We start from the raw sequence: 69,080 nt of genomic DNA on the forward strand, positions 1-69,080 counted from the left end.
GCTCAGGGGCAATTTCTGGCCTGTTCTCGTTTTTTTACAGTCAGCAGCATATACAATACTAAAAATAACATTTGACATGGCATATACCACTATTATATATATTTTTTTATTTTTAAGGCATCTGAAATTGTAACAAAGTTTCTCTTTATAATGCCTAAAAAGGATTCCGCTTCAGAACCAAAAATGGTTCTTCTAGTTTATGATCGTTGCTAAAGTCTGATTTCTCCAAAATAATTACAACCATAGTCAATTCATTACAAATCACTCTTATTTTGGTTCTGAATGTCGAGATCTGATCAGGGGAAGTGGAAATTGTATTGTATAGAGATGCAAGGCCTTAAAAAAATCCAAAACTATTAACTTGCTCACTTGACGGAGAGTTGTCGCATAATCGTGTTTCCAAAATAACTACAGTGTATAAACAACATACTTAATAATTGCTTGTCAGGCTGCTTATTGCAAAATAAATTAATTATTGTTGAAGGATATCATATTGTTGTTGGAACCTTTCATTTTGTAGATGTAGACCTTGGAAGACGAATTTTAGTCAACCAAGCTTTAAGTCTGCTTTTGGCTATTTGCCTGCATCATTTTGTCCACACATTGTTGATGGTCCTTTTTGTCTCCACCATTTGAGTCATTATCGCATCAGCAAAACTGTCATTTCCCAGAATCGTAATGGCAGCATGTGCCCTTGCCTGTTCATCATCTTGCATGCAGGAAGTAGTCAGCTCACCCCCCAAAGAGAGCAACAATCACAAATGTGACACTCCATGAATAATTTTTCACTATTGTTAACAGTTCATCCGAAATCAACCCAATTTAGTCTTTGATATGCTCCAATAAAAAATATAGGTTCATTACAGCATGTTTATAGTATCTATAAATAGTATAGTCTAGTATAGTCTATAGTATATCTCACTCTCTTAACGTTTAACGTTAATACAGTGTCTCGTTGCTATAAACATTTTCGCGGGATTGCCTGAGCCAATATATATAATAATATGTATAATGGAGCTTTCCTAATGTTATGGGTTGTGTGCGACAAATGATGCTTCAAAACAGGTATACTCCCGAGCATATTTATTGGAAATCCTATATACTACAAACACAAAAAGAGATCACATTTTATGAGCTTCTACTTTATTCACTACCGAGGTTTGGTTTGCCCTGCAATTAAGAATAAACCAATTGGAACAGCCGGAAGGGGTCTTCGTGATCGGGCATCGAGGTTTATCGTGCCTGCCAATCATTCCCCTGACAGCCAATCAGTTGAGAGGAACGGTGTAAACATCCGCGAGTCCTGGTGCTGTGGGGCGGAGGTGCGCTTTTGGATGGGGGTGGGGGGCGGGGACTTGAAGACCAGTCAGGGAGAGAGAGGAAAGAGAGAACAAGCGAATGAGAAAAGAGGCTGGTGAGCAGCGCCTTCCACTGTTCCTACGGATTGTACTTCAACTGGAGTTTGTGGTTTGGCAGGTTTAAATATATCAAAACGGAACAAAGAGAAAGACTCCTCATTGCTATAAAAGAAGAGAGAAAAGAATAAAGCGAGGGAGAAATCTGACTGAATTACAAAAGGACTGCACCGCTCATGTTTTTTTTTGTTTTTTTTTTTTGTTTGTTTGTTTGTTTTTATCCAAAGGGAACATAAACTGGGACTCTGGACACTTTACAAGGGTTTTTATTTTTTTATTTATTTTTTTGTGACCACCGAAAGTTTGTATGGGACAACGCTTTTTTTTTCATTCACAACTAAATTTTAATGTCCACATTTTTAGTCGCCAAACTTTGTACACGGACTGTATATGCTTTAAGAGGACTTTTGACAAAAAAGGAGTTTGTATTCCTCCATCTCCACGCTCAGCTGCCTCGAATGCAGTAAATGCACGTGGATTTTATTCAGCTTTCCGCAAGCATCTTTTTGGCGTATTTACGCATGCACGTGTGGCCATACTTTTTGAAGTTTGAATAATTCATGAGATATAATTTGCCTAGAAGAAAGAAGTGACTGTAGAAAGGGAGGGGGCTATCCACAACCATATTCATAAGGCGTGACGGAATGGCCACCGCGGCTTCCAATCCCTATCTGGCCAGCAATAGCATCTTATCGTCCGGCTCCATCGTGCACTCGGACTCGGGAGGCAGTGGCATGCAGCCGGGCAGTGCTGCTGTTACCTCGGGCTCTGGGGGCTACAGAGGAGACCCCTCCATCAAGATGGTGCAAAGTGACTTTATGCAAGGCGCAATGGCAGCGAGCAACGGGGGGCACATGCTGAGCCATGCCCACCAGTGGGTGACCTCTCTCCCGCATGCCGCCGCAGCAGCAGCAGCAGCCGCGGTGGCCGCCGCCGAAGCCGGCGCCCCCTGGTCCTCAAGCCCGGTCGGCATGACGGCCAGTCCGCAACAGCAAGACGTGAAAAACTCCGCCCGAGACGACTTGCACACGGGCACGGCGCTTCACCACCGGCCGCCGGTGCCGTCTCACTTAACGCCCCATCAGGCGCACGGGGGAGCTTGGGGCAGCGGCACTGCGGCGCACATTAACTCCATATCTGGTGGACAGCAGCAGCAGCAGTCGCTCATCTACTCCCAGCCGGGCGGCTTCACTGTGAACGGCATGCTCAGCGCTGGCAGCCAGAGCCTGGTACACCCCGGCTTGGTGAGAGGCGACACCCCGGATCTCGACCACGGCAGCCACCACCATCACCATCACCAGCACCATCCCCACCACCAGCACCACGGTGGCGTCAACAGCCACGACCCGCACTCAGACGACGACACGCCGACCTCTGACGACCTGGAGCAGTTCGCCAAGCAGTTCAAGCAGCGGAGGATCAAACTGGGCTTCACGCAGGCGGACGTGGGCCTCGCGCTGGGCACTCTCTACGGCAACGTCTTCTCGCAGACGACCATCTGCAGATTCGAGGCTCTGCAGCTCAGTTTCAAGAACATGTGCAAGCTCAAGCCGCTGCTGAACAAGTGGCTGGAAGAGGCCGACTCGTCCACCGGCAGCCCCACCAGCATCGACAAGATCGCCGCGCAGGGGAGGAAGAGAAAGAAGCGCACGTCCATCGAGGTGAGCGTCAAGGGAGCCCTGGAGAGCCACTTCCTCAAGTGTCCCAAGCCCTCGGCCCAGGAAATCAGCAGCCTGGCGGACAACCTGCAGCTGGAGAAGGAGGTGGTCAGAGTGTGGTTTTGCAATAGGAGACAGAAGGAAAAGCGGATGACGCCCCCGGGAGTGGCGCAGACGCCGGAGGATGTGTATTCTCAGGTCGGCAATGTGAGTGCAGAAACACCGCCCCCCTCCATGGACTGCAAACGAATGTTCAGTGAAACATGAGAGCAGCACAGCAAAATATTTTATATCCAATTAGACTCAGTAAACAGACAAAGAAACAAAAGAAAACACACGCACAGACTATCGCCAGGATAGCAGCATTTTGATACTGTGATTGTGAGGAAATGTGAATGAGACTGCAAAAACAAAACAAAAAAAGTGTAATCTATTTTTCAGCAGAGCGAGAGAGAGAGAGCGCGAGCGAGAGAGAGAGAGAAAAAACAAAGAGAACCTTGAACCGCTTTTCCTCCCAACCCCCTTCACAACAAACGCATCTTCTTCAGGGCCCTGAAATGTCTTAACCTAAAAGGTTCCTTCTGCTTGTTTCTTTCAGGGGCATTTTTTAGTAGATTACTTAAAAGATGCAAGTGAGGCGAGCGACCAGAGGGTGACAACCACAAGTTCATTCCACCAGGTAATTTTGGCGCATTGAGACCCCAACACACCCCCCACACCACCATCACCAAGTTTTGTTTTGATGCCCCACGCCCACCCTCCAAAACAACGACCACTGTCCTGTGTGGGATCGAGACAAAGGGCCAAGCTTTTTTTTTTTTTTAATACGTTTAGACAGGGGACTGTCCCGCTCACAGGATAACGAGATCCACCAAGTTTCCTTGTTGTATTTGTCATTCACATTCGAAGGATCAGGGATTTTTTTTTCCACGACAAAAAAAAAATAAATAAATAAAATAAAGGCAGGAAGTGGACTGCTCCCCTAAATCCCCCCTGATCTCAAAGATCATTTTCCTTTCACCTGGCATTTATTTTCTCATTATTTAATGGACGCTGATGTCGTTGTGGATTCTTTTTCTCCCCGTTTATATTTCAACAAATAGAGACATTTGTCAAAGACTTCAGCTGCACTTATTTGAGGAGGGGGGTCTAAAAATGTTTTGCCAAGTGTGACTGAGTGGGTGATGTGGACATTATTAATGCTGCCCTTTCTAAGCAGTGTTCTTTGGTAGGTTTTAATAAACAACTGTGTAAAGCCGGCAATATAGATCACCAGATCAGAAACTGATCTGATTTATTTACTTTTTATTTTTGATTTGTTTTTATATTTTATTCGGAATACCATGAATTATTCCAAACGGTAATTTATTTTCCCGCCCAGGACTTGTGTGAGACCGCTTTCTTGTTATATTTGCGCTTTCTCGTTTCTTTTTCTTTCTTTTTTTTATTCTGGAGGAGCACAAATCATCACAAGCTGCCGTTGTTGGTATATTTTGATGTGATTATCTGATTGTAATTTAATTTTCAGTAGTGGTTCCGTATGAGCTGATTGAGACACAATAAATTTGTTAGAATGAAACGCAGCCATTTTGTGTGTTACATTTACACTATTATTTATTTTATTACTTTACACTGCTTCTTGTGTGCTCTTTTTTCAAATTGGACGAATAAAATCGAATGATACAGCGCAAAACTGCATAGTTTGAGTCTAAAATAATGCATTGCAGAAGATTTAACACACATTGTAAGAAAAATATGAGTGTATGTTGACGTTAATGCGGCAGCTTTTAAACGAAGCAAGCCAGTCGTTTGTTTACATGTGAAGCACTTCAGGCTCAATAATGTCTCAACTTTCTTCATCGTGCACGACAAATACATTTGGAATTTGCTGTGTGTGGAGAAAGAATTATTTCGAATGAACTAATAGCGTGCGTTAGCAAATCATCTCATTAAATAAAATTGATGGGTGCTTGATCAGCGTATTCGTGAAATACTGTAAAACGTGTATTGAACGGCAAAATTAATTCTTTTTTTGCATCCCCCAACAACATTTAACTGAACCTGGCCTGTGGTGCGTTTGATTTTGAAGTCATTGATGTGCTTCAATTGCTGCAGGCCAAATTTAGATGATTTCAGGGAGCCAAATTGCTCGGTAGAGTGTTTGTTTCCATCTTAAGTTGCACGATGTGTGAGCACCGGTAAAGTTTAATCGTCTGTGAGAGTCATGTGTCCTGGCGGCCTTGAAAAAAAAAAAACAAAAACAAAAAACTTTTTTTTCTAGTCACTCGCCAGAACTCACAGAACTTGTCCTTGCGAGGCACGGTTTGAATTTCGCGGATGAATTCTCGCACTAGTTGCTAAGCAACCGAATTCAATGATCACGTAGCAGCACTTCTTTGTTTCCATTACCGAGGATGGTCGTGCCGTTCAAGTTAGATCAAACTTTATTTTCTTTCGATGGCTTTCTCGTCACAAACGAATTTCGTTATTCCTTAATTTCGAATCAAAATGAAAATAACGACGCTTGAGTGTGTTTGTGTGTGTTTTTTTCTACTTGAGAAAAGTCACTCAACTTGGGAAAACCGTCTGTTTTGCTGACAAATGAACATTCTCCCCGCACATACATCCGTTGCTCATGCACAAATACCAAAATCTGGTGAGAGATTCAAGCGGGCCCGACACAAAACCAGCTTAAAATCTCATAATGGGTTTTGATCCGCCTATTCTGCGAAGAGCTTTGGCTTTTTTTCATGACTCTCCAAGCCTCTATATGTTGGCAGCGGTGTGTGCGTTTGCGTGGGTGCGTGCTCGCGAGGCCTTGGGAGCCCAATAATCGAAACAGCTCCAGTCACACTACCGTGCTCCCAAGACCACTTTGTCCGAGATCTGGGTGGGGGACTTTTCAACACCTAATTGCTGCTAATATTTCAATCAGTATCCGACAGAAAAGTCATTGCTGCGCGTGTCATAAAAAAATAATTGCCCTGATTAATATTTTATCTGTAGCGCTTAAGCAATAATATCTAATAAACGCCGTGTTACACTGCACGATATGAATATTAAGTTGGGCAAATTAATTATTAGGTCCTGATAAGGTTGATTTCGCTACACTATTATTGAATGCATGTTTAATTATATAGTATTAACATGTGCCTTTAGACGACACCAGCACTTGTAAAGTTTCACGTTTTCCTTTCGCAAATATACAGTCCACGCGTGGAACATGATTATCAATTATTCTGAGTCTTGTACACAAACAAAATAAGCAATGCTCAAGACTGTTCTTATTTGCGGTAATGTTACATTTTATTGTGCCAGTTCATTTGTCACCATCATCGCACGCAGATCTTTCAACATTGATGTCAAATTGTTTCACATAATCCCAATCATTACCGGCAGTAATATAAATGACCAGTAAATGGTTGCCTTTAATGTGTCAATTCTCAACCAATTAAAATTTAATTTACCATAAAAATGTGTTTCAAACAAATCCCGTCACACACATTGCATGTATTTTCCCAAAATAATTAAAATAATAAACAGTTTGCATTCTTGTCGGCATGTCAAAGGTGTGTTTATTATTTTTGTTGTATGTTACATAAACAAAAAAAAAAAAGAAAGACAAGCAAACACGGAATTTGTGCGGTAGCATCAGGATGTTACAGAAATGACGTGATTCTCTGGGGTTCCTCTCCATAAATTGTGAAGGTCACGGTGCTGGGAACAAGTAGTGCGCTGGGGAAGAGGAGGGGCTCTTCGTCGAATGTAGCCTTTTTCCTTTCTTCTTTTTTTTGGAAAACGCAGTTCCAAACAAAAAGGGGAAAAATGCAACACCGTGCAAACTCACAATTTATCAATCATCAAGCAAACACGCCTATCTATCTATCTATCTATCTATCTATCTATCTATCTATCTATCTATCTATATCTATCTATCTATCTATCTATCTATCTATCTATCTATCTATCTATCTATCTATCTATCTATCTATCTATCTATCTATCTATCTATCTATCTATCTATATGTATTTAATTATTAGATTTTTTTCAATCCGGAAGTGCTTCGGCCGCACTCACTGTCCGTGTTTATACTCAATGTGAGTGAGAAAATGAAAAAAAAAAGCCTCAACAGTAGTTTATCTGTAATATAAAGAGTGTCGCAATTAAAGAAAAGTTAAAGAACAGCGAATGATTTTGCCAGAATAGGACAATTCGCATGGAAAGTTTAATATTTTATTTCATTTACATTTACCCAAATCCTTTGCTAAACTCTCTTAATTGTATATTATTTATCCGATCCCGTTGTGAAACGTGAAGTCATTTTGTTGAGCTGTTTTGTTATATTTCAATCTAGTATTTGAATGTATTCATTTATAAATTTATTACATATTCAACTAAGATGATTAGAATCCATTTGAACGACAATAAAATTATTATTTCTTAAAGCAATTACTTGGTTAATGTTACAGATAATCTGAACCTGCAGCACAGGAAATCTGTGACCCTACAGCGCCGCCCAGTGGTCACTAGACACGACTCTTAAATCTGAAATGACATTCATGTACAATATACAGATCAATAACAATATTTTAGTGCCAAATATGTTGCATACTTTTAAATGATATGTATGCATGTATATCTGTTGTTAACTTAATTCCCGTGTAAATATTTGGTGTTTTCAGGCATCTTTGTTTCTTTGCAGTCAACCTGAGAGTTGAATAACTGCTTGACGTGCAGACTGAAGACTCTTGACACGGTTTAGTCGTTGCCAAGGGAACCAGGAAGCTAGTTAGTGATCTTTCACATTTTTTACAGTCGACAAGTGTGAATTCTCTGGTCCTCAATTGCATTGAAAGACCACAATGATATTTTGAGTACAAGTAGTCACTGATGTTATGATTATTGTCTTATAATGTACAGCATATTGATGGTGGTCCTCTGCAACAACCTTGCAACTTACAGTCTACATTTTGAAAACAATGTGGTACAGACCAAAAAGCACAAAAAAGTAAGAAATATTAACAAAATAGTAATTTCAGATTGCTCTTTGGTGAGAGAAGTTTCAATAAATTTGGGTCAGCGACCACAATCGTTGGTGTGTACCTTTTTGTGGTATACAAAGACACACGCAACATGTAATGACCTCTGGCTTTACATATACAACTGCTTTGTTTGAACAGAAATCTATTCATTTAACTATTTAATTATTTAAAGAAGTTTGTCATTCATCACCTCTGAATCTGTTTAACATGACTGGCTCTGCAAGTCACACAGGTGTCAAACTCGAAGCCTGGAGGCCAAATATGGCCTATGCATTACTGTACATAATTTGAAATTTTAAATGCAAAATGCTGCCTGATTACTGATCATTTTAAATATTTTATTTATTAGCAGCATCTAAGTGTTACACATTTGTATACTGTAAACTATATAGGGTATTCTTTTCAAATACTGGCAACTAACATTTTTTTATTTTTGTTACTATACATTATTATTATCATTATTATTATTATAATTATTATAGTACAAGGTTCAAGTTTATTTTAAGTACAGGTTACACACTGGACTACTGCCTACCTGTCAATCACCGGTCACAAAAAGACAAACCATTCACACCTAAGAACAATTTAGTCTTCAATGAATTGAACAAGCATGTTTTTTTTGTTTTTTTTTCAGGGATGTGGGAGGAAGCGGGAGTGGCAAAACACAGAAAGGCAACTGGCAGTATTTGAACCCCCAACTTAAACTTATGTGTGACTGGTTATGTGGGCCAAAACAAATAATTTTTAGCTAACCTCCAAAATTTGTTTTGTTTTGTTGCTTTGTTGACTCATGAATGTTATGTTGTCAATGAGCACAATATATCATCAACACTTTATATTTGTCAATAATTTATATAGTTTATATAATTAATTCCTTAAATAGGGACCCACATGGGTACTAACAAATAGTATTGAGTTGTAAAAAATTATGAAATTGACCAATGTTGGACACACAAGGTTTTTGCCTTAGGTCCATCATTTGCATGTTGTGTTGTATGTTGGTTTCAGTCATTATTGTCCTCTGATGGAAACAATAACTACAATGTGGCTAATAACAAAAATTAATTTAACACCTTTGTTGGCAAAGAACTACTGATGGCGTTCTGGAATCCTATCATAGGGTAGAGAGGTATACATTTTGTGGCCAGTGTGTGTATGTCACTAGCAACCCTCCCAGGTGACGACATCCCAGTAGGCAACATTTTTCTTCTTATCCTTTATTTTTGGGACAGAGGCGGAGCGATCTGAAAGTGACATGTATGCTACAGCCTGCTGGCTGTGGACTGTCCCGGCAGGCAGTTGGCCCTGGCGGCAGTTACCTTGGTGACAGCAGAGGGAGGGTGAGTCATTGGGGAGTGAGCAAGGAGGGAGCCTGATACATCACCAGCTCTGATGGGTTTGTCAATACCGCTTAGATCGGGAGCCCGGCCGATCTGCTGCGAGACTCGGCCCCACTCTGCACATTTCTAAGGTTACTGGAGACACATTACACCACAAGGCTAATTGTTTAGCATGCGTGGACCAGTCTATCCATCCATCCATCCATCCATCCATCCATCCATCCATCATCCATCCATCCATCCATCCATCCATCCATGGACTCTAGACTGATTATCAGTCAGTTGAAGAACTCAGTTACCACAGCATTTATCCTATATTTATCCAGGAAAAAGTCTCATTAACATTAAGAGGGAAGCATTGCAACAGTTCATTTACATCACAATCATATGTCATACAATACAAAATACAAGCACCATAGTACAACCGGGAAGTAGTTAGTTTCAAAGTGCATGTCGTTCAAAATCAAACTTCAACAGTACAGATACTTTTAAGTACAGGACTGGATGTGTAAATATCATTGCAGGATGTCAGGTCCACAATCATCAAAATCAAATAGTCTCCTCCGTTTCATTGTTGATGTGTTGTGCATTGTTTTCTGTGCATGAAAAACTATGTATGCTGTCTATTTCTCAGCTACAATCAGCAGAATGATTGTGTGTACAATAAAATAAAATTAAAAAAAAAGCTCACAAACATTCGAATAAAAGTTGCTCTTTGGCTGCAAAACTCCCAACAGGAAATGTTTTGTTGTGGCCATTCAAACATACAAGCTCATAAATGATATTAAGAACATGTGCGCGCACACATTTAGACACACATAACATTTTTGACAGGCTGAGGCGTGGGTGCCGGGATTAAACAGACGCTGCAGAGAAGAGCGAGTTGGCAGAAAAAGACGAGGTGAAGCACTCGAGCACTCGAGCCGTCTTGCTCGGTATCTCATTAACCAAAGCAAAAGGCAGATTGGAAAAAAGGCCACCAGCCACATTTGGTGGTGTAACCATTTCTAGCCAGTGGATTTAATAGATTACTAATGATGGGCCGTAGGCACTTGCAAGTTAGACATTAGAGACCAACGCCGCCACAAATGAATGTGATAATCCCTACAGTTTCCACCAATATGTGAACATGCGGATGCTCGGTCTCGGCTGGTGCCGTGATGTGGAAAAGGTTTCCAGGTAATCTTGGCCTGGTGAGGAGCAGGAAGCACAGAGAGTGGAGGATGAAGCTCACGATTCCTCCAATCTGACCAATCCTCTTAGCGAGACGCAGCTCCTCTCAAGCGTCAATGTTTCCTGCTTAAGAGGAAGGAGGTGAAGAGACGTGCACTTTTACTATCACACGGCTGCAACATCTGTGAAATGTGCAAAAGTGTACAAAAGCAAACACAGAGGCTGCTTGCACTCAAACACTGGAGCTATCAGAGTGTCTTCCGTTGCCATTTAAAAGCTTTGCTCACTGAAATAAAAGTAATTAATTGGTGCGATACACCAAGGACATAATTATCTTATTCCAGTAACTGCCACATATTTAATTACCAGTAATTGTTCCCCGAGCATCGTTCAAATGTGTTGCACACCAGACAGTTCTGATATCCTTTACACTAATCCTGCTCTCTATACTTGTGTACAACAATTTTGTTCCAACGACAACACACGCATATCATCAGAGCCGAGGGCTTTGTCACACACACACACACACACACACACACACACACACACACACACACACACACACACACACACACATCTGTACTTTGGGTCCCACCTCAGGGTGCAAATTCCTGTCTTGGCTTCCTGAGGTGTTAATGCCTCCCAGATTGGGGTGAAAGTAATTTGAGATCATTCCTCAACAAAACCCTCAGATACTGATTAACTCACTGGCTGCTCTCTTGCCAAGTGGTGTGGTCCCATTTAGAAGGAGCGTCAAAAGCTAAATGTAGCCTTGGGCCGTTTGGGGCCAGAGGCTGCATAGGCGCCCTTAAACATGGGAACAAGGTTTAATAAGTAAACAGTAGAGGCAGGGGACAGAGTTTCTGATCAGGGCTTATTGGGCCAGTTGAGCCCCTAGTACACGCTATTAGCTGATTAGCCCAGTCGAGTGGACCTCGTAATTGCAGTGCCTTCACCCCCTCTGGGCAAATATTCAATTTTTGTGGTTTAAACTTTCTACATCGTCAAATTGGCCGGCCAGATGTTAAGGATCACAGTGGTAGTCCTCGGCCTTCTGATCAATGAAGAGAAAAAGCTTGCAGATTTTTGTGTAAATATTGTCCCTGCTGATTTGTCACAGTAGTTTTCTTCCCAGAGACGTTGTAGTCCCATCCCCTGATGTCAAGTCACAAGTGAGGCATAGTATTTCAAATTGGTGTGGTCATTTGCTATGTTCAGAAGATCAATTGCAAGATCAACTGTGCATATTAACCCTGCAAACAGTTCCTCGATCCAAAGAGCACTGTAATTTGTCACCTGTTAAAGGTGCAACTCCATTCAAATGTCTTTTCCTAAATAAAGAGAAGTAAATCAAATATATATTGGTCTGTATTTTTGACTAATTCCATGCATAGAAAACAACAAATTATGAAAAAGGAGCAATCATAACAAGGATAAAAACCTCAAATTGAAACGATGTATTAAATGCAACGCTTGCTTCTATTGAAGCAATTTTCCAATAGGCTTTACAGTTTTTCTCAATCGGTTTTACCATTTGCACCATAAATTTTCTCAAAATGTTCAGCACAAACTGCAAAACGTGTGACTTCGCAGCAAAATCGGAATCAGAATCCTATTTATTTGGCAAGTATGTGGAGGGTCCAAGAAGATACTTCACATACTTAGTTCTGGCAGTGTGCAAGTCCTCAATAGTTTATCTAGGGTACCGATCATTTTTTTAGGCGTTTGTCATTGTTGCAGTCTGTCCTTTTTTGTGGCAATGCCAAACCAGTGACGGATGAACACATGACTGATTTGATGACTGCTGTGTAAAACTGCTTCAAGAGCTCCTGTGGAAGGCTATGTTTCTTCAGAAGCTGCAGGAAGTATGTCCTTTTTGAGAATGGAATTGATGTTGGTCTCCCACTTCAGGTCCTGAGATAGTGTAATTCCCAGTAAAATGAAGTTCTCAATGCTTGACACAGGCCAGTTGGACACCATGAAGGGCAGCTGTGGTTATTGATGTTTGTTGAAGTCCACTATGATCAATCTTGAGCGTGTTCAGACCCAGGTTGTGTCAGCCTCATGAAAGCTCCAGCCGCTCCACTTCATGTCGATATGGAGACTCGTCACCGTCTTTTACTGTATGAGGCCAATGACTATGGTGTGGTGTAATAAACCTGAGGAGTTTGACAGCCAACAATGTTGATATACAATCATTTGTTTAGAGAGAGAAGAGTTTTGGAAAAAGGATGGACACCTCCTAGGGGGCTCCGGTGATGATGGTGTATGAGGATGAGGTGGTGGCCCCAAGCCTCACCTCCTGTGTCCTGCCTGTCAGGAAGCTGTAGATTCACCAGCAGAGATGCTGAGTTGGAGAAGCTAGTGGGACACTAGTTCAGGAATGATGATCTTGACATTATACACAAGCAGGAACCTTACATGGTCCCTGCACCATCAAGGTGTTCTACGATGAACTGCAGTCCCATGACGACTGTGTCATCCACAGTCCTGTTTGCTCACTCGGCAGGGGGTGCAGCAGAGGTCCTGTGAGACTCTTGAGGTGATCCAGAAAGAGGCGTTCAGAAGACTTCATGACTCCAGATATCAGGGAAACAGGCCTGTTGTCATTCCCACCCAACATTGCATGTTTCCCGCAGACTGGGATGATGGTAAGGCATTTGAAACAGGAAGGTACTTCACACAGTTCCTGAGATCTTTTGAAAAAGAGGAAAAGTGCATTTTACCATCAAAATGATTTGGATTATGATAAATACTTTGGTGGAAAAAGTTAAACCCCCCCTTCACTATATTCCCATTAACATTCAGAAGTGAAATCTAAGAAAGAAATATAACTTCATCTCCACCAAAAACCAAGAACTTGCACTTGGGAAAATTGCATCCACCCCTAGAAAGATACCTTGAACAACAAGTCTTGCTGTATTTTGACAAACCTTGAACTTAAGGCTGCAAACATCCAATAGAAACACAAAACGAAAACCAATCCAATAGCTTGCTACAGGTTTTCATCTTGGTGGTCTTTAGTGATGCACTGTAGAAAGAATCTTCTTGCATTATTTTTCCCTCCCTAACAAGGATCCATATTTACTCCCAAAATACCTGCATTTCATTGGATAAATCTCCTGGGTTAAACCCTTCTATCTTCATTCTGAAAAGAATTCCTTAATTATTGATTGAGTAATTGAGTAAAGGGATTGAGTAAAGGGAAGAATGAAGGCAGGAACTGCATCATCACACAGGTGGGGGTTCATCAGGACAACTTTTTCTCTTTCACACAGGCCTCTTTATCTCAAAAGTTGTCTCTCGACTCCTCCCTGCTTGATGGCAGATACAAATGATCCAGAGCTGAGCTGCTTTTATAGTTGGGTGAGAGACGATTGTTGACTTAATTCTGGGGAGTCTGAGTCCCACGCGGGTACTTCAGCGAATCCAACTTCCTGTCACGTAACATTGCATTTGTGCTTAGGAATGAGAATGTTCTTGATTTTTAATGAAAATATTGTTTGTATAATTGACAGTTGTGTTCAATTTTGAGAAAAATTGCATCTTTGTATGAGAGCTCAGTAATGTGAACAAAGTTGAAGTTTTCTGTGAGTTCAACCACATACTGACCTCTGATGATGGGAACTAAATTAAAATGTTCTTGAAGAGTATTAATCCCACAATCCAGCTACCTATCATTCAATCCAGCTACCTGTCTGTTCATCTTTCCAATCCATCTTTTTTTTCCTCTCAGTCACAATGATCAGTGCCTATATGCCGCCTCTCTTTGGGAGAGAGGGAGGGTACAACCTGGATTGGTCGCCAGTCTATAACATGACACACACATACACACGTTCACACCTGTGGAAAATTTAGAGTCCTTATTTTAAACTGACATCCATGTTCTGGGTATGTTGGAGTACGATACTTATGAGTGGATTTCACCCCCAGCAGCCACTCCAAAATAAAAAAGACTCATCCAGATATCTACTGTTAGTCTTCATGCCAAGATTTCCTTTTTTTCTTTTAATTGTTCTTGTCAAAGGAGGAGAGCCTTTGAACTTTTCCTAGATTTTCTAATTTAACCCTTCTGTTCTTTTAGAAATGTACAAAGTCAAATAGTAATGGAAATTTGTAGAATCGTTTGAGTGTTTGGGCCCTTGGGGACTTCACTTTCTAGCAGACTGGGCCCATTATGGAGAAAAGGTTGAGAGGATGAGGAGGGCACTAGGTTGCCGGATGTTTTTTCTGGGTTATTCCCAGACATTCCTAGAAGTCTCAGGTTTCTCCCTGTCTGCGCTCCAAACCAAATCCTCTTCCTCTCCAATGAGCCAGGCCCCAGCTCACCCAATCTGAAATGGTTTCCTTCCTCTCCAGTCGTTCAAATGAACAAAACACTGTGAAAGGAGAAGAGGAAGCAAAGTAGTCATGTCATCTTTGTAACCCACAGATGTACTGAAGTAACCTTTCGGCTGTTGGGGGGAACTCAATACTGTGTGTGAGAGGGCATGAGGTGAGGCAGCCAACAAAGTGGTTCCAGGTGAGAGATGGATATGAACGCTGGGAAACACTTGGATCAACCTCTTGGAACTGAGGTGGAAGGTCATATCGGTACATGTTTTTGCGATCCTGCATGCACTTGTAATCTGTAATTGCTTTGCTGGCAAGACATTAGTTGTACAGTTTTGAGACTAAACAAATACGCCCGCCTAATAAAGTGGATACCCACTTTTGGCACTCGGAAAAATTAACTTCAGGTGTGTGTGGAGTTTGGGAATAATTTTGAATTATATGAATCAATCATGTATTTCATTTCAATCATTTATGATTGTTTGCTCAAAATAATTTCAAGAGAATTCAGGTGAATTAGATTGATTCATCTCAGTCCATTGAGATTAAGGCGCATCAAGCCAATGAACATATTCTCAAGTGTTTTGCGTAGCTAGCAATGATGAAAGAATTTGCCTCATTGTGAATAATTTTGGATATTAATTTATTTCTTCATTTGCCAGAGGAAAAAAATGACCCTGTCTCTTTATGTTTGGCGTCTTTTTATTCCAAACTGTCCAAAGCTATTAGCTGCCAACACATTGGACCCATATGCAGGATCAGGAGCTCTGATCTGCTCAGCAAGCACTTGCCCCCATGGAGGCACTCTGAAGATAAACCGATCTAATACCTGCAGACATCTATGGCCACCGCCCAATCTGTTGCATGCACAGTTCATTTCACGCGCTGCCAGAAGTGCTTTGTAATTATCGTGATATTGATGAGGGCTGATTCCAACAGGTCATTGCTGGCAGTTCGGCTGCCTTTACACATCTCACACATCTATTACTGATGGCAAATTAATTTCCACTCAGGGACAGTACTCTGTAATCTGCACATTACTGTGTGTGAGTAGGCGCGTGTACGCATAAGTGTGTGTGCACAAGATAATGATATTGATATTTTAACCCCGGTCTGTATGAACGGAATATGCAATTTATTGGATGATGCTTTGTACTTTGTTCACACGTGCACCTGCTGCAATTGAGTCCACGCCACCTTCTTTTACTGAGCTCTTAACTTTTTACAGTACATCCATTGAGCTCCAAAATGTATGCAAAGCTAAGTGTGTTAAAGATGTCTGCTGAGTGATTTGTGGTATAAATGACCACTTGTAATTGAATACAGGATCTCTGTCTGGCAGCGCGGTGAATCCCCTGTGCTGCTGCACAGAGGGTAAATAAATGAGCATAAGGAAAGTGCCCATTTGAGTCCTCCATGTTTGTGGAGGAACCATAATGGATTCTTTAGAGCCATGAACGGTTCATAGTCATGTTTCAGCATGATGAGCTTATCCCTACGCAAGGCGCTAAGGATATTAGGGAATCAGCGTAAAGCAGCATGGAAATGATGACGAGAGCAAAGCCTCAGCTTGCCATTATTACCCCCCCCCCTCCCCATCCTCTGGAAAGTGGGGGAAGGAACACTTGGCTGAGCTCCACAGTGAGATATTCTCCATTGTGAATTATCCATCGCTGTTTTAGGCACACAATTAAAAGGGTGCCACTGAATTTAAGTCGGTCATTGTGGCCTATTGCGAAATTCTGTCCATCCATGTTGGAATCAGTCCCAAGTCCAGGATGGGGGCCAAATGTGGGAGCCCTAGCACCAAGTCTCAGCCTCATATGCACTTTCATTGATTTTATTTTCTGCTGCAGTACACTGCTCTTCCTCACTGCCTCTCAGTGCGACCAATCACTCTGAATAAGGTGTATCTTGTCATCAACAAAAAGTGAAATTTGAAGATCTCCACCCGCTCCACCCACGACAGCTCATCTGTCAGGCAAGGAAGGCTGATTCATGTCCCACCCCGCACCCCGACTGTGAATTAGAGAACAGAGGTTGAAACTATTTTTCTTGGTGGGCAGGAGGATGCTCGTGGCAAAAGAAGGGGGCAAACACTGTTTATCATCCAACTGACGACAGTCCTCCTTGAGGCAATTTAACCACACGGCCAAATCGACTGGCACCGGCCTAGCGTCAGTGCCCCTTCACTTTGATTAATCTTCCCGTGCTTCTCTTCCAACTCTATCAAAGTAATCTAAGTGAAGACACACAACATTGATCTGTTGACATAGTGCTCTGCACCTTGCACATACACTGAGAAGCCACAGTCCGTGGAAGGGAGGTGCCCTGAGATGTTTTTGTATCAGAGCTGCACAAAAAGAACCTTCAGTTTAGATGTGTTAGAGATCTTTTCATCAGATGTCTGGTGGTTGGGTTGAGAAGAATGTGGAAGTCGTAGCCCTTCCCATCACAAAGGACTCGGATGATGGCTGGAATTGATTTGAATAAAACAGAAACAGACTTTGTTTTCCTGCATCATGGTGTGTATAGTTTCCTTTGTATGACCATCAGCACATGGATTTCCAAGGAACTATTATTCTCTGATGTGAACTGGAAACCGGAGAGATTTCAAAAAGTGGTGTTCTTGAAATGGCCTTTGTTACTCATTATGCAATTTTTGAAAAACGCTGTTTCGTTATGCCATTTATACTCTTTATTTACTTCATTTGTCATTTATTGCAGTTTTGTAATGTGGTCTACATTCCACCGTGTGCCTGTTATTGACCAATTTATAGTACATTACCACAAGCCGAAAGAAACTGTCTTTAATTAGAATACATCTTGGAGGATGTAATCAGATGTAATCCTCACACATGACTGTTTTTATCAAACCCTACAAGACCCTATCTCAAATTCTCATGAATAAATGAAACAAATGTTTGCCTTATTTCACACTGTTATCTTGTCATGTTGTCAATAAACACGATTGTTGTTAATTTATGGGATTTAGAATGTTGCACCAGAGGTGCCTTACTTTGAACTATCAAACCTATTAAAAATTTTAAGAGCAATGCATACTTTTGAATATTTCTTTACTATAGATAATAGCAAATACCAAAAGAAGATAGCCGACCAGTTTTTAAAAACTAAAACACCGGTAAACGCAAACTGTGATGTCATTTCCGTTTCTTAGCCTCCAAACGTGACAACTTCCGGGGTGGGGCAATTGTTAGCCAGCCATCATGGCGGCCCCGTGTGCTCGTACACTCTGCTACTTTCTCGCAAAGTGTGGGACGTATCGTTCAACCAGGCCTGGCGTATTATCACATGCGAATCGGGTGGTGAGTGCAAATTTCCCCCGGCTATGGATAGCTCCACATATATGAGACTAACCGAATTAAGATGGGAGCAGCGATGTCCTTGGGCTAGCATCTTATTCTTCTTGCGAGATGAATTTCCGTTATAAATACAGGGGTTGTTTTTTTTTAAAATTCACCCCATCCGCTAGTGTGTAGTTTAAAATGCAGGGTACTGTATATATTGTCGTGGTGTTTGAGTATATAGTGAGCACAAGTTACCCCGCATGAAGCGATGCGTCCCACAAATCCACTAATGTTGTATTTCGCGGAAACGTGATTTTCTGTTTTAAGTGAACTACTTAGGGCATTATTTAAAAATCCCTTCATCGTTATTCTGCAGTAGTAATGAGTAAATTATTTACAATGAATTCCTATTCCCTTTTTCTCCTCCCCAGGTATTCAGGAGACAGATATGTACAAGTGCCTACATGCACAGGAAGAACCTGGCTGCTTCTGGCCCCGAAAAGTTCACAATGGAGTTTATCGAGAAGCAAGTGGAAGAATTCAATATCGGCAAGCGACATCTGGCCAACATGATGGGAGAGGACCCTGAGAATTTCACTCAGGAGGACATCGATGTAAGATGTTTTAGGACAGGTTTGGAAATCCATTTTAGGGTTTTTTTTTATAATTTAGATGACTACTCCCTGAACAACAAGTACCACCTCAAAAATACTTAGCTTTTCTGTAAGTGCAACCATCATGGCCAATGGTAAGATACAGTAGAGTATTAGGGCTAAGGGTGAGTGAAGTAGGGTGGGGGGAGAGGTTTTATTTACTTCACGTACCGCAAGAGGAAGCCCTCGTATGACACTTTCAATATCGAAAATTGTGATTTCAAATTGTCCATGCAGAGTTTACGGTGACAACTTTTTGACATGGTTTAGGAATAAGTGTTTTACTCCAAAATCACAAAGTGTTTTCAATTCCAGTTCCAAATGATTCTTAATTCCGTTTCTTTTTGGGAGTTAGGTCAAAGAAGTATTTATGGTTTAAATCTGTGGTTTTCAAACTGTGGGGCGCGCTTGGCGTTATGACCATGGGGATGCGGGGCCTACCATCTGCACTTTTTATTATTAAGTTACACCCAGCAGATGCAGCTAATTTCACTATGGGGCACATAAGGCCACACCAGCCACTGAAATGACTGCAGGAATTCAAGACATTAAATATTAGCAGAAAAAAAAGGTTTATTATTTACTATAGGTATTATAGTTATGTTTGTTGTTGTTTTTTGTCCATACTGAAGGAATCATGTTTGGAAGATCAGTATATGTGCACTTATTGTATAACTGTGCGCATGTGTACAGGCGAAAGCGAACGCTGAAAAAAAAAAAAAATCTCTAAAAAGGGGGGTGGGGGGCGTTGAAATAAAAGTTTGGAAACCACTGGTTAAATATAGTGTGATCAAGTTTTGAAGTGGCATTTTCTTAGCAGCCCACGTTATAGACTAAAATGAACATTTGACTTGAGGTTATTTACATACACCCCTATGGTTAAATATAGCATTGTTAAAATATTTTTTCGGACTTTCATCACGTCAATTTGTTTACATGTGCAAGTTTAAACTTGACTTCCTGTTTTAAGCGAACTCAACATTTTGACATTTTTATTGTGTTTAATGGATAAAACCAAGCGCTATAAAACGCTGATTCCCTTCCTTTAGCCCCTGATGAGGCAGAATTTGAGGCTGTGGGCATCAAAACTGGGAATCAAAATTTTTAAATCGGAATGGTTCCGGGAGAACCGGAACGTTAGACTCTGTTCCAATCAATTCTCGAGCCCCAACTCACCATTATGCCAGTCGAGCGGGATCAATTGGCGAACGAGAGCTATTTGTCCTATTCTGAGAAAGGTGAAGCCATGGCTATTCCCCACATTTTCACAGTAGAAAGAAGCAAACTGTCTCAACTCTTCAGGTGTGATGGTGAAAGAACGGAGAACAGCAGGCGGTCATATTAGTGGTCTTCTGTGACTGCACTTGCTGTCATTTTTGTGGTCTAAAACCCAGATGCCCTGTGGTCACCCTCAGTTGTTCAGGTGGTGCTGTCTTGGGAGTCACTGTCAAATGGCAGAGTGGATACAGAGGGGCTTCATCTCCTTTCACACTTTTCACCCTACTGCCTCTCGCCTCACTCGACCTCTCTTTACTTGTCAAGCACCCATACGCCCCGTGACCAGTTATTTCTATGCCACTGTTGACAAGCTGAAATCTCACCGTGCCCTCAGCACACCACCTGGTCCCTCTTCAATGTAGTCAAAAGAGCAAAAACATACTGGTTTTTGCTAAGCCATCTGTTGGATACTAAAGTGACCGCGGACGCACACATGCTGAGTGTGGGGTTAGTTGTTGGACATATTGGCTGACCTCTGCTGGCTGTCAACTTTGCCACACGCAAGCTCACCTTTCCTTGAACCGGCTTGTGGCTGAACCTCTGTCACTCTGACCACCATCTGCTGACATGACCTCTGTTATCATGAGGTGTCGTCATCAACGTTGTCATTATGTTCTGCTATATTTTCTTCTAAAATGTATTTCCCCCCCCTCCTCTCCCCCGCTACTCTGCAGAGGAGCATCGCTTACCTCTTCCCTTCCGGCTTATTTGAGAAGAAGGCACGACCCCTCATGAAGGTATAGACTGAACATATTTGGTTGTTCATGCACGAAATTTCAAATTTTCTTCAAATCCAATTTGGCTGAGTTACGGTGTTCTGTTTTCTTCAGCATCCGGAGGAAATCTTTCCAAAGCAGCGAGGTACATGACGTTGACTTTAACATATTATACCTGGTGCTCTATGCAACTAACGTTGGTCTTCCTCTTCGAGCAGCTGTTCAATGGGGTGCGGACAAACGGCCATTCCACTTCCTGTTTTACACAGGAAAACAGGCGTACTACAGCTTGATGCATGTGAGTTTGGTACAAGTTAGCTTTTTTTCTGTTGTGAAGTTGGGAATTCCTCATCAGGCCTGCGTTACTACATGATATTTAGTCAACTAAATGATTAAGAATATGAGATGATAATGTTGTGACATAGCACTCTTGCAAAGGAATTAAAGAAACTGAGCTGTGCTGGGTGCATTATCTAAATACAAGCCACATAGTGCTCCTCTTTATATCATACAGTACTTGTAAATAAAATATATTTCTTTTACTTTTGTTCCATACCTTTGTAACAACACGGTGTTGACAATGAAGTTAGCCAATCAACACACAGCACAGTGTTTGGCGCTACAACCCATACAAAAGACCTACCACACTTACATGTGGTAAGTTGTGGGACAGCGTAGGGAAGATATTCTGATGGGTACAGTATGTTGTGAATGATTACAGAAACTCCCCTACTCTGAGTTTATTTAAAGTAAAGGTTTTTTTTTAGGATACGCAAAGTAAAATCCTCAACATCGAGAAGCATCAGGATCATCTGCGAGCCAAAGGACTCTTCTCACAGGACGTCAAAACGATGTAGGAGTACAAATTGCACTTGAGGATGCATGGTGATTTGACTCTGAAAGCACTCTCTTCTGTTTACTAGCCCCCTTGGCACAAGCAGGTGGCTCCTGAAGGAGGAGCTGGAGGAGTTGCTGGTGGAAACGATCTCTGTTCACGATGTAAGCAATTTCGTCACAAACTAAGTTAATTAGCTTGTAGTAGTTTTGAAGGTACTTAACAATCAAAATTGGAATGCTCCAGCCTGATGATGGTATTCAGCACTTCTGTGTTGACAGTCGCATTGGCGCCTTTGTGTGCTATCACAATACTGCTGAATTTTTAGTTTTTGTTTTCATGTACTAGAAAATATTTTAGTGCAATGTTCAGGCGTGACTCCACCTTTTGTCAGTACAGGTGTATACTTGATATGATTTCAATTGCGTATACAATAAACCGCTGTTATTCATGGGCAGTAGGGACCGAGCCCTACCGCAAATGGCAAACATCTGCAAATAATTGACTCTCTCCCGGAAAGAGGTTTGTAATTCTATATAGACACCACAAGATGGTGGTAAACCACTTAAAACTGAGATTAACGCATCAACACTATAGAACTTGCATAAACAATCAGAACATTGTTCTACATATCTATTCAATTGTTAGATTGTTCAGCACAAACAAACCACAGTCACTCAAGGTTTATCAAGTGTTAATCGTGATTTTTGATGATGCATATACATACCCTCAACTCTGGTAACGACGCACATGGACAAACAATTCGGCATTCAACAATGTGCTCAAACACATGACACAAAATGTATAACTCACTAAACTCAACATTTGACATCTACACATACATGTCTGGAACTACAGGCATATCGTAAGGGCAAAGATTACTACACAGCCCAATAGGTGTTGCTTTGGTAAAGATGCAAAGCAAAGTGTCATTTAAACTCTTGGTGCATGAGGTGCTTTGAAAACGGGTCTCAAATGAAGGTAAAAAAACGGCATAACAATATCAAGGTTCCAAAAGATGGCGCCAAATTCTTACTTTTATACCCCTGACCTGAGCACAGAAACACGAATGGTTGTTGTTTCAGCAAATAATGGAGGATAAGTTCACCAAATACATTATGTATGGGGCTTCACTGTACAGCGGTGTCTAGAAGTAAGAGTTTAATGCTGCATTACCACAGCCAACTGAAATTATCCTTCCACTGCAAGGCAAAGTAGTTTCATATGTTATGAGCATAATAGCTGAACGTTGCATCATTATTTTTATTTTAAGAATTGTTTGTTTTAGTTCGAATTCTAGGAACACACAGTAAACTGCTAATTGCAAGGAAACCAATGTGAATTAATAGTGTATGGATGTTGTGAAGTTTGCTGTAGCTATTTAGCAGTGATCGTCTGCAGAAAATTCATATCCCAAGGGGAAAAAAAAAGACAAATCCTTGGATCCTATTTTCTGAAAACGTGTAAGTCAAGGCACTGTTTTTAAAAAATGAACAAAAATACTATGAACCTATAGAAGTATATGATCTATGGCATGAAACGACCAAAGCTCATCTTTCATTCCCTGCTGGTATTTTCTCGTTTCAGTACACTCGCTTTCTCCAGCTAATGGAGCGGCTGCTGTCTCTACCTTACTGCGCAATGGAGGAGGAGTTTGTTCTGAGGCACCGGCACCAGCTCGAGACTCAGTCCAGGAAACAGGCAATCCCATCCCTGGAGAAGGATGAAAATGGGCTGGCCTTTAGTACCTCACAAGGTAGATGCAGAGTTTTAATAAATGTTTTTTTTTTTTTTTTTTTATTCTTTTGAGATTGTCTTGTGAAAACAATGTGACATTTGTTACCCTGTGTGTCTGATCTCAGGGCGCAGAAAGACATCAAACGCCTCTGTGGTTCTAAGAGATGGCGGCTCTGGAAGTGTCAGCATTAACGGGCGGAACTACCTCGCATACTTCAATCTGCTAGAAGACAGGTTGACGAGAATCTTTTTTTCCCTTTTTTTCTTCCTATGAACCATTTCTACTCTTACCACACACTGCCTTTTTATTTCCTTATTATGAATTAGTTGCACAGTTTAGGGAAAACGTCCCATTGTGTCAATTGCCACACTCGTTTACATTCTCCTACTGAGTCCGAAGATTCTCTTAATATGTGGTCACCGAACCAAATCCCTAGGGTAGTAAAATTGCAGGGAATTTTCAATTGAAAACTTTCCACTGGAATTAATTGGAATAAATTAGGATTCCCCTTTTAATACGGGACATAAATATAGTTGGGGAAAATATTATTTAAACATAATCCTGAGTAAAACAAGTAAATTTCATGTAAGTATAGTCCAACATGAAACAGCCCATTGCCTGATAATATTAAGCAGCTCTACATGTCACTGTAGTTATGTTTTTTTAATTGTACTATTTCCTCCTCATGCCTGTGCTCTCTTGGTGTCATGTGTGCAGAGAGCAGCTAATGTTCCCGCTTCAATTCATGGACATGCTGGGACGCTTTGACGTAGAGAGCAGCGTGAGCGGTGGTGGGCGGTCCAGCCAGGCGGGGGCGCTGCGACTTGCCATCTCCCGTGCCCTCTGCAGCTTTCTGTCCCAAAGAGACGTAGAGATCATGAGGCAAGGTGAGGATGCCAGGCAACTGCTTTTTCCTATTGTGTCACATAAATATTATCCAGGAGCTAAACTTTAGGCATTTTTTTCAAAAATAAATCTTGACAAGTCAACTGAAATTGTTGTCAAATATTGATCCCTTCTTTTTCTTTGTTTTAAGCTGGTCTTCTGACTCCTGACCCCAGAGTGAGAGAGAGGAAGAAGCCAGGTCAGGAAGGTGCAAGAAAGAAATTCACCTGGAAGAAACGTTGACGACGACACCACCTGAGCTCAAACAATTATTACCTCTTATTATGCCAGAATGGAAGACATTTGCTTCTCAGCCACCCGGCGCTTGTGTCCAGAAATTACACAAGTTGTATTATGTTCATTGGCACAGTATATGATTAAACTTCCACTTCTGGTCATCACACTTTGGAAAGTAGTATTAGCCTTGTCACTTAACTACAGCTCTTTAAAGCCTTGTCAGAACAGGTTAGCAATGTTTTGTCAAAGAAAGAAAGTACAGGTTGAGGTATGTCCCAAAATGTGTTAGGTTCAGTAAAGATTAACATTTATGCATGTGTGAATGGTTGGTGCTGGGATTCTGTAGTTGTGTAGCAGTACTAGCCAATGTGTCTTTTGTTGCCAAGAGTTTAAAAAAAAAATTGACATCATGTATCTGGTGTGAAATGGCAGGTCCAGCTTACAAATGAGAATTTGTTTTTAATTTTCTTATCTGGGTAAATTAAAATGAAATAAATACAAATATGGACATTATTGCAATGATCAGGTTTAGCTGCTCGATGTCAATTTTATTTTCAGCTTATATGAAATTTAAAAGAGAAAAAAATTTTTTTTGCACAAACTGATCAAATCGTTGTCTGACCTACATTTGAGTAACTTGTTTTTTTTTTTACATTTACAACACAAACTCTTTTCTTTTTTTTTTGTTTTTAACTCCACATATAAACATCGACAGTGCATGGTGGGGAAAAAGTGTGTAAAACGTTTGCATTTTCATTTATGACTGAATTTGCAATGGTGTATCTTGACCACTAGATGGGGGCAAGAGAACAAAAATCTAAAGTGCTTTTAGTTGTCATCAACCCCAAACAATTGGCCATGTTATGGGTTAAACTGTCTGAATAGTATTTGTCAATGTAAGGAGATGTGGTCAGCAATATTTCCAGGCATCAAACTTAGACGTTTTTGAAGTAATTATTACATCTGGTGGCCGGTGCGTGTAAGTGGCGGTCGGGTGGAGCTTAATGTCCCATGGGCGGAGGAACAAGTCTGCAATTGACGAAAAGCGCCATTGAGTTATCCACACGCTCTTTGTGGTTTTGTCGGCGGGATGGAGGCAACGGTTGGGAAGTCCGCCATCGTGGAGCGCAAGAGGAACCTCGCAAACAGCGACGTGGGGTTGAAGAGGCTGCCCACCAGCCCCTCGGGTCACTGGCCTTGCACGCCGCCTCCCTACCAGCTGGGCTCCCTGGTAGTACCACACGAGGGCTGGCACCACGACCGGAACGAACATTTAATTCTTGACGAAGTGGAACTTTTGGACGTGGAGATTATTGGCTTCTCTGATAATGAAACGTGGTGAGCGTTTACCGGTTGTTGTTGTGGTTTTTTTTGTTTTTTTGTTTTTTAGTACTCCACTATCTTCGTTGATCAATGCCAGTAGCGCTATTTGGGAATTTATATTGGTTTCACCATTTAAATTACAATTATAGATATCTATGTTTTGGATTGAAATTTAGACTTGGAGTTGAGATCTGATATTTTGATTTAGCATTTAAATTTAATATTTAGGTGTGATATTTAAGAACTGTTAAGAAATGCTACTGAGTTGGCAAATGTAGTTGTAAATTGTGTGAAAAAGGTGAATCAAAAAATGTATATTTTTTAAGAAGTGTTTGAAGTTCGATGTGACATCTTGCGGTTATATTCAGGCTGTGCCGCTTTACAAACGACATAGTGACAAGCAGAACAAAAGTGCTTTTCCACCAGATACCTGAATGTACATAAAACATCATTGAGGTTCATATGAACCTTTGTAGCCACTTTATTATTTTTTTTTAACATTCTTATTCGGTATAGCTATTTTTTCCCCTCATGTGAAATGTGTTTTGGTCCAATGAAGGTTGTGAAACACTGCACAAGGGTGGGTCTGAAAAGCTTTTCTAAAGTGAGCCAAGCCATTGCCAATGTAACATGTTTACTTTGTGAATGAGACACTTTAGTGGTGACAGTCTGTGTGCGTCTTGGACAGGTTGTACGTGCCCCCCAAAGCCAACCAATCGACTGCAGCGAACCCTCTAATGGCGTTAAAATGGTGCCGGCACATTCTGGAGGCTCCTGAGTGGAAGGTAGCGAGGCGTTCCATGTGCCTCCAACTGGAGTCAGGTGTGTGATGGATTTGCTTTTCGCCGTCTTCCTACTCTGTTTCCATACTTCTGGGTATTTTCAAAATTTGAAACATTCCACAGGAATTGCTGTGAATTTAGGGAACAAAATCAGGAAATGAAAAATGTCACATCTGGAATATTTCACAGACCCCCCCCCGCACCCCACCTTATCTTCCCTTGAAAATTTAACTGAAGGCTTGTGAGGAATTTTCTAAAAATTTTGCAGCCTTTTGCAACCCAAGTTCCTACTGACGGCCATCTTGGTGTATCCACATGTACAGTCCATTTACTCTGCAGGCGCCTGTCTATGCAACAATGGCGTCTTGTTTATTCAGGACGCTAGTGACAGGCGGTGCGGCTGATCTAACCTCACAGTGCCAGGCGCCTCTCAAAGACATTTTATTTGTCACAATAGCAGTGGTTCTTAAATTTTCACCGACTTCCACTTTTGTGACTCACATTTAAAAGTGTAGTATTCAAACTGATTGCTCAAAAATGGTTTTATTCTTAAAATGTATTTAATACGATGATAAGCCACTACGACAATTTGCAGAGTTTGAACATTAACACTGCTTTTAAATGTAGGAAAATGACATACTACTCTGTTAACAAATCACTTCAAATCTACTGCATGTAAAACTTATACCTTTTCCATCCACCCATTTTCTTTGCCGCTTATCCTCACGAGGGTCGCTGGGAGTGCTGGAGCCTATCCCAGCTTTCAACAGGCAGGAGGCGGGATACACCCTGAACTGGTTGCCAGCCAATCGCCACGCACATCGAGACAAACAACCACACTCACAATCACACCTCGGGGCAATTTAGAGTGTCCGATTAACGTTCCGTGTTTTTTGTGATGTTGGAGGAAACCCACACAGGCACGGGTAGAACATGGAAACTCCACACAGGCGTGTCCGGGTTTCAACCTGGGTCCTCAGAACTGTGAGGCCGAAGCTTTACCAGCTGAGCCACCGTGCCGCCACTTAAACCTTTTACCTATTTCAAAACAAACAGTTCTTAATGATAGAATGTAAATGTATTGCACTCGGGCAATGATTCTTCTACCGGGTACACAAACGTGTACCACACTTTGAGATCTACCGTTTTATCCCCTTTCTCTGTCTGGACGGTTCACCTCTTTCGGCTGAACACTCGTCTTTCAACTTCTGTCATGATGTCATCCCTCTGAGGATATTGACTATTTCCTGAACATCCTTAGCTTCCTGTTGGCGTAGATTACTGATCAGTCCCCGGGCCGCCTCGACTCCACGACCTCCAAGCAAAGTTGGTGTCGTGTCCCCCATCGGCACTCCGCCATCCGGCACAGCCCGCTCTCGACCCCCATTGTCTGAGACGCCTGGTAAGTACACAGACATCGTACACCAACAAAACCTATGCTTGACTAACAATGCCAAAAGTTTTTGAATTGCGAGTCGTCTCTCAAGCTACACACCTACACAAAATGAAAACACGTGCACGGAGGTGCTGTATCTTTATATTGGTGGCTGAGTCTTGAACTTGGATTTCTCAACACATTTTCTAAAAATTACTTTTTCTTCCCATAGTGTCCTCTCGGCCTCACTCTCAGAGTCCCATCGGGAGGGCAAGGAGTCCCACCTTCATCCCCCACCCGACCCGGGGTAAACACTCTTTCCCTTCTTGCCCCAAATCTGCTTCATCGGTACTTAAGTCAGAGTTAATACTTTGCAGGCCATACTAAGAACTCAAATTTAAATATTTCCCTTGATTAATGACTCAATTGATGTAATCATTGGGTACTTCAAACATGAGTTTAAGTACTACACATTACTAGTCCCAGATCTGAAAATTGTCGTATTGCTGTTTCTTGTATATTACTTGGTAAATATTTATTTTCTTATGGTTATCTTGATGTGGCTCTATATTTGTACCATCATGTCTGTTTATGCCTGCACCTTAAGTATATATAATGATGATGTACTCGCTCACACTCTGTACCATACTTAAGATGAAAGTACAGGTACTTGTTTAAAACAAACAAACAAAAAAAAACTAAGTGCTGATTCAGCTCCTCTAAGTACAGACAAAAAGGTAGAAAAGTAAAAATACATCTTCAATGTCAATTTTATGTATACCATATGATATCAATTATATTTATTATATATTACACCTGGCAGCACGGTGGATCAGCTGAAAAGCGTTGGCCTCACAGTTTTGAGGTTTTCAGTTCTATCTCGTACCCGCCTGTGTGGAGTTAGGATTTTCTCCCCGTGCCTGTGTGGGTTTTTCCCCAGGACTCCAGTTTCCTCCCACATCCCATAATCATGCAACATTAATTGGACATTCTAAATTACCCCAAGGTGTGATTGTGAGCGTGGCTGTTTGTCTCCATGTGCCCTGCGATTGGCTGGCAACCAGTTCAGGGTTTACCCTGCCACCTGTCTGTTGACAGCTCGGATAGGCTCCAGCACTCCCACGCCCCTCGGGAGGATAATGGGCTGAGAAAATGGATGGATGCATATATTATATCTAACAAAGTAGGTTCCCGCTTTCATTAAACTCCAAACATACTGAGAAGTGAGTAAAAATCACTGGACTCCCATCAGAACACATAAACCTCAACAAATCTACTCAAGAACATGTTTTTTTTTTTTTTTTTTTTTTTTACCTTTTCATGACTGGTCACAAGGCAACACACTGCGCGGCTGTATCCCTCGGCCCCGTGTGGACTCTGACATCATTTCTCCTGGTGTAGATGAGGATGACGTTGTCCCTCACGGCTACAAACTGCAGGATCTGACTGACGTGCAGGTGGTGGCACGCCTGCAGGAAGAAAGTAGGTTTAAACTCAAGAGTGAACATTTTTTATGTGCACTTTCGTGGTTGATATTTAATCACCGTCATGTCCTGTCCCTTACTAACCGTAGACCTCAGAGCACATCGCTACTTTAGCTTCATAAACCCCGCCAGGTGATTGTGTGTGAAACTGTCAAAGGGTGCATGACTTAACTTGTCAATTTTAGGACTCAAATCTACTTATATTTTATTATTATTGCCACAGTAACTTGGGACTTGCTTGAAACTTGGGACTCTAGACTTATGACTTGCATGTACATTACTTACAAAAAGTCAGCGATATTCAGCTTTCAGGAATGAGCCTGAAATTTACTGTAACCTTTACAGACAGAACTGGACATGGAGTCTTTTGTACAAGTTGGTATTCTCGAACAAGGAGCGAAACGGCAAAATTCAACGCCCCTATACACACTTGTACATTTTTTTCCAATTCTTCTAGCCTTTGTATCTTTTTTGCAAGCTGGTTAAGACTGACATCATGACTTATTACGACCAGTGCATGAATGTGGTTGTGTGTGGCACGCCATTCCTCATCTCTCGCTTAAACCAGAACTCAGACAGGATTGCGCCAGCACTTCATCCGTCTTGGCCATGCGACGGAGCCTGAGCGTCACCTTCCCCCTCAGCGCTCCCCACGACCTGGAGGAAGAAAATGTGGGCGGCGGAGATTCCGCCCTTGCGCCGCCCGGGTGCCACCTCTGTCTACTGCCGCTCACCCGCACCTTTTCCAGTGCCAGAGATTTGCAAAGCAGCAGCAGCTTCCTGTCCTTACATCCCCCCACCTCTCCTCTCCCCTCTGCAGAGCCAATGCGAGTATCTTTCAAACTAGGAAGAGGTGAGAAAATGCAGCCACATCCACCAGTGACCCGCTCCCATGGCCCTATCGCTTAATAATAACATTCTAAGCCTCTTGAAGTGCGCTTAAAAGTCCGTCGGCAGTGAGTTTCCGATCCCACTTTGACGGGATTAGATTCATCCTAACGTTAGTGCTGGGAACTGTTAAAGGAGCTTTGTGTAGTGCCTTAAGCTATCGTTTCCAAATGGAGTGTCGGCTGTGACCTTCAGATGTCACGTTACTCCTGTTTCTCTTGAATCAGAATTGTCTTCAGTGGGCTCGTACAGTACACTACTCATCAAAAGTTGGGGATACTGTATTCTTTTTAAGTGAAAAGTCAAGATGTGCGGAAAATCCACTATAGCGGGGGTCGGGAACCTATGGCTCGCGAGCCATATCTGGCTCTTTTGATGGTTGCATGTGGCTTGCAGTGCCCTCATAACGATGTACTGTATGTGTCATTTCTGTCGGGCAGGCAACGCAAATGATGCAGACTGTTAGTCCTAGTTGGGTTGCCGTAGTTTGCTATAGAAGTCGATGTGCGCAGGCGCTGAAGGGTCGAACGCTGACCGCAAGAGCTACTTTCTAGAGTCCAAGTTAGTCAGCAGCAAATCCGTCTTTGGACCCAACCGAATGAATGCAATTCAGATAGCTTTGCTGGTCCTTTAGTAATTGTGACGAATGAAAAGCCATTCACACATGGGGAGTATGCCAACGCATTCATACTTATACTTCGCATAAAGACAAGATTACCAAACGAATAACAGACATGCCTTTGTCGGCAAGAACTGTTCACCATCATAGCATATTGATCGCAAATCAAATTTAATTACATTCATGATGAACGGATAGAAGTCTCAACACCTTTGTGAAGCTTAATCTGACGATGTATAAAACAGACCATAAAACCATCAGCAAAACCAGCCAACACCAGAAGTCACATTAATGATAAGAAGTACTTCTGTCATCACTGGTTAGCAACAGCGTAACAATGTTTTTTAAAAGAGTTCAGAGACTTCTTGTACTCTAAAGGTCTGGGTCTTACATATATGTGCAAAATACACCTTTATTTAGTTTTAAAAATACTTTATGGCTCTTTTGAAATTACGTTTTACAATATTTGGCATTTATGGCTCTCTCAGTGGAAAAGGTTCCCGACCCCCTGCACTATAACCTTTGCAAGTGAACTCAATTAGACTTTCTCAGGATGCCCTTGTCTAACTGTTTATCGATTTGGTTCATTTTGCACAACTTGATGTTTTTTTTAATGAGGTGCTGAGCAGGAAAAAAAAAGCAAAACACAGCAGGCACTAGATCCATGAGGTCCTAGTCCAAGTAGAATTGGTATTTGGGACCAGAATACTTGTTAAAGAGGTCTTTAATCTCCATGAGGTTTTCCTGGATAAATAAAGGGTAAAACCAAGTCTTTACATTTTGACATAATGAAACCAAGACCAACCCTAAGTGACTAACAATACCTCACCATTGCGACGCTGCAAGTGGGATGTTATAAAAGCAAATTTGGCACTGAGCTGCAAGTGTCATCAGCAGCTGGTTGAGGCGGATGCAGAGAGACTGCAGAGTCCCGGAAAGGGATACAAGTGGATGTCTTTGGTACACGTCACAAAGGTTGCCGTTCAGGTCTTTTGTTAGAGAACAGCAAGTTGTGGAAAAATTACTAAAACGTTGAACAGTTGGACGTGTGCATTTACATGTTTTGTAAGTTTAGGACTGCGTATTAGGGTCTCCTGGTTGTTGTGGGGAGGGTAGCGGCTGAGATGTACTGTATCTTAGATGTTAAAAAAATTTTAACTGTCTGTGCTGTATCAACCCCTTCCTACAGGCCAGATTACAGTACTAGTTTCCTGTAGTGTCTGTTTTTTGTATATCAACTGGAGCTTTCTAAAGCAGGGAAATGTTGGTATTTTTTTAAGCAGTTCTTCAATTCAGAATTAGGGTATACCCCTGGGCTGAAGAAGGAAATAAAAATCCCTTAAACATCTGAGAATAATTTTGTCCTCAATTTACCCCAAAATGTTTTTGAAATACAGTAGGATGCCAAAATGATTTCAAAAACCCACATAGGAAGGTGGGCTGAGATTTAGAACTCAGAATGGAAGCAATGTGCTAACTGCTATGCTACTGTGTTGCCTGCGTCCTAAAATGAAAAAATAATAATAATAATTTGAAATGTAATTTCACATGTCTGGGATTAAAGGGTATGCCCAATATGATTTAGAATAACTATTTGTCAGAAATGATCATTTGTGGGTCAAATGGCAGCAGATCAAGCTGTACGTATGTGTGTGCGTAGGTTGTCATTATTGTGAAACACTCACAGTTAAGCGCACTTAATATTTACACCAACCTTTACTGTACATACAGTATCATGAACGGGTCTCCAGTCATGCACTGCTTTTTGAAAACATTTAAGCTTTACGAACCACTGTGGGCTCATATTTTTGTCTTCCAGATAAGATGCAGAGGAGCCTGCCCAACATTTCCCAAGTTCCCAGTGTTGCCAGCGCTTCTTTTCTTCATACCAGCCAGAGCTTTGATTCTCCAGGCTGGTTGACCCGGCTCCAGTCCTCCAGTGAGTTTTCAGCTCATATTTGGGCTTTGTGACTTTTTTGTGCATATTACGTGTGCACTATCAGCACTATGCATATAAACATCCTATACACTTATCTGTAGTTATACCTCTCAATTTATATTTGGTCAAATTACTTTCAATTTGTAATGATTCACTGTTCATATTGGTTGTATTGTGATTATTGTAAAGTATGTCAGTCAATCTTTTACTTTCTACTTTGTACAACTTAGTGGTCCATCATTTTATATCTAATTTGATTTTACCATGTTTCTATCTATTTTTCCCTTCTTGTTTAGATTTTTTTTTAATTTCCTCTGAATGCTGCTCCTGTATATTTGTTGTACCTGTTGGTTGTTTCTATATCATTACTGAGTGTATATGTGAAAATATCGCCACTGTGACAATTTGATTTCCCTCATGTGATGAAGTATCTATCCCAGGAGCCGTCCCAATCCAGCGGAGCACTAGAGTCCAGAGTACGGGGAGTGTTTCGTCACTGTCACTCCAATCCCTGAAAGCCGCTGCCTACGTCGGCCCGGCCGTCAGGAATTCAGCATGCGTGCTTTCCCCACGGTTGCTGGGCAGCAGGATCCCGGTGCTCAGTAAACCCTCCTCCCTGTGTCTGTCAAGTCTCAGCCCACACTGGCTCACCTTCAACGGTACCCCAAGACCCATCGCCAGCTGCAAGGTGGCCCAACCACGGCACGGGTATAGAAATATGGTGCGGTTGTTTTCCACGTGACATTGAAATTGCACTTGTGATGTTGCGTGCGACTGCGACGTTGTCCTGCTTGTAGATTTTTGACGCTGCCAAAGTCTTTATGAGCCTGCCTGAAGGGACAACGGCCACCGGTAGCAGCCTGTATCTTAGGCTATCCCAGCTTTTAAGTTGTGCGTCAAGTGTTTATTTTAATGTGATTTCAGCCTGCATCTCGGGAGAGTTGTCACTGCTGCTTCTATGCAACAAACACTTTTAAAATTAGTTTGGCTATTTATAGATGTCAAAGTGTGATTAATCAATTTTTACCGATTTGGTAACGTGCCAATAATGCTCCTAAAATCCAATGTCTTCAGTCTGTGGGCACTTTATGTATTTAGGTATAACTAGTTCATATGTATTGGTGTTATACATGTTTTTAAATATACTTTTCTCAATGCAGTTTGATTTAAGAAAACACTACACAAAATACGAAGTTGGTTTGTTCACTAACTACAATTCAGAATATGTTTTCACCCTAAATGTCACAGTAGATGTACAATATAAAGTAGCACTCTTTGTTTCTGGTTGTTGTGGCACAATTTAATGTTTTGATGATGGACTAAATGAGTGAAGATTTTCAATAAAATATACTGATTACGAGCAGTTTCTAAAATGGTGATATCCTACGTGAATGTCAAACATCTTGAGTACTTAACCCCTTAGCAATTAAAAAAAAAAATTACCCTAAATGTTACTCCTACACTGAAATTTGACACCTTTCCAAAAGTGATCCAAAATACACATTGAAAAATGTCATTCTTTGGTGGCGTTGCTACAATATTTGCTTTTTGAGAGCCTGTTCTTGGTGTGTTTATGCTAAGGAGAATGTTGGGCCATCAATTTGTGACCTCAAACTGAACCACATTTGGTTTCTGGAGTCGACTTAATGATCCACAACACCACTAAGCCAACTTCTGAATGGCTTTAAAAAGCTAAATGGTTTTGAATTTTCAAACTCAATCAAAGTCCAGATTTGAACCTGATTGAAATGCAATGTCATGACCATTCATGCCGGGAAAACTCTCCATTCCTCCTGAATTCAAACAATTCTACCAGGATGAATGGAATGATGTAAACGATTCTTTGCCAGTTATAGAAAACACTTGATTGGAGTTTTTTTTTTTCTCATGAAAATGGCTCAACAGTTATTAGGTTTAGGAGCACATTACTTTTTACACACTTTATATGTATAGGTTGTGTTGTAAATTAGGACTACATGTTCGGGTCACCTAGTGAGAACTCTATAGTGTTTTTTTTTCCCCCCCTTAATAAATAAAATAATTTAAAATAGCATTTTAAGTTCACTCGGGTTACATTTGCCTTTTTGCATTTGTTTTATGATCTTTAAGTGGGGAAACTATCAAAAAAATATATCATTTCACGGCACTATTTTTTATGAGGTGGTGTCCACGGGAGTTGAAAACTGTCTTGAGGATTTAATGTGTGTGCACATGTGTGTGTGTGAGAGGGGTGATACGTAGCGTACTAAATGTGCTTTGGTAAAGTGTTGTCCTCACAGTTTTGAGGTCCCAAATTCAATCCCGGACCCGCCTGTGTGGAATTTGCATGTTCTCCCCGTGCCTGCGTGGGTTTCCTCCTGGTACTCCGGTTTCCTCCCACATCCTAAAAACATGCAACATGAATTGAACACTTTATATTGCCCCTCGGAGTGATTGTAAGTGCGGCTGTTTGTCTCAATGTGCCCTGCGATTGGCTGCCAACCAGCTGAGGGTGTACACCGCCTCCAGCCCGTTGAGAGCTGGGATAGGCTCCAGCACTCCCTGCGACCCTCGTGAGGATAAGCGGCAAAGAAAATTGATGGATGGATGAACTGTATATAATCTGATACTGTTGTTTCTGCCCAGCAGGGAGCAGCAGTATATTTGGAAGCGTCTCTAAACCCCACGCGGTATAGGTAGAAGAAGAGCATCTGCGCCGTTCTCACGTGACGTCGGTTGCAAATGTAAACAAAAATCAAACGATGTAGCCACACGGAAACAATAAAAGGTCAAATCTAAAATGGGGGAACAACTACGCGGAAACCAGGACTGGATGTCGCATTTACCCGATGAGCTGCTTGATGTATCGTTGTGGAACTTAGCCATTCCCGGTGAAGATGAACATTGCAACTTGGAGGGACTGGATCGATATACAATAGTCTTTTAGATACAACGATTGCAATTGATTATTACTCGTTTTTTTATTATTATCAATAGGAATTCTTAATGCATGCATTGTTTTTTTTATCGTTATCTGTGATGCGATAACTGGATGAAAATCTACACTACTACTACTTTCTTAGAATTAAGGCCATCGATCGATGGCTGGCAATTGGAGCTTTCCTCCTACATGTACCTCACGGACGTATTTTTGTGCATGTGTCTTTCAGGGAGCCATGACAGCATGTCTTTCTGTCTGGATTTGTCCTCTTCTGTCGTGAAGTCAGAGTCACGGCTCCTCCAAGTACTCGACAGACTTGCTCCCTGTTGGACGCGGCCTTGCATATTCCGCTGGGCCACCACGCAGGTACAAGCAAACCTTGCATGTTGCTGTTCTTTTGTCCACAACATAATACTCGATTAAATATTCTTGGGCCTCTGCACTCTGCTTCCTACTGATGGGTTTATTATCGGGTTGGGTGGGGCCCACACTGAACAACAAAAACCCAACAAAATAAACACCCCTTCTTCTTCTTCTTTTCCTTTCGGCTTGTCCCATTAGGGGTCGCCACAGCGTGTCATCTTTTGCCATCTTAGCCTATCTCCTGCATCTTCCTCGCTGACCCCAACTGCCCTCATGTCTTCCCTCACCACATCCATAAACCTTCTCTTTGGTCTTCCTCTCGCTCTTTTGCCTGGCAGCTCCATCCTCAGCACCCTTCTCCCAATATACTCACTCTCTCGCCTCTGAACATGTCCAAACCATCGAAGTCTGTTCTCTCGAATCTTGTCTCCAAAACATCCAGCTTTGGCTGTCCCTCTAATGAGCTCATTTCTAATCCTATCCAACCTGCTCACTCCGAGCGAGAACCTCAACATCTTCATTTCTGCCACCTCCAGTTCAGCTTCCTGTTGTTTTTTCAGTGCCACCGTCTCTAATCCGTACATCATGGTCGGCCTCACCACTGTTTTGTAAACTTTGCCCTTCATCCTAGCAGACACTCTTCTGTCACATAACACACCAGACACCTTTCGCCAGCTGTTCCAACCTGCTTGGACCCGTTTCTTCACTTCCTGACCACACTCTCCATTGCTCTGTATTGTTGACCCCAAGTATTTGAAGTCGTCCACCCTCGCTATCTCTTCTCCCTGTAGCCTCACTCTTCCCCCTCCACTTTTCTCATTCACGCACATATATTCTGTTTTACTTCGGCTAATCTTCATTCCTCTCCTTTCCAGTGCATGTCTCCATCTTTCCAATTGTTCCTCTGCATGCTCCCTGCTTTCACTGCATATGACAATATCATCTGCGAACATCATGGTCCAAGGGGATTCCAATCCAACCTCGTCTGTCAGCCCATCTATTTCTACCGCAATCAGGGAGGGGCTCAGAGCTGATCCCTGATGCAGTCCCACCTCCACCTTAAATTCCTCTGTCACACCTAAGGCACACCTCACCATTGTTCTGCTGCCATCATACATGTCCTGTACTATTTTAACATACTTCTCTGCCACACCAGACTTACGCATGCAGTACCACAGTTCCTCTCTTGGTACTCTGTCATAGGCTTTCTCTAGATCCACAAAGACACAATGTAGCTCCTTCTGACCTTCTCTGAAAATAAACAAAATAAAATAAAACAAAACAAAATAAACACCCCCCCCCAAAAAAAAAATAAAACTATTTTGAAAACCAGAGCAAATAACAGATTTTCACATGTAAAAAGGCTTTGAGTTCAAATTGAGTCTCTTCAGCATGTAGGCTCCACACAGCTGGGATTTGAATCTTAGTCCTGATTTAATCATAATCTGGTATGAATAATAAAAACACTTGATTGACCATACAGATTTTTCGAACTTAATTGCTGTCAAGGGGAAACTGCCAGTGCTTCAGTCGTGTTCTCGAGAGGCTTCAGTTGTCCACTAGATGTCACCATCACCAAAGCCTTGAACTTGGCTTGCCCACCACTAATATTTGCACGTTTACGGCCTTCTTCCTCTGTGCACAGCAATCTGTCCTCAGTCATCAGTGTGACCTTGGCATTCGTTTCTTGGACTTGCGCATTGCCCGGAAGCCAACAGAGTGTGTCAAGTTATTCTTTGCCCACGGTATCTATACGTGGATTACTGTCAAGGTACTGTATACAGTATATACTCACTGGACGTGTTTGATCAAGAAATCCACTGTCCCCTTGAAAGGATTGATTCATTCAGAACAAAGCCACATTACCCGGTTTTAAACACTTGGGTACCATGGAGTTCCCCCCCTCAAAAGGATTAAAAATCAAATGGAGTTGGACATGTTATCGCTCACATTAAGATTGGAAAAACATTTTAAATGATATCCTGGTCACATGTTTTATGATCACAAAAATCTTGTATTTGAACAGGGGTGTGTAAACTTCACTTGATGTTCATTGTTGTGAAATGCTGGAACACTGGAACAGTTTCAGCAGATTTCCAGAGTTGGATACTTTCAGTGGGAACTACTGGGAATTAACAGGAATGTTGATTTGTTTCTGCACTTAACACTCGCAATGGTGATGTGTGTGTCAGCAGGAGGCGCTGGAAGAATTGGCCACCTGGCTGGATGCACATCCAAAAGAGATTATCATCGTTTGCTGCTCACATTTCAGTTGTCTGACCCTCAGTGACCACACACAACTTGTTGATTACATCATATCACTGTTTGGACCCAAGCTCTGTTCTTCACAGGTAACTTTATATAACTTTATATTAACAGTCTGAGTTGCATGCTATTTTAGCGGGAAATAAAATTTAAATTGTCAAGGATAGGTTGATGTCTGATACTCTATTTCCTACATCAACTCATTAAATATATCAATGATATACTGTTAACATCAAATTGTATATGTTGTGGCCAATTGAAAGGTATGTATTTTAAATCCTTTTTTACTGAATTAAATCATCCAATTTTGATAAAATGAGTTTCATTCTAAAAAAAATAATTTTCTTGTTCTCTCCCAATTACATAATTTGTCAATATCAATCAAGAACACGCACATCATGTAACAGTAATTTCCAAAGGAAAAATGTGTCTTAATTTTCTCCAATGGAGCAAAGAATTGGTACAAGTTTTAACAAGTACACATATCCTCGACTGACAATGAAGTGTTACATTTTCATAAGCGTGACCTTCCTCTGCTGGTTAGAGAAAGACTACTTAGTTATACATCAGAAAAAAAAGATGGTACGGAAAATACTGCATATAAACGTCCTTTTTAGGTTGTTTTACAACCTGCTTGGTGCGAACTGGAATAATTTAAACGATTAAAAAAATATAAATGATTGGATAGTTACTACTAATGACTTAAAATCTATAAGCATTAAAAGGAAAAAAAGCAAAAAAATAAAGCAAAACACAATCTTGAAAATTACACACCATATGCGACTAACAAGATTGGTTATTAAACTTAAGGCCTGAAGGTTCATGAATGAATGAATTTTCAAAATATTCTGAAATTCTGGACTTTTTCTGCAGGATTGTCCCACCTTGCGATCGTGTTGGTCCAAAAATCAACAGATCATTGTTTCCTATGGAAACCAGGACATGGTCCAGCATCATCCTGAACTGTGGACTGAAATACCTTACTGGTACATAACTAGAATCATAAGTGCATGCCAAATCACCAGCCCCATGTACTAAAATGTAAATGACTTTGTGTAGGTATGCTGACAGCACTGATCCAAAGAAGGTGATTGCGTACTTGGAGGCTCAGAAGCGCAAAGGAAGACCATGTAATTTAGAATGCAAAAAAATAATAAATAAATCTGACATGGCTGTAATACAGCAGCTGACCATAATGAATCAGCTCAAATGTCTGATCTTTCCTGATATCTGTCCTTCAGCTGGTTTATACATCTGTGGCCTGAACCTGACTGAAAGCATTCCGTTTGTCTTCCTCCATCCCTTCCACAACATGAGGAAGATTACCACAAAGGCCCTCGCTGTGCTGCTGGGCTGGGTGGCAGAACAACGAGCAGGACCCGAGGTGGGCTCCGTCAACATCATCTGCTGCGACTTTGTGGGTGTCTCTGACTTCTGTGATTGCGTCATTGGCCTCAACTACAAAAGGGTGGTGCTCAAAGAACACTAGACATTCAGCACTTTGATCGGTGTAATATTCAATTACACATGCTACCTATATTTTTAAAGCTTTGTATATTTGCAGGATTTTAGTTACTTTGAAGTGAGCAAGTATACAGAGTCATGTATTGTTAATGTGAATTATAGTGCCAACATTTTTATTTTTTTACCTGAGTGGACGTATGGGGGAAAATCCCCAAACTCGCACTAGACTCTGGAGCTGAATAATGGCTGCTGATAACAACTAAGGAACTTGGATTTATAGCGCTCGTACCGTGACGTCACCATGTTGATGGTGCTATTTTGCCGGTCAAAAAGATCTGCTCGACAGTGTGTGGGACATTGAACTGGAGCAGAATATTCAAAATGCCAGAGACTTGTTCTACTGTTGGTTGTCACAACAAAAGAGACAAATATTCAAAGAGATCATTCCATGGAATATCAGGTGAAAAGATGATGGATTTCGGCAATTAAACGTGATGGATGGTGTCCAATGCAATACACACGTAGGTAGTGATCATTTCATTTCAGGTAGGAATTATTATTCTCAATTTCACATTATTAATAAGTTTTTATAATGCCAAGTTGACTCATTTGAGAATAATGCGTATTTAAAAAATAATAAACTGGCTGTTACAGAAAGGTTTACGTAGGTTAATGTGTGGCTGCAACACACTTCCATATACGGGTCCTGAAGCCTATCCCAGTGGTTTTCTTTTTTTAAAATACGCATTGGACTCATTTGACAACAATGCAAAGTTAAAAAAAAAAAAAAGTCTTGACACAGAGAACTTTACCAAAGTTTAACGTGTGGCCGCAGCATGCTTCGTGTATGGAGGAGCCGACTTCCTGTATTTGTTTTTTTTCCAATTATAATGGATGTGAGTTTGTGTAAAACCGGGGGTTATGTATTTAAATATTGGTAATTGTATTGAAAAAATCTGAGTGGCTCCATCATTATGTGGGATTTATTCTTGATTGAGAACAGATCCAGCAACAAAATATTTGTATGCATCCAGAATTTTCTACACTTTGTGACAGAAGAGTATCCGCTTGGGCAAAGTATATAAGACAGTGGTGAAGCCGGCCATGATGTACGGATTAGAGACAGTGGCTCTGAAGAAACAACAGGAAGCAGAACTGGAGGTAGCAGAAATGAAGATGAGGTTCTCCCTTGGAGTGAACAGGTTGGATAGGATTAGAAATGAGCTAATTAGAGGCACAGCCAAAGTTGGATGTTTTGGAGACAAGGTTCGGGACAGCAGACTTCGATAGTTTGGACATGTCCAGAGGCGAGAGAGTGAGTATATTGGTAGAAGGGTGCTGAGGATGGAGCTGCCAGGCAAATGAGTGAGAGGAAGACCAAAGAAAAGGTTGATGGCTCTTGTGAGGGAGGACATGAGGACAGTGGGTGTTAGAGAGGATTCACAAGATAGCCTTAAATGGAAAAAGATAACACGCTGTGGCAACCGCAAACGGGACAAGCCCAGAAATAAAGAGTTTTCTACGCTTTCAAACTCTTCCGTGGGAATCTCGACGACTTACTCACCAGATACATGTGTAAATCCAGTTGTTCAAGACAAGTGGAGGCGAGGTAATAGTCCAATTTCTTATCGGCGAAAACATCGACTTCGGCATTAAAAATGGGTCCTCTATGCCAAGTGTCTCTCAGTTTTTCATGTACATTCGTTTATCACCTAAATGTTTAACAGTATCAGACAAAACTCTGGGAGACGTATTTTCGTTTTGTCTCAACGGACTGAGCATTGAATTGAATGCTTTGGTTGACCGGCAATACGGCCAGTCACGTGATTTTGGTGACATAGGTGCACGACCTCTATACAATAAACTGTATAGTAAATGTTAAGTTCTTTTGATCTTGAAGAATCATTTGCATTCTTTTGTATTACAACCCTAACAACATTCAGCAATGTCACTGGTTGACTTTTCATTAACCGCTGCAAAAATTCACAACTCACAAGTGTGACAGAAAGCAGGAGGTTGTTCATTTATTATAGTCATCTAATGATGAAATGCCAGAAAGTTTCAAGTTTGCATCAAAAGCAGCAGACTTAGGAAATGAACATTTAGACAAAAACAGTGTAAATAAAATGTAAATGGTTAAAAACAACATTTTGCAGTCTTTCCTCACAGACTGGGCTGAATCAGTCCACCACCAACCAATGACTCAATCCCACCCCCACCCACCTTCTGCAGTTCTTTTCTGGACTCAACTCCCTCTTCTTAGTTTGCCCAAGGTCACAAACACAATCTCTGTGTTCTATGCGTCAACTTATTTCTTCTTCTTCTCCTGCGTGCTGGTGAACCACTGGTCCAGGAGCTTCTTGCTGTAGTAGATCTGCCAGCCGTGTACCTGCACGGAAATGACAATCACCAGATACATGACCATCACCGCCGAGAAACCAAAGATGACACGGTAGGCTTTGCCGTGTCGATACAGCTGCTGAGCAAACGGGAACATCTCCATGCTGCCGTAGATGAGTGGCGCCACGGAGAAAAGCCCGGCGCTGATCATGGAGATGACCAGGTAGCTGATGTTGTTACGTGGCAAAGCCATGAAGCTAAAGGCGGTGGGAATGACGCTGAGGAGGTACGGGTACTCCCACTGGTATGGAGAAGCGATCGTTTTGTGGGACACCAGACTCAGACGGCTCAGGGTCACCTGATGCAGAACCAGGCACTTTAATTGGTGCACGGCAGACACACTGCTAAGATAGGTGAGTGAGTGCGTTTCTACCTGAGCAGCCATCAGCACCCAGATCATCAAGTGGACCACGTTGAGTTTACGGATTTCAGACTTCAGAGCCACGCTGGACACACAAGACAGCATGATTACTAGGCAGCCTCTTCAAGAATTTACAGACTTTTTTTGGAGGGTGATGATTGCGGCCGAAAGTGCATGATTTCAGAGAGCAATTGATAAAAACCAAGAGATGTGAGTTCCTCGCTTTTGTTGTGATTAATTTGAGCATTTCACGCTCTTTACCCTCTGCCTTACTCATTGATGTCGCGCACACTTCAGGACTCTGTTTCTGATTACATTACACATTCTACTTGACATTTTAAAAGACAGATCGAAGTTGACAATATGAAGGCATATAAAAATGATTAACAACAAAATGCTGGTTAAATATGAATGTTATGAATACATAGAAAAAAATATTTACAGTAGTAAATTAAAAAAAAAGTTACCTACACTAAATGGAACATTTGAATACAAACAGTATGTATGAGTACAGGGTTCCTCCACATTTGAGATCTCAGAATTCCATACTTTGTACAGAGCCTGATTTCTACACTTAAGATGGACTGTATATTGTTATGATTCTTTATATTATATTGTTAATTATGAAACTGCCAATTTATGATTTCCTACATTGTGTAGTCCAAGTAGAATGTTGTAATAAAATATCTTATTGTATATTCCCTTGCAATGTCCATGGGCTTGGCTATGAAGGGTTATTGCAATCCGCTAACTTTCTAACAGAATGTAAACACAATGTAGCACTCCAGCAAATCTATTTTATTCTTTGACAATGTTAAATAACAACCTGGATAGGTATGATGATGAAATATAGTTCAATTATTACAATTTGAAACTCAAACCCTGTTTTGAAACCCTAATTTGATACTCCAAGCCTGCCTGGTGAAATAGTGTTATGTTTGCATGGAAGACTGCTACAGTATGATTGGTGGAACCCACGGAAGGAAAGTGCATGTTAAATTCCCAGAGAAATTCCAGTAACCACGTGAAGGTATGATGATTTCATTTGCATGAATTGTTGTATTCACTGAACCCTGAATTCTTGAAAAGCCCTATTAACAATGACATAAAATGAGCACTTAAGCAGGACATACCTCATTTGGTAGTGTGAGGCCACTCGCTCCCTGTGTTCGAAGTCACTGCCATCTGTACCCGTTGCACGCGGTCCTGCCCGGGAAGCCATGGCTCAGTTCTGAGCGACGAGACGGTCCGCATTATTAGGCCGTGTCTGATATCACCAATTAACCACTTCATGTGCATTATGTAGTGATGTCCGAATAATTTGTGATTAAATTCTGTGGCCTATCCAGTGATTTCAAAATTTCCCACATAGAAAAAAATAATGACCAACTCATCATCGCTCACCGTCTCATAATGTACCAGAATGTCTTCAACGAAGAAGTAAAACAATAGTTAGATGTGTCACTGACAGGGTGAGTGAATTTTTAGTATAAATGTAAATTTTCAACAAAGGAGGGGGGGGGGAGAAGCATTGGACGTACTTGTTTTCGAAATCCTTTGATTTTAAATGTGCAACAGCTAATCCATCGTCTCGCTGTGGACATTTCCCGCAAAGCATAGAAAAAAAAAATGACCAAACTCATCATCGTTCACCGTCTCATAATATATCAGAATGTCTTCAATGAAAAAGTAAAACAATGGTTAGATGTGTCACTGACGGGTGAGTGAATTTTTAGTATAAATGTAAATTTTCAACAAAGGGGGGGGGGCATTGGACGTACTTGTTTACGAAATCCTTTCATTTTAAATGTGCAACAGCTAACTTTTTCTTATTGTGATGTCAAGTTGGACCACAGCACTAAAGCAATAATTATAATAACAGGTTCGATTGAAACTACAATACAATACAATAACAGAATATGTTCTTTTTTTATATGAATTTAAAATCTACTGAGTTATGGAACGTATTTGGGTTGCTTACTCTCCAGCATCTTGGAGCGATTTTGTTTGTCCACAGCGAGACGATGGATTTATTTAACAGCCAAGTAGCCTCCTCGAGTTCCCATTTTAGAGGTCAGCCTCGCTCGTCCTGTTACAATTCTCAACTATAAGTAACATATCTTCTAAATGTGGTCATTTAACACCAACCGAACAGGGCCATGGCAACCGCATCCAAATAAGTGCGAGTTCAATGAACCGATCATTCATTTTGTTGTGGGTTACCTTACGTCAGCTGTTGCCATAAGCAGAGCTAAGAGGCTAACAGATAGTGTAGCCTGGAGCTTGGTGAAGGTAATGTGTTGTGGAAATGATCCAAATGTATATTTTAAGATTCTAAATACATGAAAGCACTTACATGTTACCTCCAGGTGCTCTTATAGTGGTTCGCGTGTGAACAGATTGAACTCCCCAAACGCCGTCGGTGTGCGGAAGAGGAAGGCGGCTGACATTCCTAACTAGGATTGGCCAGGCAGATTTTCTTCCTCGTTCATAACGGCAGTTGCAAACAATGATAGTGCATTACCGCCCCTATTGTCTAGAATGAGTACTGCTTTGGAAGCCCGACAGCCGAAGTGGTTCAGATAACACCTAAAAAAATACACATTAAATCAATCAAAATATGACATCTATCCATCCATTTTTTCGCTTATCTGAACAATGTATAACGTTTATGGGTGAAAATAAAATACTGGCACTATAAAAAGACCCAATATTCCATGTAGGGGCTTCAGTTTTTAATGTCGTGACAATTACCAATAGCTGCTGTATTTCCTAACTTGTAAGCTCCAATGTAGAGAAAAAGAAGGCTAATGAAGCAGGATTTAAAATAAAAATGGCTGTAAGCTAGGTACCAGACCGCATATCAGATTTTCCCAGGAGAAATAATAACAATAATTAATAATAATGTAATAATTATAAGGTAATAATAATAATAAGGTCATGTCATTAGAACAGATTAGGATACACATTTTTTTAAGATCTAGTCAGTGCAGGCTTGTATATTAGAAAGCTAAGTGTTATGTGTAACATGTCCGTAAAAAAAAAAATATACATTGTAATGCTATTCTGAATTAATGATTAAGGAACCAATCGGATTTGTCTTGATAGACCATGTTGGAATAAAAGTTAGTACAGGGAGTTTCATAGTTAAAGGGTTAGGAGCCATTTTCATGTTTCGTTTTGAAATACAGAACCCCACAATATATACATATATATATATATATATATAATTCTATTAAAAAATAGCTATCATTTTTAGATCTAAGGCCCACAGTTTAAGCAATTGAAAATTTTATTTTTAGTTTATTTTTACATAATTTGGGTTTCCAGCTCAAAAAACCCAAAAAAATCAGGAATTCAAACATTTGAATACTGTAAGAAATCAGTCCAAATTTTGCAGGTCATTAAAGGTCTAATCCAGAGGACCAATATTCTATCTATATATCACACAAACATAGCTAATTTTTTATTAAAAAATATTTTTAAAATTCTCAACACAACAGAAATAAAATAAATTAGCACCAAAGTGCACATTTTCTTTGTAATCTGAATGTCTCTGGATGTTTCAAACCGAGGCTCTGTTGAAGCTGCTGCCGCGTGACGTCACGCCAAGACAACCCCACTAAACACAATGGCTTCCTATACAATCAATCATACAGGCTGCGAGTGGGATCTCGAGGAGATAGACGGCAGTGATGAAGAGGTTTATATGGAATGCTCTGTGGAAGACATAGAAACTAAGAGGAGGAATTTTCTTATTCTTCCCATATTTGAAAAACATCCCATGCACATGTAATTCACCCATATATGTTCAAACCTGAGTTGACAAATGCAACACAAGGACAGGATTTGGCTAGACCTGACGAAGTTGACGTGGAACTTCCCACCCAAAACAAAAAACAAAGACTGGTAGGTGCCTCAAGAAATCTACGTACACCCTGTTGACGAAATAATCTGATTCAAACACTTTTAAACGTCTGATGCTGCTTGCACACAACAGTTAGTCATTTGTTGTTGTTGTTGTTGTACTAGCAACTGATCCGGCGTAAAACAAAAATCGAAACCTTCAGTATTGTTCTACATTTAAAGATTCAGCCCATATTTTAAATAATGCACTTAACACTTGAGAGCACACACTGCTGTAGTCGAATTTCAGGAAGACCTCAGCGTCAACAGTACAATAACTTTATCCAGTGTCCAAATTTCGTCACCTCCTAAACATCACATGGATACAAATATTAGCTGACATATATATCTGTATCAGTATTGTACTTACATTTAAAACGAGGTAGATACTTGTCAATACTAAATAATTGAACACGTACTTACTTACTCACTACCGAAGCCAAGTGATCACTGTAGCGGGTTTTCAAGGCAATCCTCCGTGAAATGCCTGGAACAAATTATTGTCCACTTTGATTTGTAAGTCCAATGCGTCCACTTTGTCTTCACAAACTTGGTCCATAACCTGCCTATCTGTTCATGATCTGTAAGATGACTCTGTCAGCATTTGATGCAGAACAGCCGTATAGCGCTCGTGCACGTGACGTCACCATTTTCACGGTGCCATATTGCCGGTCAAAAAGAGCTGCTCGACAGTGTGGGGGACATTGAACCGGAGCAGAATATTCACAATGCCCGAGACTTGTTATGTTGTAGGTTGTTACAACAGACGAGACAGATATTCAAAGAGGTCATTCTATAGAATACCAGCTGAAAAGATCAGAAAACATTGATAGATTTCGGCAATTAAACGTGATGGATGGTGCCCAACCAAATACACACGACTGCGTAGCGATCACTTCATTTCAGGTAGGAATTATTCTTCTCAATCTCAAATTCCCAAGAAGTATTTACGTATAAGACCAGGTTGGCTCATTTGAGAACCCTGCCTTAAAAAAAAAAAAAAAAACGACGGAGTCATTTCCAGTGTACACAGAAGTGTGTTGCAGCCACATTAATCTTCGGTAAACCTCTCCCCGACAGACGTTTTTTTTTTTTTTTTTTAAATATACATTGTTCTCAAATGAGTCCAATGCATATTTACAAAAAGAAAATAAACCGTCTGTCGCAGAGAGATTTATGTAGGTTAATGTGTGGCAGCAAAAGGTTTCCATCTACGGGGGCTGAAGCCTATCCCAGTGGTTTATTTTCTTTTTTAAATACGCATTGGACTTTTTTGAGAACCATGCATATTCAAAAAAAAAATGTCTGTCACGGAGAGGTTTACCAAAGTTTAACGTGTGGCTGCAACATGCTATATATACAGAGGAGCCGACTCGCTGTCTATTTTTTTTTCCCCCCAATCATAGTTAATCAATCCGAGTTTGTGTAAAACCAGGGGTCATTTATTTAAATATTGGTATTTGTATTGAAAAAACCCAAGTGGCTCCATCACTATGTGGGAATTATTCTTGATTGAGAACAGATCCAGCAACAAAGTATTGGTATGCGTCCAGAATTTTTTACACTTTCAAACTCTTCTGTGTAAATCTTGACGACTTACTCACCAGATACATGTGTAGATCCAGTTGTCCATGATAAGCGGAAGCGTGTTAACAGTCCAATTTCTTATCGGTGAAAACATCGACTTCGGCATTAAATATGGGTCCTCCATGCCAAGTGTCTCTCATTTTTTCTACGTACCTTCGTTTATTATCACATTCTAAATGTTTAACGGTATCGGACAAAACTCTGGACGTCGTGCTACAAGACATATTTTCGTGTCGTCTCCAGCGATTTAGCATTGAGCAATGCTTTGTTAGACCGGCAGTATGGCCAGGCACGTGACTTCAGTGACGTAGGTGCATGAGCTCTATACAACACAGTTCCTCACCATCTTTCCTATCTCATTCACTCTCTGGCTAAATGTTGTCTTGTGGTGACGTCACATTCTGGGAAGTCATGGAACTTGCCGAATCTAAGTGGCATTTCGAACAAAATCTTGAGGCAGACTTTGACGCTAATTTATTTCATTTCTGTTGTGCTGAGAATTTTTTAAACGTTTTTTTAAATGAAATTGTAGCTACATTTGTATGATAAACAAAATACATTTCTTCTGGATTAGACCGTTAATGTTTTAAACTGAGCATCATGGTGCTCTGTTCAAGGATATCAAGTCTAGTGGAAGGATAAAATGTGGTAGGAGAAGATGCACCAGCAGAGGAGATGACCAAGGGTTTCAGAGGATTATCAAACATAAGATTCAAGATTATCAAGCAGCAATCCAGAAAGAATGGAATGATGCGGTAGTCACAGCTTCATAAACCATCACATTTGGATGAATTCGGGAGATGGGCTACAACCGTCGAGTTCCTGAGATCAAGCTGCTTCTGAGCCCGAGCCAACGTAGGAAGCATATCATGTAGACCAAGGAGAAGAAGAAGGACTGGACTGTTGAGTGGTGGTCCAAAATCTTTTATTCTGACCCCGGGGATGACCCAGGATACACTGCAGAAACTAAGTCTCTAAGATGGCCTGGAAATGCCCTCGGACCTTTTTAAAGTAGCGGTATTTTATTTTCACCTACACACTTACGTTTTACATTTTAGTTCTTCAATTTGGAATAATTAGTTTGCTATGCCTAAGTTTTACAGGAAATAACCATTAGTCAAACATATTTTTCAACAAAACCTTCAAGAGGTATTTCATTTTAGAAGTAAAACGACAACCTTCCAATATTGATTGACAAAAGGAAAAATGTTTAACTGCAGTTATTAGTACAACAACCTTTCTTTGGGCAAAACACTGAAATGCCAAGTTTTTCTACTTTGCATCCACAAGTCAAGACTGACAATCCTGTATCAAACCATATAGCTGCGATTTAATACCTGCCATGTTGTGCATGTACAATATACAGTATGCCTTGTAAAATCCAAAAAGTAATTGTTTGAATGACAAAGAAAAACAGTTGATTCTGCAGTATGAATCAAGTATTTCTGTTTTGTAATATGCATATGCAGATGAAAGAAAAAAATGAGATAGAGATCTCCATCATTAGTGTTTTATTTCCTCCCTCGAAACTATTAAATAAATTCATGGAAGTGAAGGTAGTTACTGTTCGGAAGTAATAAGATACCCGAACATAAGACCGTTCAGCGCTTTTGGGTAAAAGTCACTTTGTTCTTTGTAAATACAGATGTAATGATTTTATTGCAATATCAAACAAATATTGTGACTATGTTGCAATAGCACAGCAAAACCTTTTTGCTGACTGTAATTTCTACATTTTCTGCTTCAATCATGCAAGTGTTTTCAATTAAATTGGTACAATAAGTGTCCAGAAAATGTTGCATGGACATACTGACTAGCATAAAGTCCTGCTGCCTGGTCAGATGGGAGCTGTACATGCACAGTGTCAGCCTGCTGTAAAGGGAGGACAGCGCTGCCTGATGCCTGATCTAGCAAGCCCTTGGTGCACTCATCGTAAGTGTACAGCATGGGCTTATTGTTCTTCATAAGTGCCACCCAAACATTACTCCCTTTGCAGTGGACATGGTAAGCAAAATAGTAAACTCCGGGTACGCTGCATGTAAAAACACCACTTTGAGGACTGTAGTCCTGATTACTGTTGTGCAAGACTTTGTCGAAAATCACAGGAGACCCAACAGGAGGGAAAGGATCGATGCGCTTTACAGTGAACGCTGGTATCTCCAAGACATTTTCACCGGTGTAACCACCATTCTTTGTCTTTTTGAATGCTTGTTGTTGACCATTGTATGGACCCGATAGTGGAAGAGTGTGTCCAAGGTCAGGGTATGTCGCAGGGGGTCCTGGAGGTCCAGGTGGTCCAGGTTGGCCTGGTTGGCCAGGTATTCCGTGAGGCCCGAGAGGGCCAGAGCTTCCCTTAGGACCAATCTGACCAGCAGGTCCAGGTATTCCCTCACCAGGATAGCCAGGTACCCCAGGAGGGCCTGTTTCTCCTTTTTGACCTGGCATTCCAGGAGGTCCAATTGGTCCACCTGGTCCTGAAAGTCCTGGAATTCCTTGTGGTCCCTGGGGGCCTTTATCACCAGATTGTCCTGCCACTCCTCTAGGCCCAGGTATTCCTGCTGTACCAGGAGGGCCAAATAAACCCCTGTTACCTGGTTCGCCTTTGGGGCCAGTTGGTCCTTGAAATCCTCTCAGTCCAGGTTGCCCTACCTCACCTATGAAGCCTTGCTGTCCAGGATGGCCTTGTAATCCTAAATCCCCTTTTAATCCAGGATTTCCTTTTGGCCCACCGTCACCATCTTCTCCCTTCTGTCCTGGGAACCCAATACTACCCGAGGGCCCCATTGGGCCTGGTGGACCAGGTCTACCACTAGAACCTGAAGGACCATTCATGCCTGGAAGGCCTCCATGACCTTTTTCTCCTTTTGTACCCAGCGATCCAGGAAAACCATTGTGTCCCTTTTGACCTTTTGGTCCTGGAAAGCCTTGTTTCCCATAACCAGGCAAACCTGGACTTCCTGGTAACCCTGGAAAGCCTGGTTCACCTTTGCCTCCAGGAAGCCCTGGTTGGCCTGTAAATCCATCCTTCCCTGGTTTTCCAATTCCCATTGAGCCAGGTGGCCCTGGGTGGCCTCTCTCACCAGGTGGTCCCACTGGTCCTCGTCCACCATGAGGTCCAGCTTTTCCTGGCATTCCTGGCTCTCCTGGAAGACCACTCACACCAGGTTTGCCAATCCCTGGAATTCCAGCATGTCCAGGTGGCCCTGGGGGTCCAGTAGGTCCTTTCAACCCAGGCAAACCAGGTATGCCAAGTCCTTTTTCTCCTCTGGGGCCTGGTTGGCCAGGAGGCCCTGAAGAACCTCTTTGGCCTGGCTCCCCATGAATGCCCACTTGCCCTGGCAGACCTTGACCTCCTGGCTTTGAAATTCCAGGGAGGCCAGGTGGACCTGGAAGTCCTTGAGGACCAGGAAGACCATTTGGTCCTTCATGACCATTAGGTCCTGGGACACCTTGTGGCCCAGGCAATCCAGGTCCTCCTGGTTTCCCAGGCAATCCTGGAATTCCTGGTTTCCCTATTCCTGGGTACCCTTGAGGACCAGTAGGACCTGCTTTTCCTGGTAATCCTGGCAATCCCTGTCCTGGCAGCCCTGGTGGTCCTGGAGGCCCCGGTGGGCCCTGAACTCCCTGAGGTCCAATGCGGTAGCCTTCTCCATCGGGACCAGGGGGAGGTGGACCTTTGGCTCCTCTGGCGAATGTTTGTCCTTAAAAATAATGAACATTTGGTCAATTCAATGCAGATTAATAACTAGGCCTACATTTTTTTAGTTATTAACTTTGAAAAAAAATGTGAGACCTTTGCGTTCTGTCGATAGCCGTTCTTTGCCCAGTTCAAATGGAAGCTGAGGGAGCTCCATACCGTACTGACCCAATAAAGGCATCTCATTCCCTATGAAGGGCTGCTGTGGATGGCCATCATTGTACTGTAGTTGGACCTGGTGTTGTTGCGACTTTGTTTTGCTTCTGGAGAATGCGCCACCGCAGGCCAGATGGAACACAGTGATGAGTAGGTGGATGTGATGGAGGATTTTAGGATTCATAGTCTACGGTAGAGAAAAAAGTAAATACAGTGTATCATAAAAGTATTTACAGTACTTCATTTTTTCCAAATATTGCGTGTCTCAGACTTATTCCAAAATTGGTTAAATGCGTTTTTCCCTCAAAATGTCTGAGATTAAATGACAACCATATCCACCAATCATTTCTGTATGGTAAAGTTGCTACACTGAAGCCACACACAGCAGCCAACCTGGAGTTTGCCCAAAAGTACTCGAAAGACTGTCACACCATAAAAGCACAGAGACCGTTGCTCTGATGACCGGGAGAGTAGTCAGAATTGAGTAAAGGTGAATCCAGAAATGTACAGACATCATTATGATGATCTCCGACTAGGACCATTTATTTTTTAACGGGACAACACTGTAAAGGTCCTAAGTGCCAGAGAGAGACCCCAGAATTGAATCAGATTTAACACATCTGGAGGGATCAGAAAATGGCTGTGCACTGTTGCTCCGCATCCAACCTAAGTGATCTGGAGAGGTTTCTTAAAGGGAAATGGGCAAAACTTCTCAGAGATACCAGTAGGTGTGCCAAACCTTTGCAATGAAACTAACAGCAATTGAGACTATAATTGCTGGCAAAGGTGTAACATTAAATATTGTGCAGAGGCTGAAAATAGTAAACTTCATGTGATTTCTAAAAACCCTAGCACTTTTAAAAATCCATCCATCCATTATCCAAGCTGTTGATTTTCACAAGGGTCACGGGAGAGCTGGAGCCTAACCCAGCCAGCTTTGGCAAAAGGCAGACTACACCTTAAACTGATCCCCAGTCAGTCACAGGACAGATATCGATACCATCACTGCGGGAATCCATCCCACGCTGCCTGCACCAAAGTCAGGCGTGTGTACCACTACACCATCAGTGACTCTCCTATTAAAAATCCATCTGTTCATCCATCCATTTTCTACCGCTTCTTTGGGTCGGGTCGCGGGGGAAGTAGCTTCAGCAGGGATACCCAGAATTCCCTTTCCCCGGCCACTTCTTCCAGCTCTTAGCCCATAGGTGAGGGTAGGAACGTAGATCGACTGGTAAATTGAGAGCTTCGCCTTTCGACTTAGCTCCCTCTTCACCACAACGGGCTGATACAAAGTCTGCATCACTGCAGACGTTGCACCGATCCATCTGTCGATCTCCCACTCCATTCTTCCCTCATTCGTGAACAAGACCCCAAGATACTTGAACTCCTCCACTTGGGGCAGGACATCATCCCCAACCCGGAGAGGGCACGCCACCCTTTTCCGACTGAGGACCATGGTCGCAGATTTGGAGGTGCTGATTCTCATCCCAGCCGCTTCACACTCGACTGTGAACTGCCCCAGTGAGCATTGGAGATCACGGCTTGATGAAGCCAACAAAACCACAATATCTGCAAAGACCAAAGATGCGATGCTGAGGTCATCAAACCGAACACCCTATATGGTTCGGCTGCATGCACCTAGAAATTCTGTCCATAAAAGTTGTGAACAAAATCGGTGACAGCGGGCATCCTTGGCGGGGTCTAACGCTCACTGGAAACGAGTCCAATTTATTGCCAGCAATGTGATCCAAACTCTGACAGCGGTCATACAGGGACTGAACAGCCTGTATAAGGGGGCTCGGTACCCCATACTCCCGTAGCACCTCCCACGAGACTCCCTGAGGGACACGGTCGAATGCCTTCTCCAAGTCCACAAAACACATGTAGACTGGTTGGGCGAACTCCCATGCACCCTCAATGATCCTGCCGAGGGTGTAGAGCTGGTCCACTGTTCCATGGCCAGGACGAAAACCACATTGCTCCTCCTGGATCTGAGATTCAACTTCCCACCGACGGTCCTCTCCAGCACCCCTGAATAGGCCTTGCCAGGGAGGCTGAGGAGTGTGCACCGGCATGTTCCCCCACCATCGGAGCCAACTCACCACCAGATGTTGATCAGTTGAGAGCACTGCCCCTCTCTTCACCCAAGTGTCCAAGACATGCGGTCCCAAGTCCAATGACATGACTACAAAGTCGATCATTGAACTGCGATCTAGGGTGTCCTGGTGCCAGGTGCACATGTGGACACCCCTATGCCTGAACATGGTATTTGTTAAGGGCAATCCGTGATGAGCAAAGAAGTCCAATAACAGAACAACATTCGGGTTCTGATCGAGGGGGGGCAATCACATCATTCCAGGTCTCACTGTCATTGCCCACAAGGGCATTGAAGTCCCCCAGCAGAATGATGGAGTCCCCAGAGGGAGCGCTCTCCAGCACTCCCTCTAAGGACTCCATAAAGGGTGGGCTCTCTGTACTGCTTTTTGGTGCATATGCACAAACAACAATCAGGACCCATCCACCTACCTGTAGGCGAAGGGAGGCTACCCTCTCATCCACCAGGGTAAACCTCAACATACAGGCCCCGAGCCGGGGGTGGTATGGTTGGGGGGGGCAATGTGTATACCCACACCTGCTCGGCGTCTCTCATCGTGGGCAACTCCAGAGTGGAACAGAGTCCAATCCCTCTCAAAAGGAGTGGTGCCAGAGCCCAAGCGGTGCATAAAGTGAGTCCAACTATATCTAGTCAGAACTTCTCAACCTCACACACCAACTCTGGCTCCTTCCCTGCCAAAGAAGTGACAATCCATGTCCCGAGAGCTAGTTTCTGTAGCAGGTGATCGGATCGGCAAGGTCCTCGCCTTTGTCAACCGCCCAGCTTACTTTGCACCCGACCCCTATGGCCCCTCTCACAGGTGGTGAGCCCATGGGAAAGGGACCCATGTTACCCTTTTGGGCTGTGCCTGGCCGAGCCCATGGGTGCAGGCCCGGCCACCAGGTGCTTGCCTTTGAGCCCACCTCCAGGCCTGGCTTCAGAGGGAGGCCCCAGGCAAGGGAAACCAAGATCCAAGTTTTGTATTTGTCATAGGGGTTTTGGAGTCGTTCCTCATGTAGGACCTTTTTGCCATGGGTGACCCTACCAGGGGCATGAAGCCTCAGACAACAAGCCACCTAGGATCATCGGGACACACAAACCCCTCCACCACAATAAGTTGACGGCTCAAGGGGGGGCATATTAAAATTGTCATACATACAGTAATTTTAAAAAAAATGTTATCAATGGGGGATGTGGTGTGTAATTTTTTTCACTTTCAGAGGGAATTTCCATTTTGAAAGAAGACTGTTACATAACACAATGTAGCACTAAATGAAACGCTGTGAATACTTTCCCAATTGACTTTGATTTGCCAAGTTCTGATATTTCATCATTGATCAAGAAACAAACTCATCATTGACCAATAAGCAAAATCAAGTTTATTGCAAAAATTTGACTCCTCCAGTTTGCAAATGTCATGTTTACTCACGTTCGGATTTGTTCTCCTTGCCAAGTCGACTTCTTTGTCCACTGCCTTGCCTTACATTAGGTTGCTTCTCTGACACGTTTCCAAAGTTTGAGTGGGACATTGGCCATGTATGTGCTTTGGTCAGTGGTCAACTCTGCCAAAAAAGGAATGGCAGGTTCATGATCAACTTGTACCATCTTTACCTTTATTCAGTGATGTACAGCATGTTCTCTGAACATCCCTTCCTGACGGTGGATTCGTAGACACAGAGTACAGTGCACACAGATTACATAAATAGAAAAAGATAAGGTAGATAAGGTAGATAGGTAGATAAGAAAAAGATGGGTTAGAAGACGCACACTTCTGTTGTATGGCAGTGAAACTATAACTACAATAATGTGTTAAATTATTACTTTTTATGTCATGTTTAGACATGTGTATTGTATTGTTTTTCCCTTTTCCTCCTCTTTTCTTCACTGGGCTCTCATTAGTAAATAGTGAAAGTGGTCATAATGTTATGGACGGTCAGAGCTTTGGATGTGGGCGTTGGCTTAATCACTTATCAAGAGTAGCAAATTAAATCTAGCACTGACAAGCATCTGAAGAATATCTGATTTCCAACATAAAGATCCAGCACCATGGACAGAACCCCATACCGTTTAACAACCTTAACCTAAACATCTTGCTAAGGTCCAGGAAAGCCAGCAGCGTGAACAAAATGAAGGACTGTGAATGGGAACCTCAGGCCTGACGAGCTTGAAAACGTCAAACATGTGGAAACACTTCAGCTTTTGCAAAAAAAAAAAAAAAAAAAAAGAGACGTTTATGAGAAATTGCCAGTCAAGATAAGTCAGTGTAATTTACAACCATAATTGACTTGTTCCTCATTCTCTTGGAATCTTCACTTTTATTGTCAACTATCCAGGTATTCAGTCGCCAGAGAACAATTTTTTTTTCCAAGGTCTATTCACATTATAAAAAACATTTATCAACTGTATAAGAAAAGTTTGCATTTATATTTTAACATTCCTAAAGGCCATGAGTGTGACCTGAGATTAATACAGCGATCCATTTTCAAGAACACAGTTCATTATTAAGTTACACCCAGCAGATGGAGCTAATTTTATGACGAACCACAGAAAGCAAACCAGCCACTGAAATGATGACAGGAATTCAAAACGTTATATTTTAGCTGAAAAAAATGTTTAAGGTTTTGTTTATTCTTGGTGGCTTATTAAACTTGCCAGTGTAAATTTTTAACTGTAAAAGTGACCACTGCAGTGATAATTGGAGTTATGTTTGTTCATGTTTTTATTGATTCCCAAGGAATAATGTTTGCAAGCTAAACAAATGTGTATTTATTGAAAAACTGTATATGTATGTGGAGAGGGGCGGTGCTGAAAATAATTTCATTTCTAAAAGTGGAGCGCTGCAAAAAAAGTTCAGGAACCACTGCTCTAGGTCACGTTAGCCATTCTTTGTTAAGACTCAAATCTTCCCAGGCCGAGTCCCCTCTTTGCTCAACCGTGCAGACACACACATCAAAATAAAATCAGCCAATACTTTACATTTCATTTTGATCACAAACTATGGACCAGCCAGATGTGGCCCAGAGACTGAACTTTGTCCAGATGGAAGTCTTTAATTTAATCTATTAGGCCGGTGGTCCAGGGGAAAATATGAGCACCAAGCAATAACCTCTCGTTCTCCTTTGAGAACCAGACCAAAATTATGTGCACCCCTGAGTCCAAACTCTGACAACATTTCAAAGCCAACAGTTCTCGTCCTTCACTTACGTCATTGTTCCTTTATATTCTAATGAGAGCAAGTCTGGGAAATACACAAACTTTAATAATGTGAAATGCATTTGTACCTGAAACACATGTTAAGCACTACCTCCAAGAATGCATCAATGTGAACTGAGGACAACAGCCTGTCTCCATCAGGACCAACAGGATCAATCAGCATGATTTGTTATGGGCAATATATTCTAGAGTCCAGAATAAATGTGTCACCTCCCTTCAATTCTTTGTAAGATGTTGTTGATATGTCATATTTTACAAAACGCAAGCGAATCTTGCAGACACTTTTATAAACCTCACATGATGCAGTCTTGAGGAGGTCTATATGGATTATTTTAAAAGGACAGCCTTCGGAGCTTTTGCATGCAGCTCAGAATATATTTGACATGCAACACTCAGCTGATGGTCACAAGAACTGAGGCCAAGACATCTGGTAAATGCACCTTTGAGTGTGCGCTTGCACAAGTGAACGAGTGCTCTGGCCAGCTGTATTTTCAATGGAAAAACATCAAGGAGTACAACAATATTTCAACCGTACTTAAGTACACACATCTTTGATATTGCAAAATTTATAAGAGCGTTATATTTTTAAATACTTGTGTACTTCTTGTGTCTGGCAAGAATTGCCTCCAAATCTGCTGCAGAGTGAAAGCAGTCACATCTTGCATATCATGGTAAATGGGCTGTACTTGTATAATGCTTTTCTACCTTAAAGCTACTCAAAGTACTTCAATATTGTTGCTTTTAAACATCTGATGAGCCAAGTGGCATGTGTTTTATTCCACCTCCTTTCAACCTCTCGCACGGAAATAAACGTAAGATACACACATATCATTGCAGCGTAATCCACGCAAAGGGTGTCTGACTTATTAACAGAATTTCCTTGAAGTTCCGGGAACTACAAGCCACCTCACGTCTCGCCATAGTTTTCATTTCATACAAATGTCAACAAGCAGATTTATTGCACTGCACGTTTGGTACCCATAATCCATTGCCAGGACCTCGTGTGATTGCTTTGTCTCATATTTGCACTGGCTCCTAAAGGTACTCCGCCGTTTTTTTATGGATTTGACGGGCCAAAAAAAAAAACATGCGATAAGTGAAATTATGTGAAATTCTGATCATTAGTTTAATTCTCGATTATAAACTGTGATTTCAACATACAATACAAAGGAGCCGTTGTCCAGAGCTAAATGCTTTTTCACACTACAAAGAACCAACTGGTCAAAATGCTTAATGCGAAAATACCAAATCAAAATCAAATCATAAGCAAGCAATCATTGTTTTTTTTTCTATTAATTGTATGGATATATAACAAAAAGAGCAAAATGACTTGGTGCTTCTTCAACAACACTGTTTTGAATTGTCGAATTTTATCCTTCAGTTCATCCATCATATTTGAAAAAACTGTATTGGGCACCCAAAACTACTAAACGTAGTAGGTGCACACTTTGGGTGGTGCTGTCTGTCATCTGAATACAGATATGAACTCTCCCCTTTTAAAAATGCAAATAGTGTACTGTATTTCCACTCCCACCACACTTCAAGTTGTATAGCTGGGTCTACAACCTCTGTCCTGCATGCTTCCCCTCTTTTTCTTGTCCCTTATTGACATCCTTCCCTCACCAGGGTGTTGCATTACTTATCCATACGATACTCTAATTCAATTTGTTATTGTACGAGTTATGTCATGCTTTACTGTCCTCTTGTTTACAGCTAGTGCTTTGTCTTTTGTTGTTCTCTGTTCTTATTTCTGACAACAGTCTGCCGGGGGGCAACAGAATGGGGACTGTGGTGCTCGTGTAACTTTAACCAGAGTGGAACCTCGATAAAACGGACCCCGACATGACAGATATCAGATGCAACAGACCGTCTGGAATTGGCCAGTGTTGTTTACGGGCGGTGCAACACATTGCAGGCAGAGAATGGGACTGATGCATTTCAGGGTCATAGGTATACAATATTACAAAATGTAAGGCCATGTCGAATGTGGGGGACTGAAATGGTGGCCATGGTGATGATGCACAAAGAGAGAGGGAGAGATGGGGGGGGCACTGTTAATTGAGGAAAACAAATGTCTAGAGTAACAGATTTTTGGTGTGCTTGTGTGTCAAGCTGCTTGACTTTGGCAACAGATTTGGAACCAGGAAACTCATTAATTCCTCATGGCTCACCAAAGTGACTCGTCAATGATGAGTATTGTCCACAATGTCACTATGACCAATATGACCAAGCCAAGCACTCAGGCATGGTAAATAAATGTGAACATTTTCAATTTTTGTGTTTTTTACGTTATTTACAATAACTATGTACTATATTGGGCATCGTAGTTCAGAAAGAAAATTTACAAAACAAACATTTTCTGCAAGTACTGTACAGTAATATGCGTATGGCCTAAAAAAGTGTTTCAATGTATTCTATCCATTCATTTTATGTGCTGCTTATCCTCTCTTGGGTTGCATAGGTGCTGGAACCTATCCCAGCTGTCTTTGGGCAAGAGGTGTGGTACTCCCTGAACTGGTCACTAGCCAATAACAGGCTGCATTGTAATGGAGAGACGTCTATATCGGATGACGCCCTGCCATGATGAATCCCTTCTATTAAGATTCTCCTGACAGATTTCCAAAGGCCAACAAACTGGCTCGCAATGGTATCATCGTTTTTCTCTTACCCTTATTGTTTGGTCAGAGGACAATTTGTTATTTTCGTCTTCGTCTGTAGCAATCTGCATGCATTAACAAACTAAATAATCAGCATATATCGTGGGTATTTTGTATTTTATTCTTTATGTTTTTAAATACATAAAATGTTTTTATATAAATATTGTGAACAGTACAAATGATGTACATGGAACAGTTGCTTGTTTTCATACTGCATTGTATTTTTGTGTGCTGTTAATGGTTTTTCTGACTGCAATTCAATAGTAGGCAGCACGGTGGAACAGCTGTAGAGCACTGGCCTCACAGTTCTGAGGACCGAAGTTGAAATCCTAGCCCCGCCTGTGTGGAGTTTATATGTTCTCCTCGTGCCTGCGTGGGTTTTCTCCGGGCACCCCAGTTTCCTCCCACATCCCAAAAACATGCAACTTTCATTGGACACTCTAAATTTCCCCTAGGTGTGATTGTAAGCGCGCTGGTTTGTCTCTATGTGCCTTGCAATTGGCTGGAAACCAGTTCAGGGTTTACCCTACCTCCTGCTCGCTGACAGCTGTGATTGGCCCCAGCACTCCGCGATCCTCATGAGGATAAGCGGCTCAGAAAATGGACGGATGGATGGAATTCGATAGTAGTGATAATAAGAGATGGGTAAGTCTCCACAAAAGGCTCACATATGAAATGCATGGCCCGCAACTGGAATCAACTAACCCTAATCCCGAACACCACAGTCTCCTGGATTTGGCCTGGGTCTGTTCCACCCAGAGAATGACGATTCTCCCTCTGCTACGGGGCTAAATGTTCCGACAGTTAAATACTCAAATTACAGTGCTTAATATTAGAAGACAACTGGCTCAATATCTGCAAAACGCAAAGCAGGGGTGATTACAAAACACATTTCCCAACCCAACTTCCAGGAGGGCAGCATTTGTATTTAGCATTTGGATGTACCAAGCAGGAAACAAGAAAGTGGACATCAATAGAAGTGCACAGACACACAGTGGTGGGATCAAGAGGCACATTCTCTCCAAGCTACAGCAACACATCCTGTCAGGAGGCGGGGTGCAAAAATATTAAGAAGGCAACAAACAAACGTCTGACCCTGCTCACGGAAGCGTCTGGTCCCCATTTGCACCCGTTTACGACAGCCGGCGCTGGTCCAATAATAAGGCAACAGCACCTAACCGCCAGGATGACAAGATATGTGTTCGATTTTGTGGTGCTCGTGAGCGCGTTGGATGATCATGAATGAAAGCTCCAGTTCTCATTTAATCAAGCACAAAACAATCAAAGCACAGAGGGACAAACCGGCGAACATTGAGCTGGCAGCTGCACAGAAAAAAAAAAGGTATACAGACAGTTATACCAGTGATCCCCAAACAGTGTGCAGGGGTACATTAGTGTGCCGTGAGCGCTCTTCAGGTGTGCCGTGGGAAGTTATCCAGTTTCATGTAATTGCTAAAAAAACATTTATTCCAAGAAGTAATGTATCTTTATTCATCTATTTATGCCAGTGAGGCATAATGACGGACAGAACAAAAAAATCCTCTTCTATTAGATGGCAGGAAGTACATACAGTAATTAAATCGATCCATTTTTGGTGACATTTACTTTTGCTGGTGAGCCGTGTGATTTTTCAATTGTAAAATATGTGCCTTGGCTCTATAAAGGTTGGAAATCACAGAGCTTTACAAACATAAACGGCTGAGTTTGGCAACTTGTGGGCCTCCATGATGATCAGATTCTGGATGCAGAAAGAATGTACTTTTGCAGCTACGAAGCCACAGTCGTGTGTCAGTGAGTCTTTTCTCCAATTTTTCAAACTTCTGATGCATTTCAGTTGTGTGCACTATTTTGCTGGCAAGGAGACAATGCAGAAAATGGAATGCAGCTACCAGATATGACACACTCACACACACACACCCACACACACAACAAAAAACAACCTGAAAACAAAGTGGTGATACACCTCTTACCTTCACTTGTTGTTGGCTGGGTGAATGTCGCTCACAACTTTGATACATACTGCTGAGGCTTTTATGTGCAAGAAGGAGGAGCTGCATGAGGAGAGGAGGGAGACCAAATACAAAGACAACCAACCGCAGGATCTGCTTCAGGGAGAAGGCGCAGACAATGGAAAACTGCGGGAAGGCAGTCACAGTGCTGTAATCCACTTCAGGTTGCCTCACTTGACATTCAATTGCTATTAAATTGTTTCAGATTACATAATCAATACCTAATGCAAGATAGAAATCTCTACCTATACACAATACTACCTTACCTTCAGTCTTCTGAATATCTGTATGATCAATGGCAATTGTACACCACTGCAAACAAACTTGAATCATGAAAATATTGCTCTGTAGTGTTGATTAAAATTCACAAACATGCATCCATTTATCCAACTGTATTCATTGTGCAAGTGCATATCCAATAGCTGCTGAGTGCATGGGATCAAGTGACGTTATATCCCCCCCCTCCTCCCCCCAAAAAAAGAGCAGGGAAAAACTGCTCTTCACAAGCCAGACGATGGAAGTTTACTAGTCTCGTTTGCAACCCATGTGCCATTTTAACGACTGTTTGAAATTTTGCTCAACTTGTTGCTTATTTCAAGGTGTCAGTTCCCACTGAACAGCTGGTTCACATTTGAGTAATCTTTTTTTTGTTTGTTTTTTTAATTTCACTTCAGCCAATTTGCAGTCAGCAAATAGTTGCTGCACCCAGCGAAACTCGATTAAGTTCTTGGATCCATCACGTTCATGTGTGGAGAAAACGCAGCACATCCCACAGACAACGTGGTCGTCATGGAAACTGTGACCTCGCAACCCTAATAAGGATAAGCGGTACAAAAAAAAAGAATGAATGAATGTCCTGTGGTTTACATTCAGTGGTAAGGGTGATGGCCTCTTTTATGTAGTGGACATCAGCATCCAATGGAGGCTCGTTTGCTATACAGGACTGCTGAAAATTAGCCCTTCTATGGGTAAAAATAAGAGGAAACTGGGACCGATTGCTCAAGATCAATTTCCAAGTTTTCCCAAAGTCCTCGCACTGTTGAGCAAGGCACTAAACCCTCACTCACTTTGTGACTCACTTGTCCCTCCAAACTGAATTCCCCCTCATGGGAAAAATTAAAGGATTCATTTTTTTGGGTCAGTGCACCAGGTAATAAAGGGAAATTATGACATCAGAGAAATATCAGCTCGTTCACTCTGAAAGAAAACATGTGGAGGAATTCGGCTACAAGGTCAGCGAGGAAATTGTCAGATAGAGTTTCACAGTCATTACATCGCCTCACTGCTCTTTTGTCTGCAACTTTCTTCTCACATTTAGCTCAAAGACACCCAATCAAAACAGGAAGTGCACTTAGGACATGCCCGTGGAAAATAACCTCAACTGTATTATAATCACTGAAAATCTTTCCAGTTCTCTCAGTGTACATACCTTCCCCAATTTGTAGAGCATCAAAGTGAACCATTGCGTCCCGCTCACCCGCTCTGCAGATCAAGTGAGAAATTATCCAAAACCAAAATTAAGGATAAAAAATAAAAACACGATAAGTGTTCTTGGATTATAGCCACAAAAATACACAATCATTCCTCAAAACCATATAAGGAAAACAAATACAAATGCCTGGCATTGCAGAGGTTCTAATTAAAAGTATTTGGTAGTGATATGATCCTTGAGTCACTTCCTGTGGAGAATGTGTCTGAATGGCTCAAACTGTAGTGACAGTGGCTGTAAAAGCTCAACCCCTCTCTGTTCAAATGTCAGGTTATTCTGATAATTAAAAAGGTGAATCACTTCAAAACGTTTTTCCAGCATTAATATACCCTATAACCTGCACAACTCAAAACCTATCTTCTTGACAGAAGAAGTAAAAATAAACTGCCAAAAGAATGTTGCACAAATGTGCACACCCTCCTATAACAAAAATTTGGCTGCATGCAGTATTAACCACACATTCAAACTCGTCCGAAATGTAGCCGCATTTCCTAATGAATACAAAATGTTAATTCTTGTCCCCGATGCGATACCAAACAGAGGATAGTAAGGTCATGTGACTTTCTTCTTGTCACTAGCGCTTAAACTGGATTGGAGCATAAAATGTCCAATGCAGAAGTCGTTGTGTACACAGAATAGCTGATAAATAAGCAATAATTGATGGGGAAAAAAAAGTAGTGCTTGACATTTTGACCACTGTAATGGACTAAAAGTATATAATTTTACTATAAAGAACACATTTTATGTGTTCTTTGCCCACAAATGGAGGCAAATATGTTCTTAGGTTGTTTTTTTTAATTATTTCCAGTACATCATTGTCAAGATTGATTACTCGTAAAATCATTTGTGTCAGAATACTTTTGTTAAAACACTGCACAATCACTTTTATAATATTGACTTGGTTTTGTTATATAACAATACATGAGATAAAATATTTGGCCAATGTAGTCAGTCAGAGCTGCAAAGAATCCAAAGTAATCAGTCTTGTCAGTTATCATTCCTGGTTGACAGGCCACATGTGAAGACCGAATATAACAAAATTCCAGTGAAACAACAGTGACACGTTGGATTTGTAATATTATCTTGAGGTTAATTGTAGTTTATACACTGTCACTCAGATTATTAAGGACTTCTGCTTAAAAAGACTGGAAACGAAGAGTTTGTATTATGCAAGCCTGAATTGAGCGTCAGGGCTTCCTGGACATGGTTTGTCCTACTTTGATCCACCAATGGTGTGCTCTATCTCTTTGCTAATGGAACCCGTTTCTGCTGGTGTACGGTGTCTCAGTGGAGACACACACAGGCAGATTCAATGCAAACATTATTGACAGAGCAGGATGTCAGTGGCCATGAACTCATTATGCCAGATTGTTGCAGTTTTCAGGGGCTGAATGATGACCTAACAGCAGACTGAAAGCTGGTTCTTTTTGTGAGCTGCAAAGCAATGTTAAAACCTGCTTGCTTGGCTGTGCATGCTTGTTCCCAATTGAAAGTTTCCCACAAGCTTCAAAAACTGTCTTGGACACATTTTTCAAGCTTCAGTTACAAAATGAACAGGAAGCAGATTATCAACCACAAAAAAAATGCAACCTTGTAATAATTTAAAAAAAAGTCTGTTCTGCAAAGGTTATTTAATAGAAAGTTATTTCATATTGCCAGGGGTACCAGAGTTTATGCCAGAAATGTGTTAGCCCTGTTCTCATAATGTTACTTACTGTGGGACCAAAAGCCAGCCAAATTCTCGAAACATCAGCAGTGTATACACAATTCAATCCGCAACTCCTTGGGCTCGGATCCCAGCAGTCGGCATGGCGTGTCGGGGAAACAAGCTGAGATTTAACGTCAACGTTCTCATGCCTCGGCAAGACGTTCCAGCTTTGGCAAGCAGGAACGTTGTAGAAATAAGGACAAAACAGAGGAAAGCTCCACAGCGGAAACCTTTTCCAAATAAACTCATCATTCCGAGCAGGTCAGAGACGGGAACTGTTGAAAGACTATTACTCTTAATAACAGGACTTGGATCCCACCAACACCCTGAAGAAGGATGGCGGCTGAGCATAATCACGTTCATTTGTAGACATGTGGCTTGCAGAAAGAGAAGAAATGCAGAAGAAGCTCAAGGTTTACTTGTGGAAACATACTAAACATCAGCCTGACACAGACTACAGTTACTTATAGTATAAGGACATCTGCACACCAAAGAAATAAAGAAACCGTCAACTCACAGCCACACACCTAACAACTGAGCCTCGCCCACATGAAAAAAAAAAAAGAAAAAAAAGGACAACCTCTGCTGTTATTGGGAAACCTTTTGGAGTACCACTGCACCGTGTGCATATGGCAAGCGACTGGTTAGCACATCTGCCTCACAGTTCTAAGGACCGAGCTTTAAATCCGGCCTTGCCCATTTGGTGCTTAGTTCTTTCCCTGTACCTGTGTGGGTACTGGTCTCAGGCCGTGGTACACATCTACAAATCTGCATACTTTGTGAAATGGCATGATGGGTCAACAGGCAAGGGGGTGGATGATGCAGATGACATACAAGCCCAAAATCACCCACAATTCAGCCAGAGGAACGGTAACTACGACTAGATGACGAGTGACTAGATGGCCGTAGAGTGACTCTCTAACAAGGACTGTTTCCATTTCATTTCAAAGAGACCTTGGTTTTGCCAAGAAAAAGTTTTGCCCGCAAAAGGCCTTCAGTTTAGAGCTTTTACCCATATTTGGCAATGATCAGCGCCTTTGCTCTAATTGGTTGCCTCACTATAGAAGAGCCACTTGTGAGGGCACATTAATGTTGACAGCACTGGCTCGGTAGCAGAGAGGTAGAAGGACATCTATGATTGTAATGTAGATAAGCTTGAAATGACATATCAAGCCTCCCGGCAAGAAAATCTCTTAAATTCAATGAATGGATGATTTTAATTCATATGGCATAAGTTTACTGAGGCCCCAGACCCAATATTAGATCCCGAATGCTAATAAGTGAAAAATCCTTCAAATATTTAAGACTATACTCTTTCATAGGGAGTGAGTGGTTTCAGGAAATGCTGAAAAGAGAGTCATTATACACAAGCACGTCACCAACTAGTATGTGGCACAGTTGTACAGCAAATTAAAGGATGAAGCCAAGGAATTCAATACAGAAAGAGCACAATTGAAACAGATTGTTCCACTTTAAAAAGGGGACATCATTAAGTTGTTTGGAGATACTTATCAAATTGTCATTTATTGAAGAGATGCACACCCATAATAAATACCAATTTTAATTGAACCAGAAATTGTAATCAGTCATGTCATGGATTAAAGGATTGGATGGAGTTCGCTGGTCATGTCCTGGCTAAAGAACAGCAAGTTGTGCAGAAAGATTTAAAACTTTGAACAAGCCTTTTAAAGTTTCACGAGGTACAATTCAGTTTTACAACAGTGTGAGGACTGAATTGATTTGTTCTTCATACTTACCCGACCTACACTTAAAATCAATTTAAGAAGTCCTGCATGTGCTCCTCTTTAAAAGTTCCAGTGTTCAAAAAAATGTGCAAAAATAGTCAACTACTCCTGTGAAAAAGGAGGCATGGCATTAATGTATAAAAACAAGAATTAAAACAAAAGTCTAAAACTAAACACTTAAAAAGCATCTTCTTGAGGTTCAACCGTTTGGCTTGAGCACCACTACCTCCTGTTGGCAATCCTCTTGGAGCGTCTAGGAACAATATTCTCCTCCTGTTGCTTATGAAGTCGCCCACCTGTGTGCCGAGCCTTCTTAGAGTTGTCTAGCTCTTTGACGCTTTCCGCTTCATCCTTTGGGTGTCGGACTGCCTTCCGTCTCCCTTGGGCAACTCGTACAGGCTTAGACTCATCTGGTAATGGTTGCAATATTGCAGCTGCTTCTGGAGTCTTGCTCACTGTGGACTTTGAAGGTGATTTTTGGGCTTTGTTTGTGCTCTTACTTGTGTCCTTTCTTGCTGAATTCCTGTTCCTGGGCAGCTCCTTTTTTGTCTCTACCTTCCTTCTGACTATCTGCATTAGAAAGGTCCGATATTGCATTCGTATTTTAGACGATAAATTAAGTTGATGGGTTGTAGCCGAGCTAGCTCTTACCTGAAGCTGAGCCCTAGATTTGAGTTCAGACAATTCTCTCATCAGTTGTTGGATAACCAGCTAAGAACAGACAGTAAAAAGCATTATTTCTTGCAGTTCTGTTTTTTTTTTCCACCCCCCCCTCACCTGATCATCAACAAGTTTGTACTCCAGGTGTGCTTTAGTGTGCTCCTTTCTCCTGAAAAAGAAAGGTTTTTATGAGACATAGGATGGGGACATCCACCACAACTTACATCATCCAGATATGTACATATATTTGAAACCCGCGCACAGACACGGTTTTGCGTGAATTAGTTTGAAATAAAACCCCTTTTTACAGAGTACAGACCATTTGTAATTCTACAGCTACTTCCAACCATTTTCCCTGTTTTAGTCAAAACAGAGGTGGCAACCTACGATAAAGGTATATGCAAATCGATATTAGCAAAAAAGGTCAGAGCAAAAGTTGTTTTTGCTCTTTAAACAAAGTCAACTGCAAGTAGAAGAAGAGCATTCCATTTGACCTTTTCATTAAATAATTCTGTTCTTTGATGGGCGATTTTTGCTACCCAGGACACACGTGTACAAATTATAACGTGAGATGAAGTCAAAACTTACTGCCTCTTCTTCTCCAAGTGACAGATAGCCTGCTCCTTCTGGCTCAGCAGCCTCGCCACATCTTCCTTGGTCACCATGGCCAGCAGTGACCGGATATCCTGCTCTGCCACTTTGACAGAGGGAAGTACGATTCCAAGCACCTGCTTGAGATGCTCCACAAGCTCAGAGTATGGTGGGAGCTGGCAGGGAAGAGACATTTTCAAGCAGTTTCACCGTGTCTTTACACAAACTGGTCACGGTCAAATAACTGATAGAGAAAAAAAAAAATCTTTGGAGAGCAACAAGGTATTGTTTTGACTGCGGTTGCATTGTTTCTTGGCATGATTGTGCAAAACTTTAACAGAGCAAGACTCCATTACGTGCTGGTGTACTGTAAACTGAATGATCACCTTACTTTTTACGCTGAATTTGAATCACCGTGGCACTCGACCTGAGCCCAGGTCCATGTATCATAGCACTCAGAAAATTAGGACTATTCAGCTTTCAAGCGAAATCACACTGTACCTTCAACTCAATGAGACCACTTTGTCTTGTTTTTTTTTTTTCTTCTGATCTTTAAATTCCAGTTTTTGGCTCTAAATATACTGTGTATAATAGACTAGATTACCTTAGAATATTACATAGATTTTAGTTTCTCAAAGATTAATTTAAAGCTTACTGCAATCAGATGGACAAAAATAAAACTTTGATTTCAGGAATTTTGTGATACACTCTGCTGTCCATGGAGAAGAATTACATTTGAAGTTACGTGGAAACGTCCTCTGCTGGCTGAA

General features: G+C 41.6%; 7 protein-coding genes across 17 annotated transcripts in view; 4 read left to right on the top strand and 3 right to left on the bottom strand.

The window, feature by feature from the left end:
• Nucleotides 1-2,059: 2,059 nt before the first annotated feature.
• pou3f3b (POU class 3 homeobox 3b) lies at nt 2,060-3,839 on the top strand. The gene is made up of 2 exons (XM_061830103.1): nt 2,060-3,280; nt 3,672-3,839. Exons 1-2 carry the CDS (start codon nt 2,060-2,062, stop codon nt 3,768-3,770), a joined length of 1,320 nt encoding a protein of 439 aa, XP_061686087.1. The 3' UTR covers nt 3,771-3,839.
• Nucleotides 3,840-18,147: 14,308 nt separating this feature from the next.
• mrps9 (mitochondrial ribosomal protein S9) lies at nt 18,148-25,130 on the top strand. The gene is made up of 11 exons (XM_061830129.1): nt 18,148-18,287; nt 18,701-18,883; nt 20,875-20,937; nt 21,031-21,061; nt 21,135-21,214; nt 21,684-21,769; nt 21,840-21,915; nt 23,339-23,507; nt 23,614-23,722; nt 24,207-24,376; nt 24,526-25,130. Exons 1-11 carry the CDS (start codon nt 18,189-18,191, stop codon nt 24,615-24,617), a joined length of 1,158 nt encoding a protein of 385 aa, XP_061686113.1. The 5' UTR covers nt 18,148-18,188; the 3' UTR covers nt 24,618-25,130.
• Nucleotides 25,131-25,577: 447 nt separating this feature from the next.
• Nucleotides 25,578-34,381, top strand: LOC133506177 (SLAIN motif-containing protein 1-like). Of its 4 annotated transcripts, none has more exons than XM_061830050.1 (8): nt 25,578-25,949; nt 26,623-26,756; nt 27,978-28,118; nt 28,324-28,398; nt 29,427-29,573; nt 30,144-30,428; nt 32,902-33,021; nt 33,450-34,381. In XM_061830050.1, the coding sequence occupies exons 1-8, from the start codon at nt 25,702-25,704 to the stop codon at nt 33,761-33,763; spliced, it is 1,464 nt and encodes a 487-aa protein (XP_061686034.1). In that variant the 5' UTR covers nt 25,578-25,701; the 3' UTR covers nt 33,764-34,381. The 4 variants fall into 4 exon arrangements, with proteins under 4 accessions (XP_061686034.1, XP_061686061.1, XP_061686044.1 ...); XM_061830060.1 differs by having other exon boundaries at nt 25,579-25,949; nt 33,462-34,381; XM_061830068.1 differs by having other exon boundaries at nt 25,579-25,949; nt 29,493-29,573.
• Nucleotides 34,382-35,706: 1,325 nt separating this feature from the next.
• On the top strand, nt 35,707-40,509 carry zgc:112023 (PI-PLC X domain-containing protein 1). Of its 3 annotated transcripts, XM_061830168.1 has the most exons (7): nt 35,707-35,891; nt 36,171-36,307; nt 37,950-38,075; nt 38,500-38,655; nt 39,443-39,555; nt 39,629-39,699; nt 39,811-40,509. In XM_061830168.1, the coding sequence occupies exons 1-7, from the start codon at nt 35,801-35,803 to the stop codon at nt 40,056-40,058; spliced, it is 942 nt and encodes a 313-aa protein (XP_061686152.1). In that variant the 5' UTR covers nt 35,707-35,800; the 3' UTR covers nt 40,059-40,509. The 3 variants fall into 3 exon arrangements, with proteins under 3 accessions (XP_061686152.1, XP_061686163.1, XP_061686171.1); XM_061830179.1 differs by lacking the exon at nt 37,950-38,075 and having other exon boundaries at nt 38,497-38,655; XM_061830187.1 differs by lacking the exon at nt 37,950-38,075.
• Nucleotides 40,510-42,032: 1,523 nt separating this feature from the next.
• On the bottom strand, nt 42,033-45,310 carry jagn1b (jagunal homolog 1b). 2 transcript variants are annotated; one of them, XM_061830199.1, is made up of 4 exons: nt 45,151-45,310; nt 43,928-44,025; nt 42,807-42,879; nt 42,033-42,731 (listed from the first exon to the last, which is right to left on the bottom strand). In XM_061830199.1, exons 2-4 carry the CDS (start codon nt 44,014-44,016, stop codon nt 42,342-42,344), a joined length of 552 nt encoding a protein of 183 aa, XP_061686183.1. In that variant the 5' UTR covers nt 44,017-44,025; nt 45,151-45,310; the 3' UTR covers nt 42,033-42,341. The 2 variants fall into 2 exon arrangements, with proteins under 2 accessions (XP_061686183.1, XP_061686191.1); XM_061830207.1 differs by lacking the exon at nt 45,151-45,310 and adding an exon at nt 45,018-45,121.
• Nucleotides 45,311-49,358: 4,048 nt separating this feature from the next.
• Nucleotides 49,359-63,740, bottom strand: LOC133506138 (collagen alpha-1(VIII) chain-like). Of its 4 annotated transcripts, XM_061829986.1 has the most exons (6): nt 63,547-63,740; nt 62,079-62,243; nt 61,204-61,282; nt 55,668-55,800; nt 52,081-52,327; nt 49,359-51,988 (listed from the first exon to the last, which is right to left on the bottom strand). In XM_061829986.1, exons 5-6 carry the CDS (start codon nt 52,322-52,324, stop codon nt 50,049-50,051), a joined length of 2,184 nt encoding a protein of 727 aa, XP_061685970.1. In that variant the 5' UTR covers nt 52,325-52,327; nt 55,668-55,800; nt 61,204-61,282; nt 62,079-62,243; nt 63,547-63,740; the 3' UTR covers nt 49,359-50,048. The 4 variants fall into 4 exon arrangements, with proteins under 4 accessions (XP_061685970.1, XP_061685946.1, XP_061685963.1 ...); XM_061829962.1 differs by lacking the exon at nt 61,204-61,282; XM_061829979.1 differs by lacking the exon at nt 61,204-61,282 and having other exon boundaries at nt 62,079-62,159; nt 63,547-63,594.
• Nucleotides 63,741-66,859: 3,119 nt separating this feature from the next.
• The window catches only part of LOC133494347 (uncharacterized), a 5,147-nt gene continuing 2,926 nt past the window's right edge, over nt 66,860-69,080 (bottom strand). Inside the window, exons 5-9 of one of the 2 annotated variants that reach the window (XM_061808084.1) lie at nt 68,308-68,486; nt 67,837-67,888; nt 67,711-67,770; nt 67,560-67,629; nt 66,860-67,469 (exon numbers count right to left, since the gene is read on the bottom strand). In XM_061808084.1, coding sequence (XP_061664068.1) covers nt 67,282-67,469; nt 67,560-67,629; nt 67,711-67,770; nt 67,837-67,888; nt 68,308-68,486 — 549 coding nt within the window. In that variant the 3' untranslated portion in view covers nt 66,860-67,281. Of the gene's footprint in view, nt 67,630-67,710; nt 67,771-67,836; nt 67,889-68,307; nt 68,487-69,080 lie in introns of both variants that reach the window. The other variant, XM_061808074.1, reaches the window with a different exon arrangement.

Source organism: Syngnathoides biaculeatus, chromosome 2 (assembly GCF_019802595.1).
Source record: "Syngnathoides biaculeatus isolate LvHL_M chromosome 2, ASM1980259v1, whole genome shotgun sequence".
Classification (NCBI taxonomy): domain Eukaryota; kingdom Metazoa; phylum Chordata; class Actinopteri; order Syngnathiformes; family Syngnathidae; genus Syngnathoides; species Syngnathoides biaculeatus.

What these genes read in the sequence shown, in the direction of transcription:
- pou3f3b (XM_061830103.1), top strand. Translation starts at nt 2,060, where the DNA reads ATGGCCACCGCGGCTTCCAATCCCTATCTGGCCAGCAATAGCATCTTA. An exon ending in TGTATTCTCAGGTCGGCAAT is followed by an intron (nt 3,281 to 3,671) that starts GTGAGTGCAGAA and finishes TGTTTCTTTCAG; the next exon opens with GGGCATTTTTTAGTAGATTA.
- mrps9 (XM_061830129.1), top strand. Translation starts at nt 18,189, where the DNA reads ATGGCGGCCCCGTGTGCTCGTACACTCTGCTACTTTCTCGCAAAGTGT. An exon ending in TTCAATCTGCTAGAAGACAG is followed by an intron (nt 23,723 to 24,206) that starts GTTGACGAGAAT and finishes TCATGTGTGCAG; the next exon opens with AGAGCAGCTAATGTTCCCGC. An exon ending in CGTAGAGATCATGAGGCAAG is followed by an intron (nt 24,377 to 24,525) that starts GTGAGGATGCCA and finishes CTTTGTTTTAAG; the next exon opens with CTGGTCTTCTGACTCCTGAC.
- LOC133506177 (XM_061830050.1), top strand. Translation starts at nt 25,702, where the DNA reads ATGGAGGCAACGGTTGGGAAGTCCGCCATCGTGGAGCGCAAGAGGAAC. An exon ending in CCCATTGTCTGAGACGCCTG is followed by an intron (nt 28,119 to 28,323) that starts GTAAGTACACAG and finishes TTCTTCCCATAG; the next exon opens with TGTCCTCTCGGCCTCACTCT. An exon ending in ATCTTTCAAACTAGGAAGAG is followed by an intron (nt 30,429 to 32,901) that starts GTGAGAAAATGC and finishes TTTGTCTTCCAG; the next exon opens with ATAAGATGCAGAGGAGCCTG.
- zgc:112023 (XM_061830168.1), top strand. Translation starts at nt 35,801, where the DNA reads ATGGGGGAACAACTACGCGGAAACCAGGACTGGATGTCGCATTTACCC. An exon ending in GTGGAACTTAGCCATTCCCG is followed by an intron (nt 35,892 to 36,170) that starts GTGAAGATGAAC and finishes TGTGTCTTTCAG; the next exon opens with GGAGCCATGACAGCATGTCT. An exon ending in GAAGCGCAAAGGAAGACCAT is followed by an intron (nt 39,700 to 39,810) that starts GTAATTTAGAAT and finishes TCTGTCCTTCAG; the next exon opens with CTGGTTTATACATCTGTGGC.
- jagn1b (XM_061830199.1), bottom strand. Translation starts at nt 44,016, where the DNA reads ATGGCTTCCCGGGCAGGACCGCGTGCAACGGGTACAGATGGCAGTGAC. An exon ending in GCCTCACACTACCAAATGAG is followed by an intron (nt 42,880 to 43,927) that starts GTATGTCCTGCT and finishes TTGTGTGTCCAG; the next exon opens with CGTGGCTCTGAAGTCTGAAA. An exon ending in GGGTGCTGATGGCTGCTCAG is followed by an intron (nt 42,732 to 42,806) that starts GTAGAAACGCAC and finishes GTTCTGCATCAG; the next exon opens with GTGACCCTGAGCCGTCTGAG.
- LOC133506138 (XM_061829962.1), bottom strand. Translation starts at nt 52,324, where the DNA reads ATGAATCCTAAAATCCTCCATCACATCCACCTACTCATCACTGTGTTC. An exon ending in GCTATCGACAGAACGCAAAG is followed by an intron (nt 51,989 to 52,080) that starts GTCTCACATTTT and finishes ATTATTTTTAAG; the next exon opens with GACAAACATTCGCCAGAGGA.